The sequence below is a fragment of the Lathyrus oleraceus genome, chromosome 3 (assembly GCF_024323335.1).
Source record: "Lathyrus oleraceus cultivar Zhongwan6 chromosome 3, CAAS_Psat_ZW6_1.0, whole genome shotgun sequence".
Lineage (NCBI taxonomy): Eukaryota > Viridiplantae > Streptophyta > Magnoliopsida > Fabales > Fabaceae > Lathyrus > Lathyrus oleraceus.
This window is the reverse complement of record NC_066581.1, coordinates 332,519,505-332,591,593: the sequence shown is the minus strand read 5'-3', so window position 1 is coordinate 332,591,593 and position 72,089 is coordinate 332,519,505. Positions and strand designations below refer to the sequence as shown.

General features: G+C 36.4%; 1 protein-coding gene and 1 non-coding gene across 2 annotated transcripts; one reads left to right on the top strand and one right to left on the bottom strand.

Moving 5' to 3' along the window:
• The first annotated feature begins 36,508 nt into the window (after positions 1 to 36,508).
• On the top strand, positions 36,509 to 37,069 carry LOC127131135 (secreted RxLR effector protein 161-like). The gene has a single exon (XM_051060071.1). The coding sequence runs from the start codon at positions 36,509 to 36,511 to the stop codon at positions 37,067 to 37,069; it is 561 nt and encodes a 186-aa protein (XP_050916028.1).
• Positions 37,070 to 39,436: 2,367 nt separating this feature from the next.
• Positions 39,437 to 39,543, bottom strand: LOC127132904 (small nucleolar RNA R71). Its single transcript, XR_007806908.1, has one exon. It is a non-coding gene; the product is annotated as a small nucleolar RNA R71 (small nucleolar RNA).
• Between the last annotated feature and the right edge of the window lie 32,546 nt (positions 39,544 to 72,089).

Genomic DNA, 72,089 nt, shown 5'->3' with positions numbered 1-72,089 from the left:
CTGACTTGGTTGACTGTTGCAGGATTTTTGAACAGGATTCCAAGGCTAGAGCAGAGAGCTATCAGCAAAGGGTTGATAGAAAAGGTAAGAATCAGATTGATCGTGGGAAACCGTATGCAGCTGGCAAAGGTTTTCAGAGACAGAGTGGGATGAAGAGGCCTAGTGGGGGAGACTCTAGTGCTCCTGCTAAGTGTTACAGATGTGGTCAGGCTGGACATCGTATCCATGAGTGTACCAGTGCTGAGAAGAAGTGTTTCAAGTGTGGAAAAGGTGGTCACTTGGCTGCAGACTGCCGGTTGAAGACTGTGACTTTTTTCAACTGTGGAGAGTTGGGTCATATCAGTCCACAGTGTCCTAAGCCGAAGAAAGAGAATCAGTCAGGAGGCAAGGTCTTTGCTTTATCAGGTTCTGAGACTTCTGCAGATGATCGTTTGATCCGAGGTACGTGTTATATTAATGGCTTTCCTCTTATAGCTATTATTGACACAGGTGCTACTCATTCCTTTATATCTTTGGATTGTGCTGTGAAACTTAAGTTAGAGATATCTGAGATGCTTGGTAGTATGGTGATTGATACTCCTGCAAAGGGTTCAGTGACTACTACTTCAGTTTGCTTGAGTTGTCCTTTGAGTATTTTTGGTAGAGATTTTGGGATAGACCTTGTGTGTCTTCCACTAGTGCAGGTTGATGTTATCCTGGGTATGAACTGGTTGGTGTTTAACCGAGTCTATATCAACTGTTTTGATAAGACTGTGATTTTTCCTGAGATTGAGGAAGGAAAGAATTTGTTTCTATCTGTAAGGCAGGTGAATGAGGCAGTAGTAGATGGGGCAGAGTTGTTTATGCTGTTAGCGACTATGGAAGCTAAAGATAAACTGGTGATTGGTGATCTAGCTGTGGTGTGTGATTTTCCTGATGTGTTTCCGGAAGAGGTGAATGAATTGCCGCCAGAGCGTGAAGTTGAGTTCTCGATTGATTTGGTACCTGGTACTAGACCGATATCGATGGCTACATATCGTATGTCTGCTGTTGAGTTAGCTGAATTGAAGAGTCAGCTGGAAGATCTGTTGGATAAGAAATTTATTCGTCCGAGTGTGTCACCGTGGGGTGCACCAGTGTTATTGGTTAAGAAGAAAGAAGGTACTATGAGGTTGTGTGTGGACTACAGGCAACTGAATAAAGTGACGATCAAGAATTGGTATCCTTTGCCGAGGATTGATGATTTGATGGATCAATTGGTTGGTGCGAGTGTGTTCAGCAAGATAGATTTGAGATCTGGGTATCATCAGATACGTGTGAAAACTGAGGATATTCAGAAGACTGCTTTCAGAACAAGGTATGGACATTATGAGTATTCTGTAATGCCTTTCGGTGTGACTAATGCGCCTGGTGTATTTATGGAGTATATGAATAGGATTTTCCATCCGTATCTAGATCAGTTTGTTGTGGTGTTTATTGATGACATTTTGGTGTATTCGAAATCTGAAGAAGAACATGTTGAACATTTGAGAGTGGTTTTAGAAGTTCTCCGAGAAAAGAAGTTATTTGCTAAACTGTCTAAGTGTGAATTTTGGTTAGAAGAGGTTAGTTTTCTTGGTCATGTGATTTCAAGAGGTGGTGTTGCTGTTGATCCTTCTAAGATAGAAGCGGTATCTAAGTGGGAAGCTCCGAAGTCAGTTTCTGAGATAAGAAGTTTTCTTGGACTTGCAGGTTATTATAGGAAGTTCATTGAGGGATTTTCTAAGTTGGCGTTACCGTTGACGATGTTGACTAGAAAGGGGCAAGCGTTTGTTTGGGATTCAAAATGTGAAGAAGGTTTCCAAGAGTTAAAGAGAAGGTTAACTAATGCTCCTATTCTGATATTACCGAGTCCGTCGGAATCATTTGAGGTTTTCTGTGATGCTTCATTGTTGGGTTTGGGTGGTGTGTTGATGCAGAACAAGCAGGTTATAGCTTATGCTTCGAGACAACTGAGGATTCATGAAAGGAACTATCCGATACATGATTTAGAGTTGGCAGCTGTGGTATTTGTTCTGAAACTATGGAGGCATTATTTGTACGGATCGAGATTTGAGGTTTTCAGTGACCATAAAAGTTTAAAGTATTTGTTTGATCAGAAAGAGCTGAATATGAGACAGAGGAGATGGTTAGAATTTCTGAAGGATTATGATTTTGGTTTGAATTACCATCCGGGTAAAGCAAACGTAGTGGCTGATGCATTGAGTCGAAAATCATTGCATATGTCTATGTTAATGGTTAAAGAGTTGGATTTAATTGAGCAGTTTAGAGATTTGAGTTTGGTGTGTGAGAGTACTCACAATAGTGTTAAATTGGGAATGTTGAAGTTGACGAGTAATATTTTGGATGAGATCAGAGAGGGTCAGAAATCCGATATGCTTTTGGTTGGCAAGTTGACTTTAGTGAATCAAGGTCAAGGTGGTGAATTCAGAGTTGATGAGAATGGTGTTTTGAAATTTGGTAATCGGGTGTGTATTCCGGATGTTACCGAACTTAAGAAGAGTATCCTGGAGGAAGGACATCGTAGTGGCTTGAGTATTCATCCTGGAGCTACGAAAATGTATCATGATTTGAAAAGGCTATTTTGGTGGCCGGGAATGAAAAGAGAAATTGCGAGTTTTGTTTATTCCTGTTTGACTTGTCAGAAGTCGAAGATTGAGCATCAGAAGTCGTCTGGGCTAATGCAACCGTTGGCTATTCCAGAGTGGAAGTGGGATAGTATCAGTATGGATTTTGTTTCGGGTTTACCGAGGACAAGTAAGAATTTTGAAGCTATTTGGGTGATTGTGGATAGATTGACGAAGTCGGCTCATTTCATTCCGATCAGAATGGATTATCCGTTAGAGAGATTAGCCGAGTTGTATATTGAAAAGATTGTAAGTTTGCATGGTATTCCGTCTAGTATTGTTTCGGACAGAGATCCTAGATTTACATCGAAGTTTTGGGAAGGTTTGCAGAAGGCTTTGGGAACTAAGCTGAGATTGAGTTCTGCATATCATCCGCAGACTGATGGTCAGACTGAGAGGACGATTCAGTCACTAGAGGATCTTTTGAGAGCTTGTGTTTTGGAAAAGGGAGGTGCTTGGGATTGTTATTTACCTTTGATTGAGTTTACCTACAACAATAGTTTTCATTCGAGCATTGGTATGGCACCATTTGAAGCTTTGTATGGTAGGAGATGTCGGACACCGTTATGTTGGTATGAGTCCGGTGAGAGTGCTGTGGTTGGACCGGAGATTGTTCAACAGACTACAGAAAAGATTAAGATGATTCAGGAGAAGATGAGAATTGCTCAGAGTCGTCAGAAGAGTTATCATGATAAGAGGAGGAAGTCACTTGAGTTCCAAGAGGGAGATCATGTGTTTCTTCGTGTTACTCCGATAACTGGTGTTGGTCGAGCTTTGAAGTCGAAGAAGTTGACACCTCGTTTTATTGGTCCTTATCAGATTTTGGAGAGGATAGGAGAGGTAGCCTATCGTATCGCTTTACCGCCGTCGCTTGCGAATTTGCATGAGGTTTTTCATGTGTCTCAGTTGAGGAGGTACATTCATGATCCGTCGCACGTAGTCCAAATAGATGATGTACAGGTGAGAGATAACCTGACTGTTGAAACATCACCTATGAGGATCGAGGATCGAGAGTTGAAGCAGTTGCGGGGTAAAGAGATTGCCTTGGTGAAGGTAGCTTGGGGAGGACCAGCAGGTGGCAATGTGACTTGGGAACTTGAGAGTCAGATGAAGGAGTCTTATCCGGAGTTATTCGATTGAGGTATGTTTTCGAGGACGAAAACTCTTTTAGTGGGGGAGAGTTGTAACACCCCGATGAAATTAAGATAATTGTTTAAATTAAGTTAATATTTTATTTATTAATTTAATTGAATAATTAGAAAATTATTGGATTATTAATATTATTTTGGGATTATTGAATTATTATTATTATTGGAATAATAATATAATTTGGAAAATATATAAGTTGGAAGTTAGAAAAATCCCATTTTTTTGGTAAAAAGTTATTTTTCACGTGAAAAGGAAAAAGAGGCAGAAAGGGCAAAAAGCAAAAGAACGAAGGTTGAAGGAAGGGAAAGCTTGGAGCGCAGAGACTGCCGGATTTACTCAGGTAAGGGGGGTTTATCATCGTTTGATGGGTCTTATGGGATAGCATGTAATGGGTAGTGATGAACCTCTGAATTTGACTCTGATTGAAATGATATGTGATGAAATTGTGAAATATTGATGAAACGAAATTGGATGATAATTGATGAAATTGTAGGAACTAGATGTAGTAAGGTTAGCGATTTGAGAAGTTGAATGTATCTGAGTTGTAATTGATAAAACGAACGAACGTGTATGAAAATTGGACTGTGAGAGGTTGGATCTGAAGGATCTCGTAGCAGAGAAAACCCATAGCAGACCTGGAAAACTGGATTCTGGTCATACGCGTATGGCACTAGGCGATACGCGTATGGGATGGCTTGAAAATGGGGGTTCTGGCGCTGGTACGCGCCATACGCGTGTGATACGCGTAATCCCTGGAGTGGTACGCGTATGGTGTAGGCTATACGCGTATGAGTGAAAGAGATGATGTTTTGAACGTGAAAGCGTCTCTGTTGGTACGCGTATGAGTATGTGGTACGCGTAGCATACGCGTATGGGCGTGGGCGATACGCGTATGGGATGGGCGAGAAAATGCGCCATACGCGTATGGGCATAGGCGATACGCGTATGGGCAGACTTGTGGTTTTCTGCACTGTGGTTGTGCAGTTTTTGGTTGTTTAGGCTGAGTGATGTAACTTAGCTGATGTATGACGTAGTAGGGATCATTTCCCGTTGTTTTGAGTAGTATAGGTATTAGTAGAGTGTGCTAATACTGTGTTTGATGATGAGGTATGATATGATATGCCTTGTGATAAAATGTGTTGATGATGCTGTGAATGTATCAGTTATGTATGCATTTGTGAATAGACTGTTTTATGGCTTAGAGTGTGAGCATACGTCTATTCTTGAGTTGTTGTTGTTGTTGCATTGCTAGGTGATTAGCATGCATATTATGGCCCATTTGGGGTGGTAGCTAATTCCCATGGTGAGGAATTAGTGAGTAAATCATTTGATTGTTGTTGATGTTTGCATGCTAGGTGATTAGCGTGCATAGCATGGCCCATTTGGGGTGGTAGCTAATTCCCATGGTGAGGAATTAGTGAGTGAGTCACTATGTCTCAAATGAGTGGGACTAGTGAGCTTGGTAGCCGTGCCTGGATTTGGACGGTGAGGTTGAACTATATGTTCACAAATAGTCGGTACCGCATGCATGGAGTCTCATTGCATAATATATGTATGGCGTGTAATATGAATGGATATATTCCAATATTACACGTGTATTTGTGTTGGTATTGTTGTGTTGTTATTGAGTAAGATGTTGAATTAATATGCTGTTCCTGAATGTGTGTTTTGATTAGGGTGATGAAGTGTGTTGAGTCACTTAACATAACATGATATTTTATAATACTCATTATATTGATTGAGGAACTCACCCTTACAATCATTTTTTTCAGGTAACGAGAAATGAGTTGAGTAGAAGCTAATTATTGGAGTCTAGTGTAGTCTCCGTAGTGGGTCGTGCTCTGATAGATGTAACATCGGGATGGGTTGTCTTAACTTGTTCTGAATGTTTTATTGTTGGTTGAGAACCATTTTCCATGTAATGTTTTACATGATTGATTTGATTTATATCCGCTGTGTTTTATGCAATTGTTTAAGTTTTAAATTAATAAAAGAGCATGACCGTTATACTGTCGAAAAGTGTGAATATTCTGTGTGACACCCTTGAAGGGCATAATTACTCTGATGTTATATTTCAATATTTAATTAAATTATTGGGGTATTTTAGAAGGGTGTTACAAGTTGCCCCTATTTAATCAACTTCAAACTAAGATGATGATGATGACGAGTCTTCATCCTCTTAGGGAGGAGATGGTTAAATATTAAGAGGAACCCTAATTTTGACTATGGGGTTAATAGACTCTGAAGCCGAGCAAGGAATGATCAATCATTGGTTCTCTGTTGGCATCCCACTTTGATGTATCCCTGATAATATCTCCTTCCATACGATTCCCATAATCACAGAAATTGGGTAGGACTCGGACGATCCTTCAGTCACTATTTGATAACCTGGTAGAACCTCTGATAAAACTCTTAATAAAATCACTGGAAAAACTCTTGATGAAACCCCTTATACAACTTTTGATGCAACCCCTGATGATAAAATCTTGATGAAACTCTTTTGACAAATCCCTGATGGAACCCTCGACTAAATCCCTGATGATCAATTTCAACCTCTTTGGGTGAAACTTTCCTATGATTCCTATGATCATGTCACTGGAGTCGGGTAGGACTTTAGTGATATCATAATAACTCCGACCGAGACCCCTCTGGTGATACTCTAGTGAAACCCCTTGATAAAGTTATGGTAGACCCCCTTGATGGAACCCTTTGATGAAACTTCGGATGGAATCCCTAGATGAAAGCCTTGATAAAACCCTTTAGATGAAATCCCTTGATGAAACCCCTTGATAGAAATCTGGTGAAATCCCTTGATAGAACCCTTTGATGAAACTCCTGATAGAACCCCTTGAGAGAATCCTTTGATGAAACCCCTGATAAAATCCTTGGTGAAACCCACGATGAAACCCTGGTGGAACCCTTTGATAAAACCCTGATAGAACCCCTCTAAAATTCCTAATGAAACCTTTAATGGAACATTTGATGAAACCTCTAGATGAAACCGTGTTTAATCAATTTTAAACCTTTTGGGTGAAACTTGCATACGATTCCCATGATCATCCGATAATTTTATAGGAATCAGGTAGTACTCTATTGATACCCCGATCACTCTAGATGAAACCCCTTGGTAAAATTCTAGCAGAACCCCTTGATGGAATCTTTTGATGACATTCCTGATAAACCGTTTTTGATGAAATCCATTGACAAACCCCTTTTGATAAAATCCCTTGATAAAATTCTAGTGGAACCCTTTGAAAGAAAATTCCGGTGAAACCCTTTGATAAATCCACGATGAAACCCCTTGATAATAACACTTTGTTGAAACTTCTTGGTAAAACCCTGGTGAACCCTTGGTAGGTAGTGCTCTGATGAAAACCCCTTAATTGAACCCTTTTGATAAAACTCCTTTGATAAAATCCCTTGGTAAAATCCCTTGACAAACCTAGTATGTGGGACGTGTCTCGTGTGTGGGATATGTTAATAAATTGGAGATGTGAAAGGTGAATACCCGATCACTAGGTTATAACAATCATTCAGGATGACCGACTACTGGATAGATTCCTTTGACGACTCACAGTGAGTGAGTTTGCTGGGGAAGCCCTTTATTGAAAAGGCTCTGTGGAGATGTTACTTACTGGGGAAGACTAATAAGCATTCCTACTTGGGGAATTGTACTAGTATACATGGGAATTGGACTTCGATCGCCATCAGTATAAGAACCGATAACTCATTATTGGAAAGAAAATTGATGTAAGACCTGAAAGATCTGAAGGAAATAACAACAGTATAAAAACCATAAAACAAGATGACAAATGGTGTAAGAACCAAAGTGAAAAACAAACGGTGTAAGAACCGAAGTGAAGGTATGACGACAGTATAAGAATCGAAGTGACTGGATGAAAATGGTGTAAGAATCGAAGTGACTGGATGAAAATGGTGTAAGAATTGAAGTGACTGGATGACAATGGTGTAAGAACCGAAGTGAAAATGGTAATATAACTTCTTTTGGGGAGTTCTCTAAGAAGACATGAGTAAAAAAGGAGATTGATAAAAGAACTCGATGTCTCTACTGGGGAAGACTAGTGTCACGTAAGAAGACTATCTACTAGGGAATAGGCTTCCATACGAGGTTCCTTAAGGAACGTGAGTGCTAGGAAAAGTCCTAAGAAATCCCTGCAAGGATCTGGTGAGGGAATTGTATACCATTAGGGTACAACAAGGACATTGTTGCTAAGTATTTTCTGCTTGGAGAATGAGTTCCAAGGATACTTGTTGGGGAATTGTCCTTAAGATCGACTTATTGGGATGTACAGTGAGAAAAGAGCTGGGGAGAAGCTTGGATGGGGATCTATCGCTGATTTAGCTGGGGATTGATCCAGACTCTCACGGTGAGTCCTGAGTCTCAGCCTATGTCATGTTATGCATGTTTAGAGTTTGTATGGCATAATGCTCCACATTTATGGATAGACTACATGTGATATGATGTATTAATATGATGATTGATGCATGCAATGTATTATTTTTAGGTTGCGCCACTGAAGATTGGGCCATTTGTAGGTATTGAGTGCCCAGAAAGGTTGGGCTTTTGAGAGATGTCAATCAAAGTTGGGCTTTTGGGGTGAATGCCAAATGAGGTTAGGCTTTTTGGATGTAGGTTCCAGGTGAGGTTAGGCTTTTTGGATGGAGGCGCCAAATGAGGTTTGGCTTTTTTGATGTAGGTGCCAAGTGAGGTTGGACGTTTTGGATGTAGGTGTCAAGTGAGGTTGGGCTTTTGTAGATGTTATATTCATGTTATGGGAATGTGCTAGGTGAATGAGATAATATGCATGGTTTGACGCTAGAGCGTAGCGACATGATTAATGCATGACAATGATTTGAATGTTTCAACAAGTGCCCCTGTGGTGAGTCGGGGACTGTCAAGGCTTAGAGAGGTTTCTTGTATTATAAGGTTATTTATCAAAAAATGGTAGTGGGGTATTGATCTAGCATGACTTCCTGATATTCGTTGCAAACTTGATGACCGTTGATGTATGAAAAAGCTTGTATGTGTATCTTGAAAGTAGTGAGAGGTATTGTCCCTGCAGTATCCTATATTTGCCCTAGCCTGTTGGGTCTTTGAAGAAATTCTCCTCAATATGAATTTGAATAGGCTTATCCATATCATGCACTTTAGACGACCTTCTGTAGTATTAGCCTTGGAAAGATTCTTCCTTGACTAATCGATCCTTGGAATGATTTTCCCTTGATAAACTGTTCTTTGAAGCGGTCTCTTTTGATCAAGCCTTGCAGCGGTCTGCTTTAGATTGTTAGAGCCTTGAAGGGTGTTGCCCTTATTTATAGGCCTCATTGGAAGAGATGTATGAAAAGAAACTTGGATCCCATCATGCTATTGTATGAATTTGATATGGTCAGCCCTAGTGTATAAATCATTAAACATGATGCCCTAACTTTTGCCTAAGTCAAATTTTCAGTTTTCTTTTTAACTTAGCGGGCTTTTTTTCAAACAATGCTTGTGATATTTGATTTTGATTTCAAAAGTTGTGACTACCATGTTAGCTATCGTGAGCTTTGTCTTCATTGCTTCCTCGATGTTGAATTGTGTGAGGAATAAGATGTTGCTTGAACCTCTTACTGATGTGATTATGGAATGGTTATCTTGAGACTAGAATGCATCATTGACTTAACTGAAACTACCTTGCCCCTGGTTAAGACTAAGGTTTTTTTTAAATAGAAAGAACACCGACTTCAGGCTCGAGGGGGTTGACTACGAATTAACTTCTTATTTCTCCAGTATTTGGGAAGGGAAAACGCCTTACATCGTTAGCCATGTCTTACTATTAAAAGCATAGTCAGCAAGTTCAGTTATTTATTACATCATTCTCCTCTTAAGTTTGTTAAGAGGTAACAGAGAAATGGAAATTTTTGATTTTTTGGCAAGTGATGGCATAGAAGAGAGTGTAAACGAATGAATTGGTTCAAAAATATGCATGCTCGTTTTATTAAAATTATTTTTCAAAGAGTACAACTTTTAAATACAAACAACACTTAACAAAAAAGAAATACAACTGGAAATGATAGAGCCTATTGATCGTAGGGGTGATCTTCCTTATTGATCCATCGACTTTATGAGATGCTTCTTGAAGTTCTTACACTTGTAAAGATAAGGGGTGACTGTTCACCAATGGGACTCCTTTTTTGAAAGTCAAATGCAACTCTTGTACTTTGTTCTCACATCGAGAATTCTCGTCATAACTTGTAGGATATGGACGAGGAGGAAGATCATTCGGTTGTAGTTACACTAGGTCACCTTTGAATAAGTCATGAGAAATTAGTATAGGATCCAGTTTCCTTCCAAGCTTCCTTTATTGTGATTGATGAGGCACATGGGGTTACTGCTATAGAAGATACTATTACAGACCTTGTTGTAGCGGCATCATCCATGATCGTTGTATTTAAAGCGTTGGGTAGGCTGATGGCTTGCATGGAGAATGGTTACCTTCTCTCTTAAATGGTACTTGTCCCTCTTGAGTCCTTCCATAACTTATTTAGACATGTGACAAGTTTATTTGCGAGCATCGAGAGACTTGCTAGTTGGATGACGGTTGGATAGGGACGAAAGCGGAAAGGATATGAAAATGCATGTCTATGTATGCAAATGCATGAAAATGCATAGGTATGAAAAAATAATTTTCCTTTGTTTTTTAGGTATGTTAAAAAAATATTGAGATGCAATGCAGGGTCATGATAAAGACATACCTAAGGAATCCCCAAACGGGTTTAGGGATAGTGACTGACAAAAGGAAACCCTTACGGGTTTTGAGTATCTGACGGATATAGAACCCACATATGGGTTTAAGGATAGTGTCGAATATAAGGACACCTTGTTTAAGAAGGTTCCTTATAGATAGTGATAATGATTGACATGGGAAACCCAAACGAATTTCGGTATATGTAAGGTAATATGTAAGCATGACCTAGTTAAGGGTAGGTTCCTTATGATAGGTCAGATCTAGGTTTACACTACCCAATCCTCTCACTCGTAGGATATAAAGTTTTCTAGTAAGATGATAGCCCTAGAGTCATGGACTATACCCTTGTTTTACCATGAGAAGGAGCAAGTCTTCATACGGAAGTTCTTCGTAATATGTATCATCTAGGCGAGACCTTAGTAACTAACATTGCGGGTTGATAATATAAGGTCACCCTTTCAAGGTGTTCTAGAAGAGGTCCCTGGAGTCACAGACTAAATTCAAAGTTCCATCATGAAGAAGTGCCAACCTTATTATGACAAATATTTTGAATTGATATACTCTAGGAGGACTCATCATCAAAGACCCCAGGGGATGAGAACCCTAGTGGTCAAGACAGGACGACCCTTTACTTAAGCTTATATGTTTTTCCTCAAGCTTGGATTTTGACTTCACACATATAACAATTCCTTCCACATGATGACAATGTAATGAAATATATAATAAAAATATGTATGAAAGAAATAGAAAATATAAAAACGAATAAGCAAATAAATAAAAAGAAAATAAAAAAGCAAACAAAAAACACATAACCCTAAAAACCAAAGGTTAGGACAGACTCTCTTTAGGGAATGTATAAGAAGTCCCCAGCAGAGTCGTCAGCTGTCACGGCTGGAAAAATGACAGAGTCGTCAGCTGTCGCGGCTGGAAAAATGACAGAGTCGCCACCATCTTTTATTCGTTTCTAAGGAACAGTGAAATAATGATAAAACCAAATAACTAAAGGTGATATGCTTGGTTCGGGAGTCAGTTAAGTAAGAGGGAGGTGTTAGGCACCCCTTACCTCCATTGTACTCAATGAGATCCCCCTTTAATTCTAGGGTTAGTGTGTGCTTGAGATGTTTGCTTAATATAGATTAATTGTTTAATTATTTGTTATATTTACAGAGAAAATATTTTATTAAAACAGACAGGAGACCAAAAATATTTTTTATTGTCGTACTCGCTAGAGTTTGCAACTCTATGCCTACGTACCTTCGCTTTAGGCAAGGGATGAGAGCACCGTATTTCTTTTAAAACATATTTGTGTGTTTCTTGTTTCTATCCCTTAAAAGTTCTCATGCATCGAGGGAGGAGAATGAATTCATTTTAAAAAATGTCTCAATGCACTATGGCATAAGACTTATAGTTTGATGTCAGTTTAAATTGATTTTATCTTTTTTTATTGATTGAAAAAAATCTAACTATTTTGATTTAAGAAAGTAAACTCATAGTGATATTATATATATATATATAATCATTTTAACAAACATATTAAATGTTTAATTATATAAACCCAAAGACCATATCCCTTATCCCTGATTTTTTTATCCCTGAAACCCTAAAAATGTATCCCTATTTATTGTCTCAAAAATGATTCCAAAGTTATCCCTAAATTCTTTATTCATTTATATTCCCTAATATTTTTTATTCTTTTATATTCTTTTCTATTATTTATATTAAAGGGGAAATATTATTTAATAACTGATTACTAATCCTATGATGTTTGATTATAAAATTAACCCTAATCTTAATTTATTTTAATGTTATCATGAATTTAACCTTAACCTTGAAAAAACTAACTAATTATTTAATTATATATTTTTTCTTCTTATTTATGTTAATTGTATGGGGAAATATAATAATGATGCTAACTAATTATAAATTAATCTAATTATGCATAATTATGTTTAATTATCACAATTAGATCTTATTCATCCTTGATAATATCCTAATCAAAAACCTAATTAAGCATTTAATTACATATATATTTTTGTCTTCGTTATTATTTTTTATTTTGTTGGTATTTTAATGTTTATTATCATTTTTGAATATTTGCCTTCTTGTTATTTTATAATAACTTATTTTTATGGAAATAAGATCACTAAGCCCCTCTCAAAACTAATTATACATATGAGTTACATCTAAGAATCCTTAATTTATATAATCCCACGAGTTGGTACTAAAACTTAAACATAAAAAATATCAAATATTTATAAAGAATAAATAAAATATACGTCCAAAACCATGTGATAAAGAATACACACATAATCCATGTGATAAAGAATAAATAAAAGAAATTAGAAAATACAGGTCCAAAACCATGTGATAAAGAATAAATAAAAGAAATTAGAAATTTGTAAATTGAAAGTTAAAAAACATATAAGAGAGAAACAAAAAAGAAAAAATTAAAATTGAGAGAGAGCATGGAAAAGGTTAAAGAAATAATTAAAATTGAAAAGCCATCTTCAAAATTAAAAGAAATAAATAAAAAGAAAAAATCAGTAAAAATAGAATAATGGAAACACGGAGAGAGAAACGAAAAATAATAAAACAAAACGAGCACACGTTCTTAACCCAAAAATTCAAATCCAGAATATTTTCCCTTTTGCAAAAGAAACGTACAATGTCATGAAGAGTAAAAAACACATATGGGAAAGGATAAGAGATGGAATACAAGACGGAACGTGATCAGAGATGGGTAATCATTTGTTTTTCAGCGGCGACTTTGATTTCAACGGTGGTTACGCATTTGGTTCTCCCGCGTGGCGAATGATGACTGTGATAGTGAAGTTGCATCTTTCAACGAAGTTGTCTTAGTAGATCATGTGGCGGCTTATGGTTTTCCAGTAACACGATGAATGTGTTTTTGCATATCTTTGCTTCTTCACTTTCTTGTTTCTCGGCTCCTCCTTTAGCTTCTTTTATTTTTTTGGGACTCAATGTTATGATGTTGCTGCTGCTTTTTGTTATCTTTTACTGGAACTCTTTTTGTTTCAAATTGTGTCCCCCTTTTCTCACAATTTCTTCTCCTATTTATAATTGAAAAAAATAGATGAGTGCTTAATTGAGATTTGATGAGAAATGCTTATTTAATTTTTTTTTACTTTTGTTTTGGGAAAGTTTTGAACTTTATTGATGAAGAGAATGATATGTGTGCCGATGGGAGATATTTTTTGGAACTCTTTTCTAATATTTAAAAACCAATATTTTTTTATAATAATAACATCCTAACCTAATCTAATTAACTAGAATCCTAAGCTAAAAAAACTTATGAGAGAGAAATAAAAAGCAAAAAATTAAAATTGAGAGAGATAATGGAAAAGGTCAAAGAAATAATTAGAATTGAAAAGCCATCTTCAAAATTAAAATAAAGAAACAAAAAGAAAAAAGAAAAAATCAGTAAATATAGAATAATAGAAACATGGAGAAAGAAAAGAGAAATAATAAAACAAAACGAGCACAGATTGTTAACCCAAAAATTCAAACCCAACATATATTCCCTTTTGAAAAAGAAATGTACAACATCATGAAGAGTATAAAACACATATGGGAAAGGGTATGAGATGGAATACCAGACGAAACGCGATCAGAGATGGGTAATCGTTTGTTTTTCGGCGGCGACTTTGATTTCAACTGTGGTTACCCATTTTGTTCTCCGGCGTGGTGAACAATGACTGTGATAGTGAAGTTGCGTCTTTTGACGAAGTTGTCTTAACATATATTTGCTTATTCACTTTCTTGTTTCTCGGCTCCTCCTTTAACTTCTTCTATTTTTTTCTGGACTCTGTGATGTTGTTCCTGCTTTTTATTATCTTTTACTAGAACTCTTTTTGTTTCAAATTGTGTCTCCCTTTCTCATAATTTCTTCTCCTATTTATAGTTGAAAGAACTAGATGAGTTCTTAATTGAGATTTGATGAGGAATGATTATTTAATTTTTTTTATTTTTGTTTTGGGAAAGTTTTGAACCTGAGTAATGAAGAGAATGATATGTGTACTGACGATATTTTTTGGAACTCTTTTCTAATATTCTAAAAACCAATTTTTTTTATAATAATAACATCCTAATCTAATCTAATTAACTACAATCCTAATAATAATAAAAAATTCTAATCATAATACAATTAATAAACTTAATTATAATTTTTTCTAAAAACAATAACTTTATTATATTTAATAAATCTAATTCTAATCATAATCTAATAAAATATAAAAGTAAATTCCAACTTATTAAATTTTATAAAAAAAATAAAAATTCTAATCCTCCAAATAAAACAATTCTAAACTAGACTAAATTAATTTTCATTTTAAATTCTATTTCTATTCTAAATTAATTCTAAAATAAAAACTACTCTAAAAATAAAAATAATGATTCTATTCTATAATTAAAATCCCATAAACTATCCTAAAGATAAAAGTAGTAACTATATTAAATAATAAAAATGTTAGAAAATAATTCATATTTGTAATGAAAATTTGGTATAAAAAATTAGTTAGTAATTAAAGTGGATTAAAGACAAAATCCGGAGTAAAAACCAAATTTTAATATGAATGATATTTTTTGGAAAAAACTTATATTTATTTAAAATATATATTAATAAAAACAAAAATTAATAATAAATATAAAAAAATTCAAATTTTCCCTTTTAAAAAAATAAAATAAAAAAACAAGGTTAAAAAAATAGAATACGAAATTATTTATATTAATGAAGATTTGATTTTATGTAGGAATTAAGTTATTTGGAAGATATAATTTGGGAGGATTTTGGTAATTATATTTGTGAAATTTTGAAAATTTGGAGCTTAAAGATGAATTAAGAGTCGTGGAGATTTTGCTATTTTTAGATTATAACAATTAAAATTAGTTATTCTTAGATTAATACTATAATAACAAATGATTCTTTTGATATTCTTAGATTTTATTTTAATTTAAATAAATTTAAGATATTTTTTTTAACAGGAATAGTAAAAAATTTAATAATAATAATAATAAAAATATTATTTTTTAAAATGATTTTTGGATATTTTTCTAGATAAAAAGTGAAAAAATTAAAAATATTTATTTTAAAAATGCATTTTATATGAAAAACGAAAAATTAATAAAGAAATAAAAGAAAAATACAATTTTTGATTTTTTTGTGATTTTGCAAATAAAAATAGAAATAAAGTTAGAAACCAATAAAAGAGAAAATGTATTAAAAATTTGATAGGTAAGACTTGAACACAAGACCTCTTACAATTGTGTCTCCTTATACTCACTCTACTATCAAATGGGCTATTTTGTTCATTCAAAATAAAATAGAATCCAAAGAGTAATATGCAAATGAGAATTTTTATTTCCATTTTTGACCCTTTTATAAATTATACCATATTTTTTGTTTTCTCATTTTTCTTTATAAATGCATAAAAATTATATTTATCTAATAATTTTTAAAATGCAACTTATTTATTATTTTTCTTTGTAAAACCCGAAAACGTAAAAGTGAAAATGTGCTAAAACGAAAGCTGGGACTCGAACCGAGACCGTATTATCGTGCTTATTATACATGCTTTCTTATCCAATATTCCATTTCATTTACTCAAACTAAAGTGACACTAGAGAACATATGAAGGATAAGTGTCATACCCTAATTTTTAAGCCTAATATCCCACATCTCATTTGCATTTTTTGCATACAAGCAAGGTCACATCTTGGTCCTTCCCCTATTCATCTTTGGTTTTGCTTCTTGTGGGGATCACCAAGCACCTCTTTGTTGATTTGTTTTACCTTTGTGTTTATTTAATTTATTGCTTATCCAATCACTAATCAAAATACCAAAAATATATCTTGTTCCCTTAAGTTTATTGTGTAAGGTAGGGCTTTTCAAATTTAGAGTATCTCAAAGTTTAGTTGCTTAGTTCTCAAGGAAAGTCAAAGGTTCATGTGTTTATTTCCATGCCTTCTCCAACAAGAAACTTCAAGCTTTGAGAAATTTAATCAAGAGTCAATCAAGGACACCTTATCTTGAGTTCATATGATCACCCATGTACTTTGAAATCCAAAAAAAGTCCAAGTGTACAAGCTTGTTATAAAGTGGTTTGACCTAAAAGTCAACATGTTGAAGTCAAGGTTCCAAAGATCACAACTCCTTCAATTCTCAATATTTTTAATGCTTTTTTTTTGCATATGATTCTTCTCAACATCCTTTACAACTTCTATTTACATGACAAGAGTCAATTATTCTTGGAGGATCATCAAATGTTTGGAGACATTATAGGTCATTTGTGGACTTAGTGAAATTTGACCTATTTTCAAGTGACTTTTCCCCAACTTTCAAGGACCATAACGTCTTCAATTTTCAACATCTGAAGATGATTCTTTTTGCATAATGTCATTTGTGATGCCCTCTACAAGTTTTCTTCAAGGACTAAGGTCAAATTATGCTTTGAAGGTCATGGAATGCATTGAAACATTAAAGGTTATTTTCAGCCATGAAGCACTCGAATTTTTCTAAGTTACATAACCAGTTTTTCATGCCAACTTCAACATGACATAGCTTTGTGATCAAACATCCAAATGCAACCTTTCTTGACATATTATAATCTTAGCATGATGTTGATACAATGCAAAAAGCCTCTTAAGTAGGATGCCCCATTGAGTTGAACATGGTGACTTGAAACTGAAGAAATCACCATTTCCCGAAATTTGATCATGACTAACCTCAATTCCAAGCCAAATTAGCAAGTGCTTTTGTCCTAAACATGTTTTAACATGTCTCCAGAAGTTAATTGACACTTTAAACACATCATTTGGCTGAGTTTTGATGAGTTTCAAGTCACACTTTGCACACGCTTGGATCAAATTCGTTTTGCAAGAATTCTGCATCATTCCACACGTATTTGGATCCAAACTCATTTCCTATAAATAGAGGAAGATATTGTCTTCATTTGCAAGCTTTGGAGAGCCAAGAAACCCCTACCACAACTTAAAGTTTTTCCAAAAAATTCAACTATCGTGTTTTGAGTTTCAGTTTATTTCAATTTAATTTCTTGATTCCATTAGTTCCATCAGCATCCTTTGAAACTTTTGCAACAATTCTCAAGCTCTAAGACCTTCTGAAGTTCTCTAACCAGATCAAGCTTCATCAACTTTTGATCACCATCTGGACAAGTAGTTCTGAGCATCATTTGAACTCAAACAAGTTACCACAATGTAGTCCTTCACTCTCTGATGCTTTCCCCTAACTTATCCGGTGTTGATTGATCATGTTTTTCATTTAATTTTATTTTTTGTGGCTTGCTTGTTTATAAAACTTCTCTGAAATTCCCTTTTCTCAGTTCACATAAATAAATTCGGAGTATGAGGTTGAATTCGGGATGATAAGAGGATCACAATGGTGGTGGTCTCGTATCTTGAATTTATCAAACAATGAAACTCCCGTGAGAACTCATCGGAGAAGATGACCGATGTTTTCCTCAGGTGGTATGAGTATGAACGAGACACGTTGGAATTTTGAAATGTCTTGATTAGTTGGATTTAAATTGGATCATGTGTTTGGCTTGCAGCGTGTTCCACCATGCATCACAACCTTTGGAGTGTTGGATTTGCCACGTCAATTAATGAGGCATGATCCAATGCTCCGTATTTTTTCGCATTTTAATTCTTTTTCTTTAACAATTCATAGTAATTTCATTTTTCATCCAAAAAATCCCAAAATAATTTTTAAAATTCTCTTTTATTTTTCTTCATCTTATTTTGTTTTTCACATTTTATTTCACTGATTCTTTATTTTTATGAATTGTTTCTTTTCTCCTTTGTTTTAATTGGTTTAAAAATACTTTTCTGCATTTTAAAATTCTGAAAAATTTTATTATATGTTTCTTATTTTATTTCGATCCTTCCATAATTTTCTTGGCCATTTATTTGGTGTTTTGAAGGATTTTATGGACTTTCCATTTTATTTCTATTTTAAAAATCATTTAAAAATACCTTTGATGCATTTTTATTCCATTTAATTGCATTTTATATTTGTGTGACCTTGTGAACTTCTATTGGCCTTGGATCATGATAGTTTGAACTTCAAGTCTCATCAAACTCAATGGATCTTCGGTGTTGATGGGGTGAAAACTCTAATCCACCAAAATGGATGATTGATTTTGATGATTACTTGATCAAACTTTTGATCCAATTTGGGTGTCACTTCTCTTGTCTCTTTCTTCTTCATCTCTTTCTTTTTCCCTTTGATCATTTGGATGGCTTGTGTCCATCTTGTTCATGATGTGCGGATTGGTACTTGATGAGTTTTCATCATTTCAAATCTATCTTCTAAGTGATCATGAATCATTTAAGGTACTTTGGATTGATGCATAAGTTTGTCCTAAGTTTCATGAAGTGTAAATTGAAGTAATTGACCATCCTCCTAGCCTTTGTGCTTGATCATCCCCTTTCTTTCTTTTTTGTGTGACATAGATTTAGGAGTGTGATTTACATATCATTTCTCTAGCATATATTAAAACAAATATTATTATTGACCGATCTCAGATAGTTGTGGCTTCTACATAAGTCCAATTACGACTGATTAAGATATCGCTAAACTTGTCCCAAAAGCAATGACATTTTTATAAGTGAGATTGTAAGTCTCATATTCCTCATGGTATTGTATGACAATGTTGCTCCTTTCCCATTTGTGAGAGCTAGTGGCATACTTGTTGATTTTATCCAAGTTGAAGCCCTTCTCATAAATGATGTATAGGTTCATATTTTCATGTTTGTGAGTGGATAGTTGAGTGTTCTCCAAAAAATTATCAAAACATCTTTTCATCTTTACTAACATCCTTTAATAACTTTTCACTTATATTAACTTCTATTTCAATGTCATTTACTTTATGCCTTTATTTTATGTCAGTTACTTTATACTTTATATTTATCATTTCATATCATATTGTTTGTGATTATGTCATTTTGTTCTTTGTCCATTTGGACCTTTCTTTTATATCATTATAAAGAAGACACTAATAAGAAAAAACCTAAAAAGAATCTTGTTTCTCCGAATTCATGGACTTGTGGTTACTATCCTTGCCATCATTATGGAGTTATGGGCTTAGAATTAGGATTTTGACCTTTGCTTTGGGACTTGTTGTAACACCCCGATTAAAATAAGAGAAATATTTAATTGAGTTAATATTATTTTATTAATTTAATTAAATAAAGTTGAATTATTGGATTATTATTATTATTATTTTGGAATAATAATTATTTGGAAAATATATAAGTTGGAAATAAGAGAAAGAGTCTCATTTTTGGAACAGAAGGGTTTTACGTGAAAAAGCAGAGAAGCATCGTGAAAGAGGAAAAGGGCAAGAGAAGGAGCTGTAGAGCAAAGGTTGAAGAACGGAAAAGCTTGAAGCTCAAAGAATTGCCGGATTATCTCAGGTAAGGGGGGTTTATCGTCGTTTAATGGGTATTATCGATTAACATGTGATGGGTAGTGATAAGCCGTCGATTGACCCTAATTGGGATTTAGAATGCTGAGAAATTATGTTGAATAAGTTGTATTAAAGCTGAAATTGAATTTGTGTTTGAGTGTATTGTGAATTTCTGAGCGTATAGCTTTTTACGGAAGTTGAATCGGAGGTCCGGAAGTCCTCCAACGGCGGAAAATGCGGAAACTCTGCATTCTGCCTTGTGTTAGCGCAGGAACTGCTGTTTCGCCTGCGTTAACCGGTTAACCCAGGGTGTTAACCGGTTAACACTGTTATAAATTGTGAAAAATGTTGAGTTTTGCCTGCGTTAACCGGTTAACCTATAGCGTTAACCGGTTAACACTGTTGCGTTTTGCCTGGAAGTGTAATTTTCCTGCGTTAACCGGTTAACCTATAGCGTTAACCGATTAACACTGTTGCAGTATGTAAAAATGGTTGATTTTATGATGTAAGTGTAATTGGTGATTGGCCTATTGTATCCAATTGTGATAAATAAATTCGTGGAGTCTATGTTGTGAAATGTTGATGCAAAGATGTTGATAAGTTGTTTTTGTGGAAAATATTAAGTTGTAGGCTGATGAGCCAAAGTTGAATATAAGTTGTTTTGTTGAAAATGCTGGGTTGTAGGCTGATGAGCCAAAGTTGATTTTTAAGTTGTTGTTGCTGAAAAAGCTGTTATGTTGTCGTTGTTATTATGTTGTTGAACTTTCAAGTCGTACATGCCACATACATTCATATGCATTAAGTCGGGGCTTTTGCTCACACCACGTTGGCCTGGATTGGCAAAATTATGGGGCTTTTGCTCACACCACGTTGGCCTGGATTGGCAAAAATTTTAAGTTGAAAGTTGAAGGCTTATGCCTTGATGCCCACTAAACTGGCAATGATTTTAAGTTGGGAGTTTCACTCCAAATGGTACCACATGCATGAAGAGTCGAGTCTCATTTGAGTTGCATTTACGTTGTGTTTGAATATGATGTTGAGTTGAATATGCTGCTACCGAATGCATGATATGATGTGGGTGATTAACGTGTAAAGTTACTTAACATAACATGATGATTTATAATATTTGTTATATCGATTGAGGAACTCACCCTTACAGTTATATTTTTCAGGTAACGAGCAGTGAGTTGAGTAGAAGCTAGTGCTTGGAGTCTAGTGTGGGTTATGTAGTGGGTCATGCTCTGATAGATGTAACATCGGGACGGGATGTTTTATTTGTTGAATAAATGTTAATTTAAAGATATTACAGATGTTGAATGTTCTATCCGCTGCGAATTTTTAAAGAAGTGTTTAGGTTGGATTAAATAATGAGCATGACTGATTTTTACGGTGAATTATGTGAAGTATTATGTGACACCCTTGGTGCGTGATTACTCTGATATTGATTTATATGCTGTTGTTTTAATTAAATATTTGGGGTATTTAGAAGGGTGTTACATTAGTGGTATCAGAGCAGGTCGGTCTGTCCGGCCAGTTGTCGTGTCGTTACTGTCTAATAATTGTGTAATTGTTATTAATCTAACGTTAAGTTGTGTTGTATTGTTAAGTTGAAATGGCTGGAAGGAATGACGCTGCAATGGCTGCCGCAATGCAAGCAATGGCACAAGCGGTGCAGAACTTGCCAAATGCTGGTGGTGATGCTGGGTCACGTAGCTTGGCGACTTTTCAGAGAGAGAATCCGCCGGTGTTTAAAGGGAAGCATGATCCAGATGCAGCCTTGGGATGGTTGAAAGAGATTGAGAGAATCTTCCGTGTTATGGATTGCACTCCAGCTCAGAAGGTTCGGTATGGTACTCACATGCTAGCAGTCGAAGCTGATGACTGGTGGCTAGAGACTCACGAGAGGTTGACCGTGGCAGGTGAAGACATTACTTGGGATGTATTCCGTAGGGAATTTCTGAGAAAGTATTATCCAGAAGATGTCCGTGGTAAGAAGGAAATTGAATTCCTTGAGCTGAAGCAAGGAAACATGTCTGTCACTGATTATGCTGCGAAATTTGTGGAGTTGTCCAAATTTTATCCTCATTACACCGGTGCTGGTGCTGAATTTTCAAAGTGCATCAAGTTTGAAAATGGACTGCGCTCTGAAATTAAGAAGGCTGTTGGGTATCAGAAGATACGCATTTTTACTGAATTGGTTGATAGCTGCAGGATATTTGAAGAAGACAATAATGCTCATTACAAGATTGTCAGTGACCGCAGAGGCAAGCAACATCAAAATCGTGGCAAGCCGTATGATGCTCCAGCTGGAAAAGGGAAGCAAAGAGCTGCTCCGGCTCAGAGGGCTAGTGGGGGAGGTGCTCCTGCTGGTATAGTTTGCTTCAAATGTGGTCAGGCTGGTCATAAGAGTAATGTATGCACTGCTGAAGTAAAGAGGTGTTTTCGCTGTGGTAAGATTGGTCATGCAATAGCTGATTGCAAGCACAAGGAAGTGATTTGTTTTAATTGCGGAGAAGAAGGGCATATTGGAAGTCAGTGTCAGAAGCCGAAGAAAGGGAATCAGTCAGGAGGCAAGGTCTTTGCTTTATCGGGTTCTGAGACTTCTGCAGATGATCGTTTGATCCGAGGTACGTGTTATATTAATGGCTTTCCTCTTGTAGCTATTATTGACACAGGTGCGACTCATTCCTTTATATCTTTGGATTGTGCTGTGAAACTTAAGTTAGAGATATCTGAGATGTTTGGTAGTATGGTAATTGATACTCCTGCGAAGGGTTCAGTGACTACTACTTCGGTTTGTTTAAATTGTCCTTTGAGTATTTTTGGTAGAGACTTTGGGATGGACCTAGTGTGTCTTCCACTAGTGCAGATTGATGTTATTCTGGGTATGAACTGGTTGGTGTTTAACCGAGTTTCTATCAATTGTTTTGATAAGACGGTGGTCTTTCCTGAGATGGAGGAGGGAAAGAGTTTGTTTCTATCAGCAAGGCAAGTGAATGAAGAAGTAGCTGATGGGGCAGAGTTGTTTATGCTGTTAGCGACTTTGGAGGCTAAAGATAAACTGGTGATTGGCGATCTAGCCGTGGTGTGTGATTTTCCTGATGTGTTTCCGGAAGAGGTGAATGAATTGCCGCCAGAGCGTGAAGTTGAGTTTTCAATTGATTTGGTACCTGGTACTAGGCCGATATCGATGGCTCCGTACCGTATGTCTGCTGTTGAGTTAACTGAATTGAAGGGTCAGTTGGAAGATCTGTTGGATAAGAAATTTATTCGTCCGAGTGTGTCACCGTGGGGTGCACCAGTGCTATTGGTTAAGAAGAAAGAAGGTACTATGAGGTTGTGTGTGGACTACAGGCAACTGAATAAAGTGACGATCAAGAATCGGTATCCTTTGCCGAGGATTGATGATTTGATGGATCAGTTGGTTGGTGCAAGTGTGTTCAGCAAAATAGATTTGAGATCTGGGTATCATCAGATCCGTGTGAAAACCGAGGATATTCAGAAGACTGCTTTCAGAACAAGGTATGGACATTATGAGTATTCTGTAATGCCTTTTGGTGTGACTAATGCGCCTGGAGTATTTATGGAGTATATGAATAGGATTTTCCATCCGTACCTAGACAAGTTTGTTGTGGTGTTTATTGATGATATTTTGGTGTATTCGAAATCTGAAGAAGAGCATGCTGAACATTTGAGAGTGGTTTTGGGAGTTCTACGAGAAAAGAAGTTATTTGCTAAATTGTCCAAGTGTGAATTTTGGTTAGGAGAGGTAAGTTTTCTTGGTCATGTGATTTTAAGAGGTGGCGTTGCTGTTGATCCTTCTAAGATAGAAGCGGTATCTAAGTGGGAAGCTCCGAAGTCTGTTGCTGAGATTCGAAGTTTCCTTGGTTTGGCTGGTTATTATAGGAAGTTCATTGAGGGATTTTCTAAGCTGGCGTTACCGTTGACGATGTTGACTAGAAAGGGGCAAGCGTTTGTTTGGGATTCAAAATGTGAAGAAGGTTTCCAAGAGTTAAAGAGAAGGTTGACTACTGCTCCTATTCTGATATTACCGAGTCCGTCGGAACCATTTGAAGTTTACTGTGATGCTTCATTGTTGGGTTTGGGTGGCGTGTTGATGCAGAATAAGCAGGTTATAGCTTATGCTTCAAGACAGCTGAGGGTTCATGAGAGGAACTATCCGACGCACGATTTAGAGTTGGCAGCTGTGGTGTTTGTTCTGAAGTTATGGAGACATTACTTGTACGGGTCAAGATTTGAGGTTTTCAGTGACCATAAAAGTTTAAAATATTTGTTTGATCAGAAAGAGCTGAATATGAGACAGAGGAGATGGTTAGAATTTCTGAAGGATTATGACTTTGGTTTGAATTACCATCCGGGTAAAGCAAACGTAGTGGCTGATGCATTGAGTCGGAAATCATTACATATGTCTATGTTAATGGTTAAGGAATTGGATTTAATTGAACAGTTTAGAGACTTGAGTTTGGTGTGTGAGAGTACTCACAATAGTGTTAAATTGGGAATGTTGAAGTTGACAAGTGGTATTCTGGATGAGATCAGAGAGGGTCAGAAATCTGATATGCTTTTGGTTGATAAGTTGACTCTAGTGAATCAAGGTCAAGGTGGCGAATTCAGAGTTGATGAGAATGGTATTTTGAAGTTTGGTAGTCGGGTGTGTATTCCGGATGTTACCGAGCTTAAGAAGAGTATTCTTGAGGAAGGACATCGTAGTGGTCTGAGTATTCATCCTGGAGCTACGAAGATGTATCATGATTTGAAGAAGTTATTTTGGTGGCCGGGAATGAGAAGAGAAATTGCGAGTTTTGTTTATTCTTGTTTGACTTGTCAGAAGTCAAAGATTGAGCATCAGAAGCCGTTTGGGCTAATGCAACCGTTGGCTATTCCAGAGTGGAAGTGGGATAGTATCAGTATGGATTTTATTTCTGGTTTACCGAGAACAAATAAGAATTTTGAAGCTATTTGGGTAATTGTGGACAGGTTGACAAAGTCGGCTCATTTCGTTCCGATTCGAATGGATTATCCGTTAGAGAAATTAGCTGAGCTGTATATTGAGAAGATTGTAAGTCTGCATGGTATTCCGTCTAGTATCGTTTCGGACAGAGATCCTAGATTTACATCGAAGTTCTGGGAAGGTTTGCAGAAGGCTTTGGGAACTAAGCTGAGATTGAGCTCTGCATATCACCCGCAGACTGATGGTCAGACTGAGAGGACGATTCAGTCATTAGAGGATCTTTTGAGAGCTTGTGTTTTGGAGAAGGGAGGTGCTTGGGATTGTTATTTACCTTTGATTGAGTTTACCTACAACAATAGTTTTCATTCGAGTATTGGTATGGCACCGTTTGAAGCTTTGTATGGTAGGAGATGTCGGACACCGTTATGTTGGTATGAGTCCGGTGAGAGTGCTGTGGTTGGACCGGAGATTGTTCAACAGACTACAGAAAAGATTAAGATGATTCAGGAGAAGATGAGAATTGCTCAGAGTCGTCAGAAGAGTTATCATGATAAGAGGAGGAAGTCACTTGAGTTCCAAGAGGGAGATCATGTGTTTCTTCGTGTTACTCCGATAACAGGTGTTGGTCGGGCTTTGAAGTCGAAGAAGTTGACACCTCGATTTATTGGTCCTTATCAGATTTTGGAGAGGATAGGAGAAGTAGCCTATCGTATCGCTTTACCGCCGTCACTTGCGAATTTGCATGAGGTTTTTCATGTGTCTCAGTTGAGGAGGTACATTCATGATCCGTCGCATGTAGTCCAAGTAGATGATGTACAGGTGAGAGATAACCTGACTGTTGAAACATCACCTATGAGGATCGAGGATCGAGAGTTGAAGCAGTTGCGGGGTAAAGAGATTGCCTTGGTGAAGGTAGCTTGGGGAGGACCAGCAGGTGGCAATGTGACTTGGGAACTGGAGAGTCCCATGGAGTACCATGGATGCTTAGGGTGCTAATACCTTCCCTTTGCATAACTAACCCTCGGACCCTTGTTCTCTTCTTATTAGTTTTGTTTTATAACTTCTTTGGGTTTTGTTCGTACTTTTTCCCCTTTTTCCTTTGGAAACAATAAAAGCGCGGTGGTGACTCTTGCTTTGCGAGTTAAGGTAATCAATAGCTTAATCTCAAAACTTTTACCGCTACAATAGGCAAAATTTGGGGTACAACAAGCGCGAAAGCAAAACCCAAAATGAGAGAGCTTAGAAGCATCTCAATGAATCAATCCATATGAAATGGTACATGAGGTTACCATGAGATTGATTGCTTCTAGTGTAAGTCAATTAAATGACAACCAAAGCCTCTTTAAACGAAGAAATTTAAAAACACTTTACTTATATGTTCTTAACAATGCATAATGGACTTCATGATGATTCCTTAAGATTGATATACCACAGACCTAAGCTTATATATTAAATCGTTATAAGCACGGTCTAACCTATATGTATACAATCAATGCAATCTTACAAATATATAACAACTATGAATGAACGAATGCTTGTAAAGTAAAAGGATATGGAAAGGGAAAGATACACAAAGGTATATAGTGCTTCGACATTCGTCCTCACTTTATCTACATGCACTCTTCAATGGATGATTCCATCTGAACATGATCATAATCTTCCATTATGATGATAAAATGTTTACAACGTTTTGATTATAAATAACTATCACACGATAATTCCCTTTGATGGTGCAAACACTATAATGCTAACAAAATACAAGATCCCTCAAGATCTTAATCCAATAACCCCGTAATCCACAATAGCATGCTCCATGAATACTCCATTATTTTCACATGTTTTCCAGATAACCCTATCAAAGAACCACTTAAGGTTATTATTTCGTTCAAGTGAGTTGTATTTTTTGGAAGGCGTCCCAAAACAGGACATCAACAGAGTTGCCATGGTCTATTAGAACATGCTTGATGTCCCAATTGCATTATTGTACAGTGATGATCAGAGGATCATCATCATTAAGGCTAAGACAAAGGGCGTCCTCCTCAGAGAAGATGATATTATCCCCTATTTTCTCTTGGTAAATTTTGGGGGTGCCATGGGATATTACATTTGTCGCGAACATCGGCCTTGCGTATTTCGTCTAAGAAGATCTAGAGTGACCTCCACTGGTGAAACCTCCGACGATGGTGTTTATGTTATACATTATGATTTTGTCATCCATCTTCAATGTGAAGATGGGTGGAGTTAGAGTATAATTATGGCCAAGGTAAGTTTTACCTGGGCCTCACGGGGGCGCCAATGTACCGGTCAAAAAGTACAAGTTTGCATGTTCCCCCTGCAATGGTAGAAAGACACATAGACCTTAGTAGGCTTATAGCATGATATGTTGGTTAAGGATTTCTCACAACACCAAGAAACCCTGCATGGTTGTGTTTTGATGTAGTTTATGAAACATGCCTATTTGAGGTGAGAGGATATGCTGATGACTAATGATGCTCGGTAGAAAGTGTATAAATATAGGCAGTCGCGTGTTAAGAGTGAAATGAGCGTTGTGCGCTTTAGGGAGTAGATAATGTGTATCACTTAGGGTCTATCCATTAGGATCTGCCCCTTCTCCCTTTAAGATGAGATATATTTATAGAGGCATATAGGACCTAGGGGTTTCTTGGAAATGATCACTGCCCACTCAATTAATGGTGTACAGTTGAGTCCCTATTTCCAAGGGAGTCGTGAGTCAATTAATCACTTTGACTTTCTTTCTACCCAAGAAGAGTCATATCCCATGTTTCCCATGTATGGGCTATGAGAGACCCCAGGGTGAGGCGATACCTCCCATTGGGTGACATTTACTCATCTCCTTCTCTAAGGCGGTCTAAGGACATCACCTTAGGCGAAAGCTTTTACAAATATTACATTACATAGGAAAATTTTCTTTTGCCACACAAACTAGTTTATGCTCTTCAAACTCTGATAAAAAAATCAAATTTTTTTCAACTAAAGGTTTTTAATTGGAAGGTCTATTCACCCCCTTTCTAGATCGTTGTATTCTCCATATTCTCACCCAACAGGGCCAAACCTAAGAAGCAGAGCAACTTCAGCCTCCCCCTTTTGACAAGATTGCAAATTTTGCAATTAGAATTGAGTCAAAGTTGAGCTAAAGAAAATCGCGATCAATGCATTCCTCCCTTTTCTGATTCTCCCTATGAAACATTGCACAATACCTAAAATATCAACAAAAGGTATAAGTCAAATCTAGTCTCACATTACAATTTCTCCTCTTTTGACATGATTAAAAGAGATAAATGATAATGAGTCTAAATGCAAAATAACTAGAAGAACGGAAAATATCCAACGAAACAAAGCTAAACATAGCTAAAGAAGGATATTTATCAGGTAAAAAGAATTTATCACAGATACATAAGATACAAAACATATCGAATGCAACAAATATGTGCAACATAATATGAAACATACATTAACAAAAGATTAAATATTTAAGACATGCATAAATGGAAGGTTGAATAATGCATGAACAATTCAAAAATATGTTCAAAATGCACATAAACAAAAGATGTACTTAAAAAGGTTTTAAATGAAAAACAAAAAGTCATTCAGTAACTAAGAAATTATACATGTAAAAAGATATATAAGATGTAAACACATAGACATATATAACATATTAAGAAAATAATACATGTAAAGAAAAAAGTTCAAGTGGTCAGCTCCCTACGTGTCTTGTGAAAAGGCTTTGTGGATAATGAATTTTTAAAGATATCAACTAACTGATTTTTCATATTCACGTACTAAAAAACAACATCACCCTTTTCTACATGATCTCTAAGGAAATGGTTCATAATTTTTATATGCTTAGTGTGTGAATGCAACACATGATTCTTAGTAAGACTCATAACGCTAGTGTTATCGCATTTGTTTGGAATACAACTGAGTATTAAATTGTAATCCAATAGTTGTTGTTTTATCCATAAGACTTATGCAAAACAGTTATCGGCGGATAGATATTCAGCCTGAGCGGGGGAAAGAGCACCCATATACTGCTTCTTATTGTGTCAAGAAACTAAAAAGTTTCCAAACAAATGGCATGTACCAGTAGTTTTATTACTATTTTATTTGCACCCTACAAAGTTAGAGTAGGAGAATTATACTAAACTGCACTCGCTTACCTTAGGAAACCAAAGACCGTGATGTGAGGTTCTGTTAAGATGCCTCAAAGTTCTTTTAGCAATTTTAAATGAGGTCCCCTCAACGTTGTTTGAAATCGAGCTCACATACATACACTAAACATAATATTGGCCTACTCACCATTAAATAGTGTAAAGATCCTATGATACCTCTATATTTTGTAATCTCGATCTCCATGCCTTATTTAACTTTATGAAATATTAAATTTAAAGACATATGAGTAAAATTCTCAGAGTTTTTCATATCATATTTCTTTAGAAGCTCCAAGCAATACTTTGTATGGTGATGAATGTTTCAGTTTTTGTTTGATTGATCTACAATCCTAAGAAGTAATTAAGTTCTCATATCAATGTCATTTCAAACTCCCCCTACATCATACTAGCAAACTCTTTGCATATAGATTCATCACTGGATCCAAAAATAATATCATCAACGTAAATCTAAACTAATATAATATGTGATTTATTATGCTTAAAATTTTTAATAAGAAAAACCATTTAATACAAACGTAATTTAATAGAAAAAATTAATGCAACAAAAAAACATTATTATGATGCAGATGAAGTATAATTTTGATGCATGCAAATAAAGAATGAATGACCAAGATACAAACAAAATAATTAAGATAAATTAATTTCAACTACAAAAAGATAGAGGAGAATGAAATAATCATATCAGATACGATGATCTAGGACTTAACTTATTGCACAAGTAAAGTTAGCAAACAACCAAACTAATATAAAAAAAACATAATACGATGAAAAATATGATTGAATACATATTCTTTCACTTGTGTTGAGAATCCACTAAGATTCACAAACATTCCTACACAAGATATCAATAAATTGAAATAGGTACCCACTTTGTGTTGGGTCCTTGAAGCTTAAATTTAGGATATATAGGTATCCATTATATAACACCATTAGGAATCTTAATATTCACACAAAGGCATAATGTGACCCTTATCACAATAATAATTATAAGTTGCTTCAGATGAAAAATTCCTTGTATCTTTTCTTAAAAAAATTCCCTCCATCACTTGAAAATGTAGAACCAACATTAGATAGTGAAATGACAAGTGCCAATTGTCCATTTAGATTTTAATTTTGAATTTTCAAAGTTAGACAAATATCACATTCCATTTTAATTACCCTTTAAACTTGTCTTCTGACGGCAAACAGAATGCGGCGGTTGGTTCAGAATCGCCCCCATAATGCATTAGCTACGACAGTTGTGTCGGAACTGCCCCCATGATACCCTAACCGCAACAGTTGTGGACCTCCTCCGTAGTAAAGTAGATAACTGCGACAATTACTAAAATATATGTGGCAGTTTTCTAGTTATATTTGTTAAGTGCAATAGTTAAAAACTTATCGCGGCACAAAATTGAATTTGTGTTATGTAAAAAACTTTAACTCCGTCTGTTACAAAGTTTATCATAACATTTTATTTACGGCGGCAGTTAAAGCATTTATTTGTGGCAGTCAATTATAAGAATAAAATTGCTCGTCCTTTTAAAATATTAACGTTTGAAGCATAGAATTTTTTGGCCCCTTTAAGAAACTAATAAAAAAATAAAAAAATAGGTATAATAAAGTTCGGTATGATAAACAAAATAGTAAAAGCATTAAAAATTAATAAAAAAATTTAAAAATTTAAAACATTAAAAACTAGTATACTACTATAACGAGAGGAAAAAAATGAAAATAGCGAGAAGCATTATAAACATTATTTAAAAGAGATTAATTACTATACACTGTCAATGTAAAACGTTTTACACCGTCGATTCATCACCATCATCCGTTTGTATTAATTTATAGATTTTTAAAATAAAAGTCAAATTTCTTTTAATATCCGACGTCTATAATTAACTGACGGTGTAAAATCCTTTTACACTTTCAGTTTATTTCAATTAAACTCTATTTTAAAAACGTTAAAAAGTAAAAGCATTAAATATTAAATAGATTTAATTGAAATACACTGTCAGTATAAAATGATTTTACACTGTCACTTAATCATAGCCGTTGAATGTTGAAACAAGTTTGACTTTTATTTTAAAAATCTAAAAAATAATGCAAACGGGTGATGATGATGAACCGATTATGTAAAATATTTTACACTGACAGTGTATAGGAATTAATCTCATATTAAATATAATAAAAATATTAAAAAATAAATATAATAAAAACATTATAAGCTAAAATAATGAGAAGCATTAAAAACTAAAATAAAAGAAATATTGAAAAGTATTAAAAGCTAAAATGAAGGAAATAAAACCGATCGAAGGAAAGAGGAAAAATGCGAAATAGAAAGAAAAAAAAAGAGAAAGAACGAGAAAGAAAAGGGTTTGGGAGGAACATGATTTGCGAAGAATGAAAATAAAAAGGAGAAGATGAACGAAACCCTAACTCTACTAAATTTATGTATCAATCAACCGTGACGAACATCATTATCCTTTCACGCCTTCTCACCGTTCTCTCAGTGCCAATCAAGAAACTCAATCACAATCCCTTTTCACCTTCCCCTTTCTCTGCATCAAAGAGAAAAAGCTCTTAAATGTTATTTCTCAGACTTCCACCACCCTCCTTGCTCGAGTTTTTAATTCTAATCCCCATTTTTACTCTTTTTGACATGGAAGTGACACTTTGAAGATCAAATCAGATTTTTTTTATCTTTTCTTACTTTAATTTTTTAATACATTATTTAATTCTTACAAAAAAAAAATTCTTTGCGTGAAGCTTCAAAAGTTCTAAATTATGCAAGCAAAACTAGTGTCGTGGACAGATCATGTAGGAGTAACACTATTATTATTGATAGTATGTGTTGATTCCCTCCAAATGATGTATAGAAATTTCAATTTCCATTTTTTAAAATAAGCTTTTCTTTTATGAAATGATGTGATTTTTAATCTTTTATTTCATGTATAAACAGTTCATGTTCATTTAAAAAGATCATATACCAACAACACCACACTAGAATGAATTAGTGTTTGAAAGCATCACAACTTTTATGATATAATTTTTAATTTTTAATATAATAAGTATGTTAATATGATTCTGAGTCTGAAATTCTGACTTTGACATGTGTTTTTATGATTTTCAAAACCTTTGAGAGAAAATGAAGTAGTAACCCTTAATTTTGTTGTTGAATCTTTGTACAGTGACTTGTATTCACTAATTTGAATTTGAAAAACGATTCTCTAACTGATATTCTCTAATAGTATTGGGATGATACAATAGTTGTAATTCGTGTGGACCATCGTTGATTGAGAGTGATGCTAAATACTTTGTGTGAATATTTGACTTCATTGTGTGGTTACTTGATCTAACTATTGTATGCTTTAATTTTATTGGAAGTCCTTAATAATTCAAATGCTTGATAGAAGATTTAAAAAGCACTGCAGTGAAAACAGCTTATTGGATAAGTTATTTTGGAAATAAGTTGTTTTTGCAATTCTGTTTTTTTCTGTTATTCTTGAGCCTGTTTGTGGTTCCAATTTGTACCCTATAAATAGACATTGTATGTCATAGTTGAAAGGTTAATGCCATATGATTCAATTCTCTCAATCTTTCTCTATTTCTCTATCTCTCTCTATTCACATTATCATCTTCATCTTTCCCAAACACACTGTCTTTCACCAGTCCACTTCTGGTTTTTTCCAACATTTGGCATCAAGAGCTTTGGTTCTGATCCAATTCCGCTGCAATCATGTCCGTTTCAAACGATAAAATACCTACCAATATTCCAATCCCTGACTCGAAAAACTACGACAAATGGGCGAAGCAAATGAAGGTTTTGTTCGGCTATCAAGACGTTCTTGAGGTGATCAAAGATGGTGTTACGTCTCTCGTCGAAGGAGCTACGGATGCTCAAAAGGCCACGTTCAAAGAAGAGAAGAAGAAGGATTACAAAGCGCTGTTTTTGATCCATTCTTGTGTCGATGGTGACAACTTTGAAAAAGTAGGCGATTGCGATTCCGCAAAGCAAGCGTGGGAGATTCTTGAGAAGGCTTATGCAGGGGCTGCCAAAGCCAAAGTGGTGAGGTTACAAACTCACAAGCGACATTTCGAGTTAATGCAAATGGAGGACAAGGATTCGATAAACGATTATGTGACGCGTATTACGCATGTGGTGAATCAAATCAAGTCGTGCGGGGAAACTACGGTAGAGCAGAATGTTGTGTCGAAGATCTTGTGTTCTTTAACGCCAAGATTCGACAACATTGTCGTTGCGCTTGAAGAATCGAAGGATTTATCATCGTTGTCGAAGGAGGAGCTTCAAAGCTCACTAGAAGCTCATGAACAACGAATGGATGAGAGGGGAAACGATAAAGCGAAGTCGGAAATAGCATTGCAAGCGCGACTTCATGAGAAGAGTAAACGATCGGAGAGGAAAGGGCATCCGAGAGGGAAGTCCAATTTCCAGAATTTTGGTGGTAGAGATTCACAAAATTCAAAGGGGAAAAAAGGTGAGGGAAGCTCCAAGGAGGGTGATCAAGGAACCCACAAGCCATTCGACTAAAGTAACGTGAAGTGTTACAATTGTCAAAAGCTTAGGCATTTCGCAAAGTATTGCCATGCGAAACGAAGAGAAAATCGCACGGATGAGGCGAAGCTTGCTAGGGAAGAAGCGAATGATGACAATACGCTTCTTGTGATGATCACAGAAGAGAATTATGGCATGAGAAAAGGGCTGGACAACAGTGGCAGCAGTGCAGACAATTCTGCAGAAACGCGTTCGGAGAAAAACACAATGGTAACGGTTCGAGATGGAATTCAAAGTAGCGATGAGTGGTACTTGGATTCTAGTTATTCGACTCATATGACGGGAAGAAAGGATTGGTTTGTCAAGATCAATCAAGCGACGAAGAATAAAGTGAGATTTGGCGATGATACGACGTTATCCGCCGATGGCGTTGGAGATGTCTTGATCGTGAAGAAAGATGGTGGTCGTTCATTGATCAAGGATGTGTTGTACATTCCAGGAATCAAATGTAATCTCTTGAGCATTGGCCAACTACTCGAGAAAGATTACATTATTCGCATGGAAAACAAGGTATTGCACGTTTTGGACCGAAAGGGAGTTTTGGTACTTAAAGCACCGATGGCTGCCAATCGAACTTTCAAGATAGCATTGAAAGTAATGGAGCATCGATGTTTAGCTACAGCGGCAAGTCGTGAGGAGTGGTTATGGCATTACCGTCTTGGTCATCTCAATTTTCGAGACCTCGACGCGTTGCATAGACATGGTATGGTGACCGGGCTGCCAAGAATCGTGGTTCCAGCTGAGTTGTGTGTTGAATGTGTTCAAGGGAAGCAACACAAGAGTGTTTTCAGCAAGGATACAGGTCATAGGACCAAACATCTTCTTGAGGTGGTGTATTCGGACGTGTGTGGGCCGATGCAAGTCAATTCGTATGGAGGTAACCGATACTTTGTCACGTTTATTGATGATTTCAGTAGGAAGATGTGGATTTATCTAATCAAGAGGAAGGATGAGGTGTTTGATATGTTCAAACGATTTAAATCCATGGTTGAGCGACAAAGTAGTCACAAACTCAAAATTCTCAAAACCGATGGAGGAGGAGAATTTACTTCGAGGGAATTTAGGAGTTATTGTGACAATGAGGGTATTGTGCATGAGGTTGTACCACCCTATACGCCTCAGCAAAATGGTGTTGCCGAGAGAAAAAATCGGACGATTATGAACATGGTGCGTAGCATGTTGAAAGCAAAAAATCTTCCGAAAGAGTTGTGGGGAGAAGCTGTTTCTACAGCTGCCTATTTGATAAACAGGTGTCCTACAAAGAAGCTGGACAAGGTTACTCCAGAAGAGGTATGGTGTGGACACAAGCCAAGTTTGAGTCACTTGCGTGTTTTCGGTTCGGTAGCATTTCGACATATTCCGGGTCAGATTCGAAAGAAATTAGATGACAAGGGTGAAATGATGTTGCTGGTTGGTTATCATCCTACCGGAGGCTACAAGCTGTTTGATATGAGTAACAAGAAGATTGTGATAAGTCGAGATGTGATCGTGGACGAGTTTCGGCAGTTTGACAGCAGAAAATCAGCCATATCAGTTCAGGAAATCGATTTGCCTCAAGATGAAATCGATTTCATGCAGGAAAATCAGCATTCTGGAGCTGCTGGAACTGGTTCTGGTGAGGTTGAAATCGATTTGCCTCAAGGTGAAATCGATTTCATGCAGGAAAATTTGAATTCTCAGCCTGCTGAAGGTACTGTACAGCAACCTTTTGTAACCGAAACAGGTGAATCAAATAGACGACCAACAAGGCAAAGAGGATTGCCTCAAAGACTCCGTGATTGTGAATTATTCCGAGATAGCAAGATCAACAATGAGGGTGATCTTATTCACTTCGCTCTAATGGCCGAATCTGAACCGGTGAATACAGAGGAGGCATTAAGCGATCCAAAGTGGATGTGTGCGATGAAAGAAGAACTGAATTCGATTGAGAAGAATAGTACTTGGATGTTGGTTGATTTACCGAAAGGTAAAAAGGCGATAGGTGTGAAGTGGGTCTACAAAGTGAAAGCGAATCCGAAAGGCGAGATAATCAAGCATAAAGCTCGATTAGTAGCGAAGGGATTTTTGCAAAAGGAAGGGATAGACTTCGATGAAGTGTTTGCTCCAGTTGCAAGGCATGAAACCATTCGGTTAGTTGTTGCGATGGCAAATAACAACAGCTGGTCGTTGTATCAAATGGACGTAAAATCTGCGTTTTTGAATGGTCCACTTGATGAGGAGGTATATGTGAGACAACCACCTGGTTTTGTGATCAAAAATCAAGAGGCAAAGGTCTATAAGTTGAGGAAGGCACTCTATGGTTTGAAACAAGCTCCAAGAGCTTGGAACAAACGCATAGATGGATTTCTTAGCGATGTTAGTTTCAAGAAATGCGTATCCGAACATGGAGTTTATGTGAAACCGGATGCAAGTGAGGGAGTAATCATTCTTTGTCTTTATGTGGACGATTTGTTGATTACCGACAACTGTGAAAAGAACATTTCAAAGTTCAAAGGAGAGCATATGAAGGAATTTGAAATGAGTGATCTTGGTATCATGAAATACTTCTTAGGCATAGAGTTCCAAAGGACAAAATTGGGACTGCTCATGCACCAAAGAAGGTATGCCATGGAAATTCTGAAGAGGTGTGATATGGAGCATTGCAATGCTGCCACAACACCAGCCGAGACACGATTACAGCTGTCTTAGAGTGAAGAAGAACAAGATGTGGATCCTACTAAATACTGGAGATTGATAGGATCATTGCGTTACTTGTGCAATACGCGGCCAGATTTGGCGTTTAGTGTCGGTATTACGAGTAGATTCATGGAGAGGCCGAAGGTATCACACTTGGCAGCAGTTAAGAGGATCCTTAGATATGTGAAAGGTACTCTTGGTTGTGGAATTTTGTTTCCGGCAAGCGACATGGGCAGAAGTTGTGAGTTACTCGGATACACCGATTCCAATTGGTGTGGAGATAAGGATGATCGAAAGTCTACGGCGGGGTATCTCTTTATGTTCGGTAAGGCACCAATCTCTTGGTGTTCGAAAAAGGAACCGGTTGTAGCCCTCTCTTCTTGCGAGGCCGAGTATATAACAGCGTCGATGTGTGCATGCCAAGCTGTGTGGCTGGTGAATCTATGTAAGGAGTTGGACAGCAGTAGAAATGGGGCTGTTTTGCTACTTGTGGACAATATTTCAGCGATAAACCTTGATAAGAATCCCACATCACATGGGAGGAGCAAGCATATTGAAATGAGATTCCACTATTTGAGAGAATTGGTGAGCTCCGGACAATTGTGTTTAGGGTACCGCAGAAGCGAAGGACAAGTCGCGGACTTGTTAACGAAAGGCGTGACAAGTGATGTGTTTGATAACATGAAATAATATCACACTTTTGGACTCGATTTAATTAAATTATATTATTATTTGTTTCGATTTATTTTATATTATTCGATATTACTTGGTATTTTCCTTCTATTTATTCCAGGCAACATTATTTGAAGCATATGTGAAAAAGAAAGAAAAGGAGGTGCAAAAAGATGATAAGAAGCAATTTCCACTAAAGCCCAGCCCACAACAATCAACTAGAAGCGCTGAAGCTGTGACGACCGCCACACAAGGTGTGACGAGCGTCACGCCCCCCTGCTTTGTGTTACGAGCGTAACACATGGTGTGACGAACGTCACACCCCATTCCTATATTTTTGGGTTTGACGCGTAACAAAAGCACGTTCATCCTGCTTCTTCGCTTGACCAGTAGACTCGTTGAAACTTACTGAATGGAAACGGTTACATAATGGATTGATATAAATAGGACCAATGGTGGAACCCTGCCAGTCTCGCTCAATTTTCCAGTTTTCGGCACCGCATTATTTTTACTGTATTTCTTATTTTCCAGCACTCTACTTTCCTAGCAAATTTTTATTTCCTTTTCTCTTCCAGTCAATTTTAAAGCATTCAATTAATTTTCTCACAATAGTTTCTACACCGAAAACTATTGTGTAATTTTTACTGGATCTAACCTTACGTTAGATCATAGTATTTTATTCCTTCGTTTTTATTTTCTTGTCCGATCGAAGATTGTAAGAACAAATCCAACCGGTTTGTGGTGGAGAGTTCAAGCATCGAAGCTAGGAATAATCAAGACTTCTATTAATTTTACAGGTTCTTTAATTTTATTGTTTAAATTTATATATGCTCTGCACTACTATCTATTTATACTGTTTGTCTGATATGACTGTATTTAAGCATAATTATTGTTTAGGCTTGTTTAGCATGTCTGGCTAAATAAACTTAGATATCGGTATGTAAAGTAAGCGGAATGAAGGAATCAAAACTAAGTTGGTTTAATTTTGTTTAAAAACATAATCACTCTTTTTATGGTCTCAATTTACAGAGTTAATACCAAGGTTTTTGTACGAGAGTAAAAGACATAAAGAAGTTAAAATCAATAGAACGACGGTTTGAGCTTTTAACTGGACAGTGTAAATTGGACATTAATTTTAAATCAGGGCGAAAGCAATTTTTAGAGTTAATTAAATTCTAATCATTTTCAAAAAGTATTTTTAAAGGTTAAATGTGAGGACGAGAGTTAAGCAATTAAGTTTAATTATGTAATCTAAGTCAACAGAGCGAGAGTTTGAGACAAGGGTGTTTAAATGGTTAGCATTTTCTTAAAAAGAGTTTCTATAGATTCTGTTGTTTTCAAAAAGTGATTTTGGACTTAACTAATTAGTGACAGCGCACGTTAATATAAAGTCATAGTCTATTCAACAGAGCGAGAGTTTGAGAAAGGGCTTTTAAATCAATAGTGTCTACTGAAAAGATTTATTTTAAAACTACGAAACCGACGAAGATTTGATTCCCTAATTACGACGAACTGCATACCGATATCCGCTTATTTGATATTTAATCTAGATCTTATTTTAGTTTTATTTTTTTCCCTTAATCAACAAAGTATAATCCGCCTTAGCTTTACGAAGTAACCCTAGAAAACGGTATATCGATTCATAAGTCCCTGTGGGATCGATATCTTTTATTACTACGCGATTAGACTGTGCACTTGCAGTTAATATCCCAATAGACTCATAAAGTCGCGATCAAGTTTTTGCCGCCGTTGCCGGGGACTTTTATTTAGTCGATATCGTAACTCTTTCGTTACGCTGTAGAGACTAAGGAAATTTTTATTTCTTATTTTTCGTTGATTTGTATGCCACACACTCGCTCACAAGGCGAACCGTATTACTTACGAATCAACGACGTTGAACGATATCTCCGAGTCTTACGACGAATTGGGGAGTATCGTACAACAAACAATCTTCCTCCAATCGAAATTGTTGATCTTAAAAATCTTCTTCCTTCGCCGATACCCGAGATGGCAGAACCAGCTCGTGCTCTTCGAGATTACGCCGCTCCATCACAAGATGAGCCGCATTCGAGTATTGCTCCACCCGCAATCGAAGCAAACAACTTCGAACTTAAACCTTCGCTGTTACAAGCAGTACAACAGAATCAATTCTCTGGAAATCCTACCGAGGATCCAAACCTTCATTTATCCGTATTTGTTCAATACGCTGATACTGTTAAAGCTAATGGTGTCACTTCAGAGGCAATTCGACTTCGTCTTTTTCCTTTCTCGTTAAAAGATAAAGCTAGAAGATGGCTTCAGTCTCTTCCTTCCAACTCAGTCACCACATGGAATGAGTTGAAGAAAGTCTTTCTTGCCCGATATTTTCCTCTAAGCAAAACAGCTATGCTAAGAGTCCAGATAAATGGATTTAAACAGAAAGATAATGAGTCTCTCTTCGAAGCATGGGAAAGATACAAAGACATGATGAGACTTTGTCCACACCATGGTTTAGAGGAATGGTTAGTAATTCATACCTTCTATAATGGTCTCTTGTACAACACAAGGTTGACAATAGACGTTGCCGCAGGTGGCGCGCTTATGGATAAACCTTACGCTGACGCTTATCAACTTATCGAAAGCATGGCCCAAAACCATTATCAGTGGGGAAGCGACCGAACAATGGTAGAAAAACCTCAAACGAAAACTGGCATGTACGAGATAAGTAGCCTTGATCATGTTAATGCAAAAGTGGATGCTCTTGCCCAGAAAATTGAAAGTTTAAATGTATCACCTCCAGCCACCGTGGTTGCCGTGACTCAAACTTGTGAAGTCTGTGGAATCCAAGGTCACACTCCTACAGATTGTCAACTCCTAACAGGAATCCAAGCAGAGCAGGTGAACTATGCACAAGGAAATCCTTACTCGCATACCTATAACTCAAACTGGAAGAACCATCCTAATTTTTCATATAAGAGCAACAATGCCTTATACGCACCAAGACAAGCTCCAAATCAAGCCCCAACTATACCACCTGGATATCAAAATCTGACCCCATCTACATCTAACAATAACGTTCCTAGGAAATCCAACTTGGAAATCATGATGGAGAACTTCATAACTTCTCAACAGCAAACCAATAAAGATTTCTTAAACCAGAATGTACACACTAACGAACAGATTAAACAACTAGCAAGTAAAGTAGATGCCCTGGCTACCCATAACAAAATGCTGGAAACACAAATCTCACAAGTAGCTCAACAACAAGTGCCTACCGCTGCCCCAACTGGTACATTTCCTGGACAACCCCAACCTAACCCGAAAAGCCACGCTCATGCAATTATATTAAGAAGTGGAATAGAGGTAGAAGGACCATCTGATCCAAGAATTGAAAACCAAAACTCTAAAAAGCCAACTGAGGAAGAAAGTAAACCTAAGGAAAAGTAAGAGAGTAATAAGGAAACCGTAGAAGAGAAAGAACCTTATGTACCTCCACCGCCTTACAAACCACCTATCCCTTATCCTCAGAGGCTAGTTAAAACCAAAGACGCGGGCCAATTTAAAAAATTTGTTGACCTACTGAAACAATTAAACATCACCATTCCTTTTACAGAAGCTATTACACAGATGCCCTCATATGCTAAGTTCTTAAAAGAAATTCTTTCTAATAAAAGGAAACTTGAAGATAGCGAAACCGTTACACTCGCTGCTGAGTGCAGCGCGATAATCCAAAATATGCCTCCTAAACTTAAAGATCCTGGTAGTTTCTCTATACCCTGTCACATAGGAAAATTTGTCATAGACAAAGCTTTATGTGATTTAGGAGCCGGTATCAGTGTTATGCCCTTGTCCATATGCAAGAGACTTGAAATGGGAGAATTAAGACCAACTAAAATGTCTGTGCAATTAGCAGATCGTTCCGTTAGATATCCCGTAGGAATTCTTGAAAATGTTCCTGTGCGCATAGGTCAATTCTACATCCCAACCGATTTTATAATTATGGACATAAGAGAAGATGAAGTTACACCCATTATATTGGGAAGACCTTTCTTAGCAACTGCCGGTGCTATCATAGACGTAAAACGAGGACGAATCACTTTCGAAGTAGGAGAAGAGAAAATTGAGTTCATTCTTTCCAAATTTTTGAAAGCACCTGCAATAGATGACACATGTTACTTCATGGATATCATCGATGAATGCATAAAAGAAACAGAATTAGAAAATGACAAATCGTCTGACTATCGTGTAGAAGACAGACTGAACCATTGTTTAGCAATAACACCGGATCCTACGCAATGCCTTAAGAAACAAACCCTCGACCTGAAAACACTTCCCAAAAATCTGAGATATGAATTCCTAGACTCAGAACTTGAACGACCAGTGATAGTTAATGCAGACCTAGGAAAACTCGAAACCGAAAAACTCCTACATATCTTAAGAAAATATCCAACCGCACTAGGATACAACATCACCGATCTTAAAGGGATAAGTCCTTCTATTTGTATGCATCGCATCATGCTAGAAGAAGACTGTAAAACTTCTAGGGAACATCAGAGGAGACTAAACCCGATCCTGAGTGAGGTAGTGAAGAAGGAAGTAACGAAGTTATTAGAGGCAGGTATCATATATCCTATATCTGATAGAAAATGGGTTAGTCCTGTACACGTAGTACCAAAGAAAGGAGGTATAACAGTTATCGAAAATGAAAAAGGAGAAACTATAACCAAATGAATCGAATCGGGATGGAGAATGTGCATTGATTATAGAAAGCTAAACAAAGCAACCCGAAAAGATCACTTTCCTTTACCATTCATAGACCAGATGTTAGAACGATTAGCAAAGCATTCTCATTTCTGCTATCTAGACGGTTACTCAGGCTTCTTTCAAATACCAATTCATCCTGATGACCAAGAAAAGACAACGTTCACATGTCCTTTTGGTACCTTCGCTTATCGACGAATGCCGTTTGGCTTGTGCAATGCTCCTGCAACCTTCCAAAGGTGCATGATGGCAATATTCGCCGATTTTCTCGAAAACATCATGGAAGTCTTTATGGATGACTTTTCCGTATGCGGGCAAAGTTTCGAAGAATGTCTGGAAAACCTAGAAAGAGTTCTAGAGCGATGTGTAAAAGTAAACCTAGTACTTAATTGGGAAAAATGTCACTTTATGGTACAAGAAGGAATTGTTTTGGGACACATTATATCAAATATAGGAATTGAAGTAGACAAAGCTAAAATAGAAGTAATCGAAAACCTTCAACCTCCGAAAACTGTGAGAGAAGTACGAAGCTTCTTAGGACATGCCGGTTTTTATCGACGATTTATCAAAGATTTCTCTAAAATAACTAAGCCTCTAACCGGATTATTAATGAAAGATGCTGAATTCATCTTCGACAATAAATGTTTAGAAGAATTTCAAACGCTTAAACAAGCATTAATCTCCGCGCCCATAATGCAGACTCCGGATTGGAATGAACCATTCGAAATAATGTGTGGCACAAGTGACTACACCGTAGGCGCTGTTTTAGGACAACGAAAGGATAAAAAACTTCACGTCATATATTATGCAAGTAGAACTCTAGATGAAGCACAAATGAATTACGCCACGACCGAGAAAGAACTTCTAGCAGTAGTATTTGCACTAGATAAATTTCGTTCTTACTTGGTCGGAGCTAAAATAATCGTTTACACTGACCACGCTGCCATTAAGTACCTCCTAAAAAAAAGGTAGCTAAACCTAGACTCCTAAGGTGGATCTTGTTGTTACAAGAATTTGATTTGGAAATCAAAGATAAAAAAGGAACTGAAAACGTAGTGGCAGATCACCTTTCTAGACTAGAAAATCTGGAACCGGAAAGAACATCAATCAACGATGACTTCTCGTACGATAAACTTATAGCTAATTTGGAAGAAAATAGAGCTGATAAACAAGTAGAGACCACCTTGGCTGTATGCGTTACACCATGGTACGCCGACTTTGTCAATTATTTAGCCGCCGGAATAGTTCCACTTGATTTATCCTACCAACAAAAGAAACGATTCTTCCATGACATAAAGCATTATTATTGGGACGACCCTTTACTTTTCAAAAGAGGCCCCGATGGTATTTTCCGTCGGTGTATATCTGAAGAAGAGATAGAAAGTATAATCCAACATTGTCATTCCGCTCCTTATGGTGGACACGCAAGTACATCCAAGATCTGCTCTAAAATCCTACAAGACGGTCTTTATTGGTCAAACATATGGAAGGATGTGCATGTTACTGTCAAGAAATGTGATAGATGTCAATGCACAGGAAACATATCTAGACGTGACGAAATGCCACAAAAGGGCATTTTGGAAGTAGAAATTTTCGACGTGTGGGGAATAGATTTCATGGGACCTTTTCCACCTTCTTTCGGTAACAAGTACATACTCGTAGCGGTTGACTACGTATCAAAATGGATTGAAGCTATAGCTTCTCGAACAAACGACACACGAGTAGTAACTAGACTCTTTAAGAATATAATCTTTCCAAGATTTGGTGTCCCAAGAATAGTCGTCAGTGACGGTGGATCGCATTTCATATCTAAGATACTCGAAAAACTATTGTTTAAGTATGGTGTGAAACATCGAGTAGCAATACCTTACCATCCTCAAACCAGTGGACAAGTGGAAGTGTCTAACAGAGAAATTAAGCAGATATTGGAAAAAACAGTCGCCACGTCAAGAAAAGACTGGTCATCAAAATTACCCGAAGCTTTATGGGCATATCGAACTGCTTACAAAACTCCCATAGGAACAACCCCATTTAAGCTTATTTATGGTAAATCTTGCCACCTCCCGGTAGAATTAGAACATAAGGCCTATTGGGCTATTAAAAATTTAAATTTAAACTATAAGTCCGCCGGTGAAAAGCGAATCCTTGATATAAACGAATTAGAGGAACTTAGACGAGACGCTTACGAAAATGCCAGAATCTACAAGGAAAGAACGAAAAAATGGCATGATAAGCGCATATCAAGGAAAACTTTCAAACAAGGCGACGTAGTCCTATTGTTTAACTCTAGACTTAAGTTATTCCCAGGAAAACTACGATCTAGATGGTCAGGCCCTTTCCAAGTCACTAATGTTTTCCCTAGTGGAGCTGTGGAAATTAAAGGCAAATCTATGGAAGCATTTATCGTAAACGGGAAGCGTCTGAAACATTATCACTATGATGAAAACAATAAAGACTCGCAAGTCCTGCACTTAGACGTATTGTCTCCTAAACCTATAGATTAACATTTACTAGTTTTATGTCGAGCTTGCGACATTAAACAAAGCGCTTCGTGGGAGACAACCCACAAATTTTTACTATCTTTTCTTTGATTAGTCTTTTGATTTTATTTAGTATTCATTCTTCATTTATTTTATTTTATAAAACTTTTCTTCTTTTCTTCTTTCGGCATCTGGCCAAATCCTGACTAAATTCTTGTTTTTCTTTTCTTTAGTTAACACTAACCTGATGGGACAAATTGATCGTATGGGTATCAAATTCAGAGGGAAAGCTCAGAAACAAAAGTTTGAAGAACTAGCAGAGAGAGAGATGCTACTTAGTTTCTATGCTGATGATTGGGCAATGACTGCCCTTGGACTAAGAAAGAGTGTCATGTATCTGCTGAGTCAAATAGGATGGGAAACCACTCCTATTCGAAGACAATTTGTCACTTACCGGAGGCTAACTCTAGAATTCCTTAGCTCCCTGATCTATCTACCCAGCCATGGAAAAGGAATAAGCAGAGGTTTCATTCAGTTCAGGATGTTCAATATGGAGTATCAATTTAACATTCAAGACTTTACTAACCTTTTAGGGTTTCCTACCTCTTTTGATACATTCACCATGAGCCAAGAAGACCTTTTTGAATATAGAGAACTTGAACATTTTTGGGGAAGTTTAACGGGAAATGACGACCCTGAGGAGCATGAGTTTCTTTCTGGAAACATACATAACCCAGCCTTTCGTTATTTCCATAAAATCCTAGCACACACTCTTTTTGGGAAGAAATCAAACATTACCACAGTTTCACGTGATGAACTCTTCATCATATTTTGTGCTTCCCAGAACCGTCCAGTGAATGGTGCCACTTATATGTTGGCGAATTTTGACCGCCTTATTCAAGATGACCGAGCACCAATTCAAATAGGCGGATTGATAACCATGATTGGTAATGCTATCGGATTACGCCAACCCATGCTTGACTTGAGCCCTTTTTGTGGCATTGCGCCTATGAGTATACCCTTCCTCTTCAACACTATGTTTATAGGAAACCTAGGACCTAAAGAGTTTGAATTAATAGTTAACAACCAAGTTCTTTGCCTATTCACCTTGCCTAGCCCGAGGACTAGTGTTCAGAACCGAAACAATTGGCTCTACAATCTGAATGGAATACCTTCTCCTGTTAGATCTACTGAATCCATCCAAGACTATGAGATTTGTGACGACCAGATTCCTTATGCTGAATCTGACCCTCAGACACCATCTGGTTATTATGATATTGATTCTCCACCTCATCCTATCCCGTCCGAAGAGTCGGCAATACCTGATCTTAGACATCATATGCCCAGAACTGATTATAACACCACCATTCAAGCCTTGATGTCAGAACAAGAAGCCATCAGAAAAGAGCTAACTAATATGGGACATGAATTTCTGGGATACATGAGCAGTATGACAAATCAATTCCACGAGTTGCTAAACCGTGTTAACTCCTTTGCTCCTCCGGCCAAAGATCCTACAAGTGGCTAGAAGTTTTTAGTTAATTAGTTTTAGTTTTAGGGAATCTATAGTTTCATTTAACATTATTTTAATCTTAGTATTTGTTTTTTTTCGCATGTTTGCCTTTATCTTCCAATGCTACATTATGGTTATTTTATGAAGCTATTGCATTATTGGTTTATTTCATTTTATTTTGTTCTATGCAATATCTACAATTATCAATAATGATATTTACTGTATGCTACTTACATAGCATATTAAAAGAAAAAAATATATTTACACTATGGTGTAATAGAGTAGCATGCATGGTATTTCTAAAATATATCTATAGCGAAATAAACTAAACATAAACAAAACAAAATAAAAACAATAAAATAATAAAAACATATTATGAAGCACCCACATAAGTGACCGTTGCAAGCTGACTGGTGTGACGAGCGTCACACAAGCCATCACGGTCGTCACGCAAGTGCATGTGACGCCCGTAACACCTTCCGTCACGAGCGTGACAGCTCCAAAATAGGTGAACGTTAGTGACCGTTGGGGGACACGACCGTTACACCTCACTTTTTATTTTCCCCATTCATTCACCTTTACTCCATCCCAATCACATTCATCCACATTTATTTTCCTTTCACCCACTCATCTTCCAACTTCCAAAAACTTTCCCTATAAATACCTACACTCCATTTCTCCCTAAACCACACCTTTCCAACAAACCACTCTATACAAATACATTTTCACCCTCTTTCATTCTTTCACCCACCTATCGATATGGCGGAAAACCAACAATTCAGAAATATCATCTTCCGATCCGAAGACGATAACTTCCAACGCGAGCAGTTCGAACGATTTCAACAACGAGGTGTCGTCTTTACCAGGTACCCTGATTTAAATTGTTTACAAGAATTAGGATTACTTCAAGGTGTACAATGGATGCTTAGGCTTGCTGATTTAACCTTTCTTTGCACACACAATCAACCTACCTACCCATCACTCACCTTAGAATTTTTAAGTTCTTATTCTTATAACACTCCAACCGGTGAAGACGAGTACTTAACCGGTACCGCAACCTTCCGCATGTTCAACACCGAGTACTCACTATCCCAGGATCAGTTGAGTGCCATGCTACAATTCCCTGTAGGAGACCAAGTCCACCCAAGAATCCCTCTGAACTCACATTGGCCCATAAACGCCATCAACCTCTTTAGAAAAATATCCGGTGTGGAAACCGATAATTGGGATGCACTACTTGCTTCCCACATACACAACCCAACCATCCGGTATTTTATCCGCATTCTGCAAAACACCATTTTCGGTCGACCCAACAACAGCAAAGTCAATGCCAAAGAATTATTCTTCCTCCACTGCGTCTTTGCAATGGATATAAAGGTAAACGCCGCTTCTTTCTTATTTCACCATATCCGCACCCTATATGCTAGAGGCCGCCAACCTTTCGTGATTGGAGGATTAATAACCTCCATAGCACTTGGTTTCAATCTAGGGGACCGACTTCAAAATTTACAAGCTCTTCCACCCCTATTTATGGATATAAGCTATTGTCGCTCCAGCCGCTTAATCAAAAATAGCGTAGGCGGAAGGTATTATCTTATGGTGAATAACCAAGAAGTCCCAAGCGTTGTTTTACCCAACATTGCCCTCACAGATGTCACCAACCCCGACCGATTCATCTACGACCTTAATGCTCCCGAAGCTACCGAGCCTACACAAGTAAACTCGGCCCCGAACGAGTTTGAAGAAATGGAGCAAGGTGATCAAGGTCTTGAGCAACAGTCAGCCCCGCTTAACCCTTCTGATAATGCAACTGGTCCATCCTCCCGACGTCATCGAAGAAGAAGGCCAACAACTAATGATGACATCATGGATGCTATTGATGCCATGCATGCATAGAATACCGAAGTGATGCAACTTATGCGCCAGATGCAACAACAACAGGAAGCGAGGAATGCAATAACCGACCAGCGGTTCACCGATTTGCTCAGCAGGTTTGATGACTTAGAGGTTCGTCAACGATCACTGGGGCCGAGAATAAGAGGACGTCGGCAAAATTAAGCATATTTATCTTTCTATTTCCTTTCTTTTCGCTTTTCTCTAAAAACATTGGGGACAATGTTTCATTTAAGTATGGGGGGAAAAACTTTGTTTCAGTTATGATTACTCCTTTTTCAACATTTCTTTTTCAAGTATGTATTTCCCTTTTCATTGTTATTTCCCTTTCATTTATTGTATTAATTTTAACAAAAAAAAAATATATAATATATATTTATTTTAAAGTTAAGTCCCTAGTGTGAAAAATTCTTATTATCTGTTCCCCTCAATTTTCTTGAGCCATAACAAAAATTCAACACACTCAAAAAGTATAAAGGTTGCCTATTTTATCAAACTTGAGTAAAATTAAGACAAAAATTATTACCGCCCCAACGCTCTAAAAACCTCAACATGTTAGATCAGAAAAGTCCCTATTATACCAATCCCTTGAACTTTTAGGTTTATAGTAACCCCGAGTAGTTTATACGAGAAGTCGGCACCATCTTAATAGCAAACTACGTGGAGAGCCGATGAATATAAGTGAATGATTCCCAAAAGAATATCAAAAAATCAGGAAATGCACTAATTAAGTTAGGTGATCCTTACCCGATCATTTAATCCAAAGGTTGCGAATCCTACAAAAACAGTGTATGAACGATCCATTGTGAGTTGGTTCAGCGGTTTCTGGTGCTGAACTTGGTAGGGTGGACTACGGTCCGATCCCCCGCAATCTGCGATGGACTAAATGACGAAGTTATCCAACTTATGTACCAGAACTTCAAGCTAAAAAGGGGATCAGAATCACTAACCGGTTACTCCACTATGTGCGCGAAAAGATAAAGGGTTTAATGTGATTTCGCCAGAATGAAAACGGGTGAAATAAGAGTAAAGGAACTAGGATAGCTATAATAGCGTGACTCGAACTGGTTTGCATAAGGTGGGGTTATCTGAGGTTGTAACGGTAGTTGTTGATGTTAAGATTAAGCTCAGGCTATTTCTGAATGAGATTTACTTGGAACCTAGCGCGAATTGATGTGTGTTTAGAAATTTCATCTGGCTAATATTTTAAAACGATTTCTATACTGTATCTTGCTTGAGGACAAGCAAAAGTCTAAGTATGGGGGAGTTTGATAACATGAAATAATATCACACTTTTGGACTCGATTTAATTAAATTATATTATTATTTGTTTCGATTTATTTTATATTATTCGATATTACTTGGTATTTTCCTTCTATTTATTCCAGGCAACACTATTTGAAGCATACGTGAAAAAGAAAGAAAAGGAGGTGCAAAAAGATGATAAGAAGCAATTTCCACTAAAGCCCAGCCCACAACTATCAACTAGAAGCGCTGAAGCTGTGACGACCGCCACACAAGGTGTGACGAGCGTCACGCCCCCCTGCTTTGTGTTACGAGCGTAACACATGGTGTGACGAACATCACACCCCATTCCTATATTTTTGGGTTTGACGCGTAACAAAAGCACGTTCATCCTGCTTCTTCGCTTGACCAGTAGACTCGTTGAAACTTACTGAATGGAAACGGTTACAGAATGGATTGATATAAATAGGACCAATGGTGGAACCCTGCCAGTCTCGCTCAATTTTCCAGTTTTCAGCACCGCATTATTTTTACTGTATTTCTTATTTTCCAGCACTCTACTTTCCTAGCAAATTTTTATTTCCTTTTCTCTTCCAGTCAATTTTAAAGCATTCAATTAATTTTCTCACAATAGTTTCTACACCGGAAACTATTGTGTAATTTTTACTGGATCTAACCTTACGTTAGATCATAGTATTTTATTCCTTCGTTTTTATTTTCTTGTCCGATCGGAGATTGTAAGAACAAATCCAACCGGTTTGTGGTGGAGAGTTCAAGCATCGAAGCTAGGAATAATCAAGACTTCTATTAATTTTACAGGTTCTTTAATTTTATTGTTTAAATTTATATATGCTCTGCACTGCTATCTATTTATACTGTTTGTCTGATATGGCTGTATGTAAGCATAATTATTGTTTAGGCTTGTTTAGCATGTCTGGCTAAATAAACTTAGATATCGGTATGTAAAGTAAGCGGAATGAAGGAATCAAAACTAAGTTGGTTTAATTTTGTTTAAAAACATGATCACTCTTTTTATGGTCTCAATTTACAGAGTTAATACCAAGGTTTTTGTACGAGAGTAAAAGACATAAAGAAGTTAAAATCAATAGAACGACGGTTTGAGCTTTTAACTGGACAGTGTAAATTAGACATTAATTTTAAATCAGGGCGAAAGCAATTTTTAGAGTTAATTAAATTCTAATCATTTTCAAAAAGTATTTTTAAAGGTTAAATGTGAGGACGAGAGTTAAGCAATTAAGTTTAATTATGTAATCTAAGTCAACAGAGCGAGAGTTTGAGACAAGGGTGTTTAAATGGTTAGCATTTTCTTAAAAAGAGTTTCTATAGATTCTATTGTTTTCAAAAAGTGATTTTGGACTTAACTAATTAGTGACAGCGCACGTTAATATAAAGTCATAGTCTATTCAATAGAGCGGGAGTTTGAGAAAGGGCTTTTAAATCAATAGTGTCTACTGAAAAGATTTATTTTAAAACTATGAAACCGACGAAGATTTGATTCCCTAATTACGACGAACTGCATACCGATATCCGCTTATTTGATATTTAATCTAGATCTTATTTTAGTTTTATATTTTTCCCCTAATCAACAAAGTATAATCCGCCTTAGCTTTACGAAGTAACCCTAGAAAACGGTATATCGATTCATAAGTCTCTGTGGGATCGATATCTTTTATTACTACGCGATTAGACTGTGCAATTGCAGTTAATACCCCAATAGACTCATAAAGTCGCGATCAATGTTCAAGAGACTTATGAAGAAGTTGAACATGATGAGTGTGGAGCATTTGAATTAAGGTGGTGTATTGGAAGTCCTTAATAATTCAAATGCTTGATAGAAGCTTTAAAAAGCACTGCAGTGAAAACAGCTTATTGGATAAGTTGTTTTGGAAATAAGCTGTTTTTGCAATTCTGTTTTTTTCTGTTATTCTTGGGCCTGTTTGTGGTTCCAATTTGTACCCTATAAATAGACATTGTATGTCATAGTTGAAAGGTTAATGCCATATGATTCAATTCTCTCAATCTTTCTCTATTTCTCTATCTCTCTCTATTCACATTATCATCTTCATCTTTCCCAAACACACTGTCTTTCACCAGTCCACTTCTGGTTTTTTCCAACAAATTTTACTCTTTGGTTAAAATTATTTTTTAATTTTTAATTTGGAGTTGTTTGATTAAGCTATTAGAGAATAATTTGGTGTAGATATACGAGTTTTTGCACTTAGAGACTTAATCTATACAAGTCAAATGACTTGTATTCACTAATTTTAATTTGAAAAACTATTCTCTAACAACTTTTCTAATTAGAAAATTAACTTATATTCTCTAGCTTAAATTGAAAAACTATTTTCTAACCGTATCGTACTGGATGATGAAAAATTATTGGGTATGATTTATTTATTTATTTAGGGTAGTTGCTGTCATGAAATAGCATAGTTGCTAAAGTGCATAAATATTCAAAGAGTTTATAACACTTTGGCCCTATAAATTAATCGGATTAGAACAGAAATTGAGTAAATTAATCGGTTGAGAAAGTGAATTAAATATAAGTGTTAAGATTAAATAATTAACAAGTGACATCATAAATAAATTTAGAAAAAAATGTGATGATGATTTTGTTGGTGTTGTTTCTCATTCTTCACTATCTTGTTGTTGTCCTTTCACTTCCTTCTTAAACAATAAGGATGCATAGACTTTATTTTACTGTCATGAAGAATGAATGTTTAGTTTTTTTTGTGTGAAATATTTAGATATTGCAAACCATTTCTCTTTTGATCATGATTTAGGAATGAACAACAATCAAAACATGATTTGATACATAGGTAAGATGCAGAATCACAATTATAATATTTGTGTTGTCATGTTGAATTTTAGTTTCAAGTGAATATATGGATGTTTTGATTAGAAACATTGTTATGATTTTCAAATGTGTTATGATTGAGAATTTAACTATTCACATTTCAAATTTTAATTTAAAATTTTTATATAATTTAAAAATTTTAAGCTGCTATTTTATATTTTGATATGAAATTTTTTATGATTTAATTTGAATATTTTTTATTTTAGATTTTTATTAGTAATTTTTTTATAACTTGAAATTAAAAAAAGAATAAGCCCATAACTGCTTCAGGGAAGAAAAAAATAAGGATTATAATTTTTTTCGCAGTGTTTTAAACTGCCATGGTTGAAACCGCCGTAAAAAAAGATAACTGTCATATAACCTTCGCAAATTGCATTACCAACCGTTGATAATAACTGCCGCGAAAATAGCTGAACAGCAACACTTTGAAATCGCCGCTAATGTATACTACGTCGGTTAAAACCGACGCAATTAGATTTTTAAACTGCGGCAAAACGGTCTTTATAATGTAGTGTCTTCTAAAGTATTTGAAAAACGTAACTGCTCCCTTACAAGAGATGCACGTGTTTTCTTTAAGGATTCTATGACACTATAAAAATTTGAAATTTCTCTTTAAAATATTGAAATCATTTTTCTTTGAAGAGATATTTTTTTAAATGTGCCTAAAGCACCATCCTGCATTTCTCTAAATATTTGTAATGATTAATTATAAGATGATTTAAAATCTAAATCATTTACCTCTAAGCCTTTTTCCTTTTTGTGCACCATTAAACACACATGAGCAGATTCATTATCATATGAAATTGAAATAGAATTAGAATAGTCTTCGTCTTCTCAAGTGATATAAGTTATGCTTGTTGGAATATTTTATAATTTAAATATTATTTAATTATTATATTTCAATAATTATAAAGTGGGTATATATATTTTAATTATATTGACTATTTATCAAATTAAGAGTCTTAAAAGTGGTCAAATAAATTTAAAATGCTATTTAGATTTCTATTAAATCCTTAATTAATTAATTAATTGGATATGAGCTCATTAATTAATTGGATATGAGCTCAAATATGAGTTGATTTCAAAATGACCCATTTCAGAATAATGGGAACCTTAATTGGTCATTACTTTATATATAGACTAGTTCCCAATATACTTTACACAAACCATTTATCTCTTTTCCCAATATGAAGAGTATTTAAGAAAAGTATCGGTTGAGGAAGAACCCTACAACCACCCGGTGATCGTTTCTATTTTAGCTTCCAAGATTACCGTTCAATAGATCTAAGTAGTCATGTAATCTCTTCTTCTCTCGTATACTAACATGTCGTTAGTTCCGTAATTATATCCATGTTTTATTATCTATTCTATTTTATTCTAAACTGACATAAAATATAGAATATGTATATTTGATGAATTGTAATGATTTAATTCCAACAAGTAATATTAAAGTAGATCTTCATATTAAGTTTATTGAGATTTATCCACTAAACATATATTTGAAATTCATGATCGTGTGAATTTTGTTTTTCAAAACATGAATTTCAAATAAAGGATTATACATTTTCTATATATAAATATTTTTAATGGATGATTTTAATTGTTTGGTTCTTAATTTCATTATAATCTTAAATATTTGTTTTGATCGTGATTAAATATATTATAAATAAAGGAAATAAGTTCATAAAAATTAATATCTTTATGTTTTTTTTGAAAGAAAAATATTTGCGCAAATTTTGATTTTGTTTGAGAGATATGTTATTTAATATATATTATGCTAAATATATTTGGAATCATATATATGGTTAAGATCGACTATTCAGAATCATAAAAATATATTTTTATTAAAGATTTTGATTTTCAACACTTTATTTGTGACTAGAGAGTATATATTTAGAAATATATATTTATGTAAATTATTTGGAAAAGATTAATATTGAACTTAAATATTATTTTGGTGATTTGTTTCTTGGTTTTGAATTAAAAAAAAGTTTTATTATCAAATTATTTATTTGATTTTTAATTATTGTTTTTTCATTCAATTTGATTCACATAAAATTTGCAAATGAAATTAGATTTTGAGAGATAAAATAAATATTAATTTGTTTAATACACATTTAATTATTATATATTATTTATGAATTTATTTTGGAATACTTTGAATGTCTCTTAAAATTATAAGGTAAAACTAAAGATTTGATACTTTAAATTTTGGATACTTTGGATTTTAGAATTTGTTTTGTTGATTCTAAAATAATTTATTTAAAGAATTATTTAGTGTATATGTGAATTTATTTGACATTTATTTATAGAAATATTTAATACTTATTTGATTTGAAGTTATACATTTAGCATGATTATGTTATTTGAGTTTATTGTTATTAAGTTTTATACAATACATTTTTTATCATGCAATTTGTATAAATTCATAAAAATTATGTTTTATTGTGAATTTGTTCTCACACTAAGGACTTTCAAAAAATATTATTATTATCAAACAACATCCTAAATAAATACGACCTATATTTATGGATAGTGTCTTGTAAATTTAAGACTCTTCCCATTGAATTTATTAAAATGTCTAGTAATTTTGATTGAGTTGATCGAAGCAACATGTTGCAAAAGTAACATTTATTGTGTAAATTTGATTCAACCAGAATTACAAAAGATGTAGTGCGTAAATGTCTAGTAATTTTGACTAAGATGCTTTAGAGGTTGCTATTTACTGGAAGCTAATTCAGAGCTTCTGATCACAGTAGCTTTTGATTATCATCAAATTCTGATTCTCCAATCAGATGCAAGCACATACTTAAAAAGATTTTTAAGATGCTTGAATCCAAGATAGAATGAGATTCCTTGCAACTCATATATAGAATGTGATATATAAGTAGTATTATCACATGGAAGTGTAATTCTTCTTTCATAAATATGAAATTCTACTAATTAATATTTAGAATATCAAGTTTGGAAATTGTTGAGTAAAAACAAAGAAATTGTCATACCTTTCTTTGTGCAACTTTTGATCTGCTAATGAGATTATTCTTAAGGAACCACTTTGTTCCAACAATGCTCTTCTGATAAACATCATGGATATTTTCAGAGATCATTACTACTGGATGAGCTTTAGATGATGGTTAAGCATCTGAAGCACAAACTCTTGATTAATCAGCTTCAATCCTCCCAGTATCAGTAATCTTTTTTTATTGGTTTCTTCCAAACTCCATAATTTCTTCCTCCTTCTAAGGTGGTATTTGGAACATAGGCTTTCCCGTTGTTGTATGTTTTAAGCAGCCATTGTCCTGGAACTGAAGTTTTTGCTTTGTTCTTTCTTTTTAGAATATATGCATCAAAAGTAATCTCACTCTCTTATCCCCATATTCTTATGGATCCTTTGAGGTTAGCTTTACTGGGATTCGTCTTATTTTGAGCATTTGCTTTGTAATAAGGCTTTGGATTATTCAAGACTTTAGATTTAAAGATACGTTTTCTTGAATGAATCTTATCCTTAGGTTCTTGACCTTTCATAACATTGTAACTAGATATCTTAGGTTCAATCTTCTTTAGAACCTTTGACTTTGAGGTCTCAGGTTCTGATTCTTTTAGAACCTTTGACTTTGAAGTCTCAGGTTATGATTCTTTTAGAACCTTTGATTTAAGAGTCATTGGTTCTAATTTCTTCAGAACTTTTGACCTTTAGGTCTCAAGTTCTAATTTCTTTAAAACCTATGCCTATATAATTATAGGTTCTTATTGGTTTAGAACCTTAGGACTAATAACAGGCACAAACTGAGGGTACAACTCTTTTTGAGCAAAGCTTGAAGAAGAAGGATTTGATGGTTTAATCAAGGTTTCAGTCCTTGGATTTAAAGGTTTTTAGTGATAAACAATACCTTCTCCTTTGCTCTTACTTACTCCATAGATCATGGAAGCAAGTTTAGTTATTTTAAAACCATATCTGATAAATTCTTGAAGAGCCATTTCATTCTCACTCAAGGGTTTATCTGAAACTTTATTTACTTGAGCAATATGATCTCTTTCAAGAGATTCAATTTTCTTTTGAGATGCTTTTAGTTCATCTTTCAAAAGATCATATTTATTTTTTAATATTTTCACATGTTTGGCTTTTTGCTGACATCTATCTATAATATCTTGACAAAAGGTAATTAAATCAGATCTAGAAAGTTGAGAGAATACCTCATCTGCATCCTTTGAATCTGAGTCATAATCAACTTCTAATTCCGAGTCTTAGAATCTTGAAGCCACCACAACTAAATTGGCTTATTCCTTATTTTCGTTAGCTTCTTCTTCATTATAAAGTGCATCCCATGTTTCCATGAGACTTCTCTTGAACTTTCTTATGGAGTTGTTCTTTTGGAAGCTTCCCCCTTTAGCTTTGTCCTCCAGAAGCTCTAGACAATCAACTATAAAATGACCAGGCTTCTGACAGTTGAAGCACCCTTTTTGATCAACTTTGTTAACTCTAGAGTTTATTCCTCTAAGGCTAGATCCTATGATAGAGAACCTCCAGTTATTGTTAGCCAGATGTTGAAAACTCTTGATGATAAAGGTCATTTACTCATCATTAGTGTCACGATCAGAATCTTCTTCATCAGAAACTTCTTATGGTTTCTAGACTTTTGAGGATCTGACAGATTTATCACTAGATTTCTCTACCACTGACTTCAAATCCATTTATTTAGATTTCTTTACAGGATCATCTCCATTCAACTCTATCCCGTGGCTTTGGAGATTTCCAACATAACTTAATGTGTTTAAGTATATAGCCTCATTGTTTATTATTACCTTGGGTTTGTATCTGACAGGAAGACTCCTAAGAATCTTCTTAACATGATCAGAGATAGTATAGCTCTTGTTCAGAACCTAAATTCCAAACACAAGAATTTGAAACCTAGAAAACATGGTTTCAATTTCTCCATCTTCTTTCATTATGAGCAACTTATACTTTTGAACCAGAAAGTTAGCCTTAGCTTCCTGAATTTGTTGATTCCCTTCATAATGAGAACATAGGGATTTGAAGATGGTCTGAGCAGTAGATTCATCAATGATTTTGATATACTCATAATGAGGTAGAGCATCAACCAAGATGACTCTTACTCTATGATGTTTTATATAAAAAAATTTATGAGTAGGTGTGAGAGATTTTTTGTCAGACACCATTCAAACACCATTGACTTGAATGTCAATGCCATATTCCGAGATATCCTATAAATAATCATCAACACCTATGATGTAAGTATACATCTTACTTTTCCATCATTCAAACTCAGTGGAATCTCCACTGAAAGTAGGAGGTCTAGCTGTATAATTGTTTCTCTCAGAGGTATTGTAATCATGATTAACAACACCAAAATGATTGAGAGTCACTTGAACCAGTTCCATACTCATCATCCATGAAAGAATATTTATTTTAACATGATCTTTTTTGCACCATTGTTAAGTGTTTTAGCACAGAACTTGCTCTGATGCCAACTGAAGGTGAGAATAACACAAGAAAGGGGGTTGAATTGTGTTGGCTTTTCTATAAAAAAAATCTTCTTTTACTTCTGGTTCATATTAATCATATTTTGAACACTCAGTTTAGATTTTGAATCAGAGTCACTCAAAGTCTAAACTCTTGAATATCTTTATCATATTCTGCAATAGAATTTGACTCAGAGGAAAACAAATGATAGTAGCGAAATATAGATCAGAAGCAAGTAGAGTAAAATAAGAGACACAAGCATTTGTCCGGGTTCCTCTCACAACTTGAGAGTAATCTAGTCCCCCTATACTTCCAAGGGATTTACACTATAACCAAATTGATTACAAATTCTCAAGCATACAAGCAATATACTTCTTTGCTTATACATACAAGTGTAAGACTTCCTTGCTCAAATACACAAGTCTGAGAATTCCTTTCTCAGGCACACAAGCTCAAGACTTCCTTGCTCTATAACACAAGATAAAGACTTCATTTGCTCAAACTCACAAGTAAGATACTTCAAATACTCAAGCACTAAAGCAAGAGACTTCTGACTCTATAAAAAACTGTTAAGAGATCAGGGTAATAACTACACTTGATATACAATAAGAGGTATAGACAGAATATAACTTATAAAGATTTTAAGACTTAAGTACTTATAAAATATACACAATGTTAAGATGTTATAAGTCTCATAATTTTGACATAGTATCTTTTGTTTGAATATCAATATTTGGAGTCTTGGGGTGTAGTGTATTCCAGTGTAGTTTCTTCTTCTTGAGGTCCACAACTCCTTATATAGAGAGGGAGAAAAGAGATGTTGAAGACTTTCACCAAAAGGTTGGATACCCTTTGTACTTGATTAGACACACCAAGCAAACACCTTTTTTCAAGAGGAATTATCTGTTGAAGCTCAGAAAACCAAGAGAGAGATGCTTCATCAAGTCTTCACGTGACCAAAAGGTATCTAAGTCTGTCAGAGTTGCCTCGGTTGAAGAGCTTTTGCTTCAGAGGTTGACTTTCTTCAGAACTCACTCTTCAGTGGCTGATCACTTCATAGTGCACTTCTTGGCTTCTGAAGCTTCAGAGTCTGGGTCACCAGATGCTGACTTTATTCAGGTTTGACTTCTTCAGAGTCTGGATCTTCCATCAGAGCTAGAGTCTTCAGAAGTGATCTTCATAGTCCGAGTCTGATCTTCATATGAAGATTCCTCAAGCTTCTCTTTATCTGTTCTTAATCATATAATCCATCATACTTGAATATGTGTTAGAATATCCAATTGTTCTTTTAAATACTTTGTAATCATAAAATATCAAGGGATATGGTATCAACCAATTTTGTTCCAACAGAAACTTCCGCTCCATCTGTATCAATTTCCATACAAATATACCAAAGCAATATTGGAGAAAAGAAACTCCTTCTTTTTCACTGCTGGATTGTCAATCCCATCCACAAACACACAAATATACAGACCTAAAATCTTAAAACCTTCACAAAATTTCTAATCACAAGCGAACCTCCTCACCCAGATCTCATAACCAAGGTTAAGAAGTTAAACCAAACAACTCATTGATTCAAGTAAGACACGTACATAATTAGAATAAAAAATACACAACAAAAATTCAAAATCTACATCCAATTTTTGATTCGAGTCAAGCCATTTTGTTATTCGAATCAAGACTTACATGATTTGAGTTTGGTTTTCTATGACTCGAATTAGAAATACAATAGCAAAGTCATATTATTTAGATTCTATATTTGATTCGAGTCACCCTTTTTCATGATTCAAATCAAGCACACATAATCAATTTTTAAGTTTCACATTCAATTTTTATTCGAGTTAACCAATTCTCTTATTCAAATCACACTTAAAAAAATTCAAATTTTAACAAAATGAAGTGCTTATTTGAATCGATACTTAGCATAGTTTGAATCATTTTTTCATGTGTTTATTTATCCAAAACTCTGACTAATTGAGCAGGACCATGTTGCGTTAACTCTAAGCAAATAAGTCAATTTATGCATGCATTAAAATGTTTAACACTTAACCCTAGAATAAGAAACTATGTGAGGAGACTCAATTATGAAAAAATAAACAAACAAAAAACACTAAACTGACAAGCAATAAAACATGAACTAGAGCAAACCCTATAAGGCAAAGCAACTTCAAAATTGAAGAATTAACTTAAGGTTGTCCCATGTAGAAGATCAGAAGAAGTTAACATCATAACTATAGAAACTCCTAACCCACTTCAAGTATGTTTCTTTGGGAGATGATTCCACTAAAACATCCATTATAAGAAACTCTTCGACCAACATCGAAGAGAAATGGTTCTTGAAATTCTTAAGAGATAATAGAGATGCATTAAGGATGGAGTATTCTAGATTTAAAATAATGTTTAATTCGACAATGGAAGAGGTAGTGTAGAAATAAGTCTTGAAATTACTTGAAGCCAAAATGATTTGTCATATTCACTACTATAAAATACACCTTTCGTCACACTAAGCTACAACGGTCTGACTGTTAATCGTGATAATACCTCATTTTTGGACTCGCTTTATTTATTTATATTTACAAAAATACATTGCACTACGGTCAAACTAATAAAATGCGATTATACATTTATTGATTGACAGGGCTCGAATCCGAGCTCCAACAATTTTCTACTTTTTCGTTACGATTAATGTTGTCCTTATAATTATAATATATAAATTAAAATTAAAATACTTATCACCACAGTTCTTAATGTGAACCATTATGAAATTTATTACATTTCATCATGATTTTTGAATACAACCGTGGTGAAATTGTTTACTCATATATAATATAAGCGAATCAGCTTCCGCTTCTTGACATTATAGTTGTATCTATCACATCAAAACTCTAACACACATTTTCTCTCTTCTTCTTCGTTATTAACTCTCGCTTCATACATAACGGTATTATTAATCTTCCTTGTTCTTTCTTTTTCGTGTATGTTATTTTTATGTTTCACATGATTTTCTTCTTGTTCGAGAGTTTATGGTTTTTTTTTGTATGTTGTTGTTGTTGTTTTATATTTTTGTATGTTGTTGTTTTCTTGTTCCGATTTCAGATCCTTCTCTCAACATGAATAGTAGGAGCAACAAACTTATCCACGAGATTAGTTATAAATGAGGTTATTGATATGGTGGAGTTATGGTTTAATAAATTCAAGGAAGCCGAATATGTTAGGGATCACATTACTGTTGTTGAACCGTCGATGGAACAGGCTATAAGAAGATTCTTTTCGAGAATCTTAACCCTGAAAAGCTATATAAGGTATAAGATATTATGAATGACCTAATGAATCTGGATGTAATTGATTCCGAATCAGATGAAGACATTGAAAACTATAAAGACCTTGAGAACTACACGAATTTAACTAGGTATGAAGATTGAAGGCCTTTGTTATGTTTTACATGATTTGTTCTTGTTTGTTGTTTTTTACAAGTTTTTGTATGATGTGGTTGTTGTTGCTTGTTATGTTATAGTGTACTGCTAGTTTATGTTAACATGTTGCTTTTTGTTGTGACATGATTTACTTCCTTTTTGGGTTAAGAATGTACTGTTGGTTGTTGTTGCTTGTTATGTTACATTGTACTTCTTATTTATGTTACATTGTACTGCTATTTAGGTTAACAATATACTGCTTGTTGTTGTTGCTTGTTATGTTGCAATGTTAATTCTAGTTTATGCTTTCAAAACAGGTTAACATTCTGAAAGTTTTTTATATTTCAAAACCTGGTCAACTTCACATCATTCCACGAATATTTTCAATAAAAAGTATGTTGTTTTCGTTTTGTTGATGTATGTTGTTGTTGAGTTTATTATAATGTTTGTAGATTGTTTATTTCACTAACCCTTCATTGAACATGCATTCATTTAAAATGATTTAGAAAATAATAATCTGAAAAACAAGTTATATATGAAATGCAACTTAGATCAAACATGTTTTTCGAATTGCATCCATCTCGTAATTCATCTATATCGCTCTTTAACACGTAGAACTTGATTCTTTGCCCTAAATTCTTCAAAGCAACGATTTGTTCTCTATTTATTTATATTGTAAAACATTGTTAGATGCCCAAAAGTGCTTATTTGAGCTATCATATGTGGGCATCTTTCACTCTTTTTCCTTGCTCTAATTGTCAAAATCACATTTGTTTTACATGGAATGCGTTACATTGATAAACAAGCTTGGTGCCTTTGATGTGTGTGTTATTGTGCAGGAAAGGCATGAATTAATTGATAATAAAGACACAAAAGAATTGGCAAAGGAACCAAAGAATAGGTGCATTTCATCTGCCTGCTCGCTAGGCGAGGTTGCGGCGAAGAATGGGTTCGCTAGGCGAGCTCCTGGCGAACAGCTCCAGTAAATTAGCAAATTAATTCGCTAGGCGAGCTCAGGGCGAAGTTTGCAGCGAATTCATTCTGTTTTGGTGAAAAGTGCAGCCAACACTCACTCGCTAGGCGAGGCTCTAGCGAGTCCCCAGCGAGCATTCCAGTAGCAAAACCTCTCAACCTCGTTGGGGCGAAGGTTGAAGCGTGCCCTTCGCTAGGCGAAGGTATGTTCGCTAGGCGAACATGACAGTTCAGCAGGCCCTGTTTGCTCTGGGCGCAGGGGCTTTTTGTGCTCATATTTGACCTTCGCTAGGCGAGCCATTCGGCTCGCCTAGCGAACATGACAGTTCTGCACTTGTCTATAAGTAGCAGGTGCCACTTTTGGGCACCATACCTCATTTTTACCAACTTTTCCATTTTTTGTACTTTCTGCTAGATATTTTACAGCATTGTTTTGGAGGAGCTTTTATGCCCTAATTTCATTTCTCTTCATCTAGCAACCATCTTCCACAAAAAGAAGGTGGATTCCCATCCAACTTCGATTATCCGACTTGGATGTTGATCAACCTTCTTTCCTTACTTGCCGACCAAGCTACCATGAAAATGAGTAGCTAAGTCTTCCATTTGTCAAGGTTAGATGTAGGTGATTTCTAGCTTTGTGTGTAAATGTAAGGATCCTCATATGTAAACTCTTTAACGGTAAATATATGATGAAAACTTTGTTTCTATTTAAAACTCTTTGTGTTGGTATTTGATCGAGAGATGTTTACCGATTCTTGACCTAGGTTTTCATCCAAACTTGTTTGTTAGCTAGAGATAGTAACGAATGATTTTGTTCACCATAAGGTTGAACCAAAAAGTTGTCATTTTGATAGATTGTGTTCGAGAGAAACAATGGATCAAAATGGCAAAACTCACAATGGGTGTTCGAGAGAAACGCATTGAGAGGACCTTGTGAAATAATTTATCATCTAAAGGAGTTTATAAGATTGTTGATCGAGCAAATACATGCAAAGCAAATGTAATCATTGAAACCTAACTTTGACAATATTTCTCAATTAATCAAAACATAACTTTTTCCGCAATTAATTACTTTGTATGCAAGATAACTTGATTAAAACCAAAACCCTATTGTTACATTAAGCTAAGATTAATTCAACCATTGAACGGCAGTGATATCTTACAATCTCTGTGGATACAATAACAAAAACCCGACACTTAAAAACTGTCTCAACAAAATGGCGCCGTTGCCGGGGATTGTAAATTGATATTGCGAGCATCGCAATGGTTGTTTAAGTTTTAGCTTGTGAATTTTTGACTTGTGCTTGTAATTTGTTTGGTTTAGTGTGCAGCTTACGTTTTATGCGAGGGCAAATCCCTGTGGACGAACTTCTTTTTGATCCTGAGATCGAGAGAACCGCAAGGAGGCTCAATAGCAAAACGAGACGTAGGAGGCAACAGGCTAGACAACGCCAAGAGCAAGGGGAAAGTTCTTCGACCACAAATCCACACCCATTCATACCAAACATGGAGCCACAACCACAACCACCTATTTCTACTCCATGTATCAATAGTCCAAGGAACACCGCTCAGTTTGCCAACCAAACAGGAAGGCAAGCTGAGATGAAGACGGGAACTCTGAATTTATTATATGGGAGTCCATTCACCGGAATGGACCATGAAGACCCATTTGCTTTTCTCACAAAATTTTATGAGATAGCATTGACTGCCGGAGTGGATCAGGCTCAGGAGCTTCCGTTGTTCAGACGATTATTTCCCCACGCTTTGCTCGGTAAAGCAAAGGATTGGTATCTCGATCAAACACCTGCCGTAATGACCGACTGGAACGTGTTAGAAGAGAAATTCATTGAAATATTTTTCTCCCATAACCGATTCATGGAATCAAAGACGGCCATCTCAGTGTTTTCTCAAGGAACCAGTGAATCGTTGAATGAAGCGTGGGAGAGATTCAAGTCCATGCTTAGGAAATGCAAAGGGCATGGATTTGATGAATTAACTCAAATCCATATCTTCAGAAATGGACTTCAACCAAACTGTAAGACGTTGTTGGATGCCACCTCGGGTGGCTCGTTGATGTCAAAAAGTGCCGAAGAAGCCACAAACATTATCAACCGTATGGCTTTGAATGATCTTCAAAGTCAAAGTTGTGGAAATTCTTTGAAGAAGGCGGGAGTGCTTGAGTTAGGGACGAATGATGCCATACTTGCCCAAAACAAGCTCATCTCACAACAAGTGGAACTCTTAACGCAACAAATCAAAGAGTTAAGAGAACCGTCAAAAGCTAAACAAATAGCTTGTTGTGAACTTTGTAAAGGTGAACATGACACCGGATTTTGTCCACCTCCCGGTTTTGACGAAGTAAACTACATGGCCGACCAACGGGACTATCAACCGAGACAACAACAACCTTATCAACCACAACAACAACAACAACAACAACAACAACAACAATTCCAAGGGAACCAAGGGTTCCAACCTAGAAGCAACTATTATCATAACCAAGGTTATGGAGGTGGTTCTTCTAGCCGTCAAAACCCTCCCCAAAATCCATATCAATCTCAACAACCGCCGGTAGTCAATTCTAAATTGGAAGAGACATTGACGCAATTCATGCAAATGTCAATGGCCAATCAAAAGAGTAATGACGCGGCCATAAAAAATCTTGAAACTCAAGTTGGGCAACTGGCCAAACAACTAGCTGAACAACAAACCGGTCCTTCTTTTTCGGCTAATACGCAAACAAATCCTAAGGAGCATTGTAAGGCGATTATGACGAGAAGTGGGAGGGAGTTGGGTAGTGAAAATGAAAAAAGAGTTGAGAGTGAACAAAGAGAGAAAGAGAAAGAAATTGAGGAGGAAATAGTGGAAGAAAATGTTGATGGTGAAGTGGGAGTGTGGAGTGATGAGGAAGTAGTTGAAAAGAATAAAAATAATGGTGAAGTTGAAAAAGAAAAAGGTATGGAGGAAGAGGAGAATAAAAGTGATGAGGTGATAAGGGAGGTAGTAAAGAAGCCTAGATGGAAAAGTGCTAGAATTGCAAAGGGAAAGGAGGTAGTGAGCGCTACTCCGGTCCAAAATCTTCCTTACCCTCATGCTCCCTCCAAAAGGGAAAATGAACGGCATTACGCCCGGTTCATGGATATTTTTAAACAATTACAAATTAACATTCCGTTTGCTGAAGCCTTGGAACAAATGCCAAAGTATGCCAAATTCATGAAGGACATACTAACCAAAAAGCGGAGGTATACGGAACCGGAGACCATCGTCCTTGATGCGAGCTGTAGTGCCATTATTCAAAGGACGCTTCCTAAGAAAGAGGTTGATCCGGGAAGAGTTACATTGCCGGTTAAAATTGGTGACGTGTATGTCGGAAAGGGACTTATTGACTTAGGGTCGAGCATAAATCTTATACCTTTGTCAATTATCAAGAGGCTTGGCAACATCGAGATTAAGTCCATCCGAATGACATTACAATTGGCGGATAAGTCGACGACCCATCCTCATGGCGTAGCCCAAGATGTGTTGGTGAAGGTCGACAAATTCTTTTTCCCGGTGGATTTTATTGTAATTGATATGGAGGAAGATGATGATGCTCCGCTCATATTGGGCCGACCATTCATGAAGACCGCAAGAATGATGATAGATGTCGATGACGGTTTAATGAAGGTGCGGGTTCAAAATGAGGAAGTCACCTTTGATCTATTCGAGGCGATGAAGCATTCCAAGGATAGAAATGATAGCTTTCGCATCGATGTGATCGAAGACGCTATTATGGAAGTTTCAAAGCATATTCATGAGATATCTCCTATGGAGTTAGCTCTTGACGACTCATTGGAGGTTTTCACTGTTGAGGAGGAGCTAGCTCTTGAGGAATGCTTAAAGGAACTTGATAGCTTGGAAGACCTACAACCGTGGGAAGTAGAGGAAGAAAATTTGAAGAAGGAGGTAATTGACGAGAAAGCGCCAATTGAATTAAAAGAGTTACCTTCGACTTTGAAATATGTGTTTCTAGATGAGACCGAGGCAAAGCCGGTCATCATAAGCAACCTTTTGACAAAAGAAGAAGAAGCCCGTCTAATCATTGTGCTAAAAACCAATCAAGAAGCTATGGGTTGGACTCTTTCCGATCTAAAAGGAATAAGTCCATCCTATTGTATGCACAAGATTTTGATGGAGGAGGATTTCAAGCCGGTAGCTCAACCACAACGCCGCTTAAATCCTACGATGAAAGAGGTTGTAAGGAAGGAAGTGGTGAAGCTATTGGATGCGGGAATGATTTACCCGATCTCGGATAGTCCGTGGGTTAGTCCCGTGCACGTGGTTCCTGTAACACCCTTCTAAAATACCCCAATTGTTTAATTAAATATCAAAATATAACATCAGAGTAATTATGCCCATTAAGGGTGTCACCCAATCTTCCACATTTTTCAACAATGTAACGGTCATGCTCTTTTATTAATTTCAAACTTAAACAATTGCATAAAACACAGCGGATATAATTTCATCAATCATGTAAAACATTACATGGACAATGGTTCTCAACCAACAATAAAACATTCGAAACAAGTTAAGACAACCCATCCCGATGTTACATCTATCAGAGCACGACCCACTACGGAGACTACACTAGACTCCAATAATTAGCTTCTACTCAACTCATTTCTCGTTACCTGAAAAATAGTTGTAAGGGTGAGTTCCTCAATCAATATAATGAGTATTATAAAATATCATGTTATGTTAAGTGATTCAACACACTTCATCACCCTAATCAAAACACACATCCAGGAACAGCATATTAATTCAATATCATACTCAATAACCACACAACAATACCAACACAAATACACGTGTAATATTGGAATACATCCATTCATATTACACGCCATACATATATTATGCAATGAGACTCCATGCATGCGGTACCGACTATTTGTGAACATATAGTTCAACCTCACCGTCCAAATCCAGGCACGACTACCAAGCTCACTAGTCCCACTCATTTGAGACATAGTGACTCACTCACTAATTCCTCACCATGGGAATTAGCTACCACCCCAAATGGGCCATGCTATGCACGCTAATCACCTAGCATGCAAACATCAACAACAATCAAAATGATTTACTCACTAATCCCTCACCATGGGAATTAGCTACCACCCCAATTGGGCCACAATATGCATGCTAATCACCTAGCAATGCAACAACAACAACAACTCAAGAATAGACATATGCTCACACTCTAAGCCATAAAGCAGTCTATTCACAAATGCATACATAACTAATACATTCACAGCATCATCAACACATTTTATCACAAGGCATATCATATCATACCTCATCATCAAACACAGTATTAGCACACTCTACTAATACCTATACTACTCAAAACAACGGGAAATAATCCCCACTACGTCATACATCAGCTAAGTTACAGCACTCAGCCTAAACAACAAAAAATTGCACCACAACTGTTCAGAAAAACCACAAGTCTGCCCATACGCGTATCGCCTATGCCCATACGCGTATGGCGCATTTCCTCGCCCATCCCATACGCGTATCGCCCACGCCCATACGCGTATGCTACGCGTACCACATCCTCATACGCGTACCAACAGAGACGCTTTCACGTTCAAAACATCATCTCTTTCACTCATACGCGTATAGCATACACCATACGCGTACCACTCCAGGGATACGCGTATCACACGCGTATGGCGCGTACCAGCGCCAAAACCCCCATTTTCAAGCCATCCCATACGCGTATTGCCTAGTGCCATACGCGTATGACCAGAATCCAGTTTTCCAGATCTGCTATGGGTTTTCTCTGCTACGAGATCCTTCAGATCCAACCTCTCACAGTCCAGTTTTTCATACACGTTCGTTCGTTTTATCAATTACAACTCAGATACATTCAACTTCTCAAATCGCTAACCTTACTACATCTAATTCCTACAATTTCATCAATTATCATCCAATTTCGTTCATCAATATTTCACAAATTCATCACATATCATTTCAATCAGAGTCAAATTCAGAGGTTCATCACTACCCATTACATGCTATCCCATAAGACCCATCAAACGATGATAACCCCCCTTACCTGAGTTAATCCGGCAATTCCGTTAGCTTCAAGCTTTTCCTCTTCTCTTGCTCTGCCTCTTTGCCCTTTCCCTTTCAGCCGCTTCTCTTTTTTCTTTTTCACGTGAAAACCCTTTTCCAAAAATTAGGACTTTTTATTATTCCAACTTATATACTCGAATAATAAAACCCAATAATATTATCCCAATAATAATATTAATAATCCAATAATTTTCTAATTATTTAATTAAATTAATAAATAAAATATTAACTTAATTTAAACAATTATCTTAATTTCATCGGGGTGTTACAACTCTCCCCCACTAAAAGAGTTTTCGTCCTCGAAAACATACCTCAAGCGAACAACTCAGGATAAGACTCCTTCATCTGACTCTCAAGTTCCCAAGTCACATTGCCACCTGCTGGTCCTCCCCAAGCTACCTTCACCAAGGCAATTTCTTTACCCCGCAACCGCTTCAACTCTCGATCCTCGATCCTCATAGGTGATGTTTCAACAGTCAGGTTATCTCTCACCTGTACATCATCTACTTGGACTACATGCGACGGATCATGAATGTACCTCCTCAACTGAGACACATGAAAAACCTCATGCAAATTCGCAAGCGACGGCGGTAAAGCGATACGATAGGCTACCTCCCCTATCCTCTCAAAAATCTGATAAGGACCAATAAAACGAGGTGTCAAATTTTTCGACTTCAAAGCTCGACCAACACCAGTTATCGGAGTAACGCGAAGAAACACATGATCTCCCTCTTGGAACTCAAGTGACTTCCTCCTCTTGTCATGATAACTCTTCTGACGACTCTGAGCAATTCTCATCTTCTCCTGAATCATCTTAATCTTTTCCGTAGTTTGTTGAACAATCTCCGGTCCAACCACAGCACTCTCACCGGACTCATACCAACATAACGGTGTCCGACATCTCCTACCATACAAAGCTTCAAACGGTGCCATACCAATGCTCGAATGAAAACTATTGTTGTAGGTAAACTCAATCAAAGGCAAATAACCATCCCAAGCACCTCCTTTTTCCAAAACACAAGCCCTCAACAGATCCTCTAGTGACTGAATCGTCCTCTCAGTCTGACCATCAGTCTGCGGATGATATGCAGAACTCAATCTCAGCTTAGTTCCCAAAGCCCTCTGCAAACCTTCCCAGAACTTCGATGTAAATCTAGGATCTCTGTCCGAAACAATACTAGACGGAATACCATGCAAACTTACAATCTTCTCGATATACAACTCGGCCAATCTTTCTAACGGATAATCCATTCTGATCGGAATGAAATGAGCCGACTTCGTCAACCTATCCACAATCACCCAAACAGCTTCAAAATTCTTACTTGTCCTCGGCAAACCAGAAACAAAATCCATACTGATACTATCCCACTTCCACTCTGGAATAGTCAACGGTTGCATTAACCCAGACGGCTTCTGATGCTCAATCTTCGACTTCTGGCAAGTCAAACAAGAATAAACAAAACTCGCTATTTCTCTTTTCATTCCCGGCCACCAAAATAACTTTTTCAAATCATGATACATCTTCGTAGCTCCCGGATGAATACTCAGGCCACTACGATGTCCTTCCTCCAGAATACTCTTCTTAAGTTCGGTAACATCCGGAATACACACCCGATTACCAAATTTCAAAACACCATTCTCATCAACTCTGAATTCACCACCTTGACCTTGATTCACTAGAGTCAACTTATCAACCAAAAGCACATCGGATTTCTGACCCTCTCTAATCTCGTCCAGAATACCACTCGTTAACTTCAACATTCCCAATTTAACACTATTGTGAGTACTCTCACACACCAAACTCAAGTCTCTGAACTGCTCAATTAAATCCAATTCTTTAACCATTAACATAGACATATGCAATGACTTCCGGCTCAATGCATCAGCCACTACATTTGCTTTACCCGGATGGTAATTCAAACCAAAGTCATAATCCTTCAGAAACTCTAACCATCTCCTCTGTCTCATATTCAGCTCTTTCTGATCAAACAAATACTTTAAACTCTTATGATCACTGAAAACCTCAAATCTTGATCCGTACAAGTAATGCCTCCATAATTTCAGAACAAATACCACAGCTGCCAACTCTAAATCGTGCGTCGGATAGTTCCTCTCATGAACCCGCAGTTGTCTCGAAGCATAAGCTACGACCTGCTTATTCTGCATCAACACACCACCTAAACCCAACAATGAAGCATCACAGTAAACCTCAAATGATTCTGACGGACTCGGTAATATCAGAACAGGAGCAATAGTTAACCTTCTCTTTAACTCTTGGAAACCTTCTTCACATTTTGAGTCCCAAACAAACGCTTGCCCCTTTCTAGTCAACATCGTCAACGGTAATGCCAACTTAGAAAATCCCTCAATGAACTTCCTATAATAACCAGCCAAACCAAGGAAACTTCGAATCTCAGCAACAGACTTAGGAGCTTCCCACTTAGATACCGCTTCTATCTTAGAAGGATCAACAGCAACACCACCTCTTGAAATCACATGACCAAGAAAACTCACCTCTTCTAGCCAAAATTCACACTTGGATAGTTTAGCAAATAACTTCTTTTCTCGCAGAACTCCTAAAACCACTCTCAAATGCTCCGCATGTTCTTCTTCAGATTTCGAATACACCAAAATGTCATCAATAAACACCACAACAAACTGATCTAGATACGGATGGAAAATCCTATTCATATACTCCATAAATACTCCAGGCGCATTAGTCACCCCAAAAGGCATTACAGAATACTCATAATGTCCATACCTTGTTCTGAAAGCAGTCTTCTGAATATCCTCAGTTTTCACACGTATCTGATGATACCCAGATCTCAAATCTATCTTGCTGAACACACTCGCACCAACCAATTGATCCATCAAATCATCAATCCTCGGCAAAGGATACCGATTCTTGATCGTCACTTTATTCAGTTGCCTATAGTCCACACACAACCTCATAGTACCTTCTTTCTTCTTAACTAATAACACTGGTGCACCCCACGGTGACACACTCGGACGAATAAATTTCTTATCCAACAGATCTTCCAACTGACTCTCCAATTCAGCTAACTCAACAGCAGACATACGGTACGGAGCCATCGATATCGGTCTAGTACCAGGTACCAAATCAATCGAGAACTCAACTTCACGCTCTGGCGGCAATTCATTCACTTCTTCTGGAAACACATCAGGAAAATCACACACTACGGCTAGATCACCGATCACCAGTTTATCTTTAGCCTCCAAAGTCGCTAACAGCATAAACAACTCTGCCCCATCTGCCACTTCCTCATTCACCTGCCTTGCAGATAGAAACAAATTCTTTCCTTCCTCAATCTCAGGAAAAATCACAGTCTTATCAAAACAGTTGATATAGACTCGGTTAAACACCAACCAGTTCATACCTAAGATAACATCAATCTGCATTAACGGAAGACACACAAGGTCTATCCCAAAGTCTCTACCGAAAATACTCAAAGGACAACTCAAACAAACTGAAGTAGTAGTCACTGAACCCTTTGCAGGAGTATCAATCACCATACTTCCATGCATCTCAGATATCTCTAACTTAAGTTTCACAGCACAATCCAAAGATATAAAAGAATGAGTTGCACCTGTGTCAATAATAGCTACAAGAGGAACGCCATTAATATAACACGTACCTCGGATCAAACGATCATCTGCAGAAGTCTCCGAACCCGATAAAGCAAAGACCTTGCCTCCCGACTGATTCTCCTTCTTCGGCTTAGGACATTGTGGACTGATATGACCCAACTCTCCACAGTTGAAACAAGTCACAGTCTTCAACCGGCAATCTGCAGCCAAATGACCACCTTTCCCACATTTGAAACACTTCTTCTCAACACTGGTACACTCGTGAAAACGATGTCCAGCCTGACCACATCTGTAACACTTAGCAGGGGCACTGGAGTCTCCCCCACTAGGCCTCTTCATCCCACTCTGTCTCTGGAAACTTTTGCCAGCTGCATACGGTTTCCCACGATCAATCTGATTCTTACCTTTCCTATCAACCCTCTGCTGATAGCTCTCAGCTCTGGCCTTGGTATCCTGTTCGAAAATCCTGCAACAGTCAACCAAATCAGAAAACACTCTGATCCGCTGATATCCAATAGCCTGTTTGATCTCGGGACGCAACCCGTTCTCAAACTTCACACATTTAGAAAATTCCCCAGCAGCCTCATTATAGGGAGTGTAATACTTTGACAGCTCTGTGAACTTAGCAGCATACTCAGTAACAGTCCGATTACCCTGCTTCAATTCCAAGAACTCTATCTCTTTCTTTCCTCT

Coding starts and splice junctions, on each gene's coding strand:
- LOC127131135 (XM_051060071.1), top strand. CDS start 36,509: ATGGAGAGGCCGAAGGTATCACACTTGGCAGCAGTTAAGAGGATCCTT.